Source organism: Cucumis melo, chromosome 2, assembly GCF_025177605.1.
Source record: "Cucumis melo cultivar AY chromosome 2, USDA_Cmelo_AY_1.0, whole genome shotgun sequence".
Classification (NCBI taxonomy): Eukaryota; Viridiplantae; Streptophyta; class Magnoliopsida; order Cucurbitales; family Cucurbitaceae; genus Cucumis; species Cucumis melo.
Window position 1 is genome coordinate 22707538 of NC_066858.1, and position 57125 is coordinate 22764662.

The following is a 57125-nucleotide window of genomic DNA, read 5'->3' on the forward strand; positions in this document are numbered from 1 at the left end:
GGAGCTCTTCCTATCACCCCCAATCAGATGGTCAGACCGAGGTGGTGAATAAGAGCATTGAAACATATCTGAGGTGTTTTTGTGGGGAAAAACCGAACGAGTGGAGCCAATGGTTACATTGGGCAGAATATTGGTATAATACAACCTATCATAGTTCCATTGGAATTACTCCTTTTCAAGCTGTGTATGGACGCCTACCTTCTCCCTTGATTTACTATGGGGATATGGAGACACCTAATTCAACACTAGACCAGCAGCTGAAAGACAGAGATATAACATTGGGAGCCCTGAAGGAGCACTTGAAACTAGCCCAAGAAAGGATGAAGAAACACGCCGATAATAAGAGACGAGAAGTAGAGTTCCAGGAAGGGGATCTGGTATTCCTCAAACTGCGGCCTTACAGGCAGACCTCCCTCAGAAAGAAAAGAAATGAAAAGCTATCACCAAAGTATTTCGGGCCTTATCGAGTCTTAGAAAGGATCGGAAAGGTAGCATATAAACTGGAACTCCCCACAGCTGCTGCTATTCACCCCGTGTTCCATGTATCACAATTGAAGAAAGCTGTCGGAAGGGGAGAGACTGTACAACCACTGAATCCGTATATGAATGCAAACCATGAATGGATTACACGACCGGAAGAGGTATATAGCTATCGCAAGAATCCAGCAACGAAGGAGTGGGAAGCCCTGATCAGTTGGAAGGGATTGCCCCCACACGAGGCAACATGGGAAAGCTGCACTGACATGAAATATCAGTTTCCAGATTTTCACCTTGAGGACAAGGTGGATTTGGAAGAGGAGAGTGATGCTAGGCCACCAATCCTATTTACATACCATAGGAAAAATAAGAAGAAACATGAAGCCAATGAAAGAGAGACAAGTGGCAAGAAGGATCATGGCCATGAGACCAGCCCCGAGGTAACACGTGTTGAAGGGGAAGAAAGCAAGGAGGAGGGGGACCAGAAAGTGGGACCCACAGTTAGTTAGTCGTGGGCAATAAAAAGGGAACAGGAGGGCAGAGAGGGGTACGAATGTTTTTGGTGCAGAGAGGGCAGGAGCAGCCACCTCCAGAAAGGGGAGGGGTGACACCAGGTTACCGTTTTATTTTTGGTGCTTAAATAGCCTTAGGTTGGAGAGGAAGGGGAGGAAGGATTGAGGGAGTTCTTGTTTTTCGTCTGTGTCCTTGTTGTTACATTTTGTGTGTGTTTTGTTTCACCAGCTAATTTTGTTCTGTCAAGTCTTGGAGAGGATATTGTCATTAATCTTTGAAGTGTCTTAATACTTGATTTTTGTGCTGTAATCTGGTTTTGGAAAGTAAAAGAAAAGGGACGAGGTAGTGTCTTAACACCTTCATCGTAGATCAGTATCGACATTTCAAATCTTGGTTCTAACATATTATTTAACCACTTTTCTTTTCCAATTTCCCTTTTTGCAATTGCCTCCGAATGACATTTTAATTTTTACCTGTGTTGCTTTTTTAATCGTGGTTGTGTTGTGTCACGATCTCCATCTCTTCATTGTTGTTTCTATGTTTTCACCATCCCCATCCATGGCCCTCACATGGACCTTCCTTGAATGTTATTAAAAACACTTGGAACTGCTTATTTCCCCCACCATGTAAATTGCAAATCAAAGCCCTACAAAATTCAATGTGATTGAGAAGTACTTTTTCTTTTTTACCCTAAAATAAAGTAAGAAAAATTCAACCACAAATCTCAAGCTAGAAAAAGAAAATGTGGAAAATGTGATGGGGAGAGAGAATAAGATGATCAATACAAAATAAGTTAGCAACAAAATTGCAAACAGAGAAATGTTTAAAAGAGTTCTTGGTAAGGCTGCTTGAAAATTCTAAGTGATACCATTCCCAGCATATGTGATTTATAGGCAAAAAGGAATCTCCTCTAACTCCTTAGGTTTATTTTGCAAATCGCACCTTGAATCTACATATTTATATTGTGTGGGATTGTGAGTTTTAAATTGGAAAATTTGGGATGTTTCTCCTTATTTATTATTGTAGGTTTGTTTGTTGTTGGAAAGGTAAACTAATCCCCTTTGGATTAACAGGATCATCTTAGATCAATGTATTCGTGTGAAGAGTTGGATTGCAAATTGATCAATTTTGTGTAGCTTGTGGAACTTAAGAAACAATAAGTGCTTTAGAAAAGGTGTGAAGACATAGTTGCCCTCAAGTGCTCGATTGAATTTCATCTTCTCGACAGTGAGGCTCGACTCTAAGGAGAAGGAGCGAAGCTAAATGCATATACGACTCGATCAAAAAAGCGAGGCTTTTGAAGCATTTGTGCTTTGAAGAATGATTGTAGGAGGCTGTAAATCTTTTTTCATGGAGGTGGAGCGCCGACATTTTGTAAAGCTAATGTGTTGTCTAGGAGGGCTTGGTGGTGGTGCAAAGTGAATGAGTCGGGAACATTTTGTTGATCAAGGTTGAGTAGGACGATTAACCTATGTTTTTTAAAAACTCTATGGTTTTTAAATTATTTTGATAAAATCAGTTTAAAATATCCTAAAAAGGTATTTTGAATGGTTGTTTTTCCAAACTGATATTTTAAAAACACATTGTAGTACTATTGTTTTCTTTTGTCATATACTTATGGAGGAGAACAAATATATGCCCACGCATTAGTAGTTCGACATCCTCTCAAAGTGGTTCTTTCATCTAAAAAGACGATTTTCTCAATAGCATTAGGGTATGGTTGATTGGTTAATTGGGTTGCTGTTCTTGGTTTGTTGCCTAATAATATATTTTTCTTTATATATTTATATATATAACTAAACCATAATTCTAATCTGCAAATGCAATAAACTTTTTGATTAAGACACATAATACTCAGTTTTTTTTCTTTTGGCACGTTTTTTTGTTTCCTAATTTTCACTATCTTCTAAACGTTACATTTATACATTTCCTAACCTTCGAATTTGAAATTTAACACGGTGTGACAATGGCATTCAGTATGATGGTTCAAAATCAAAGATAATGATAGAAAGTTATTTGAAAGACTGCAGATTTTTGTTTTGGTTTGTTTTTTGGGGGTAAATTTAGCCTCCAAAAATAATAATAAAAAAAAAAGTAGTTAAAAAGAAAAAGTAAAGAAACTAGATGAATGAATACAAAGGAAAAGCAATGGCATCACACAGAGCACATCATAGAGACCAAAAGCTGAGTTAGGACAAGATGGTTTTGTAAACAAAAACAAACCTTAGGTTCGTTATTCCTACACTATTTTCCCTACCAAAAAAATAAAAAACTCTAAATTATTTCTATCTTTTTAACATATCAATCAAAATTTCCCCCTCTATTTCTCCTCCCTTCTACTGTTCTCTTTTTGTCCCTGTCCCCTTCCCTCCGCCGCCGCCACCGCCGTCGTTAACCTGTCCTTTTCTCCTCTTAATGGAGAATATCAATGGTGGGTTGATTCAGAAAAGTTGTAATGGTCAATGGGTCGGTCTGTTTTTTTATTTTTATTTTTCTTTTTCTTTTTGGGTTGCTCTGTTCTAGAACCTTGTGGGAGCTTTGAGTTATGTCCGTTCATCCGTGATTTCTGAATCTGACACTGTTATTTATTACACCATCTGCCATCATCATCATCCGGTCCCTTTTCCGGCATGCTTCCCCATCATCCCCATCCGTCGCTGTCTCTTTAATTCTACTGGTAATGAAGCTACTGAATATCTCCGGCTGTCGGATATTATCATTTCTGACCGTAGATACAACAGATCCGAACCTTGGACATCGCTCCATCTCTCCACCACCGGCATCCTTGGCGACACTATGATCCTGTGCTCCAATCTGTTCTGATTCTGATTTTGATTTGATTTCTCCTCCGGCAAAAGTGACCCGTCTTTACGGTGCCTATCGAAGCACCCAACAGACACCGTTTCGGTTCTCTTGCTGTCGAGTGACCGTCTCAACAATGCTGGATCACGGTAACTGGACTCCCCTGTTCTCTTCTCGCCGACTGACGAGTGTCTACCGGAGACTCTCCCGGATCCAGCCTTGCCGCTTCTTCTCCCCTGTTCTAAGTTCAACACTACATCCTTGGAATTCGATTCCCGTGGTGGTGGTGGCGGCGGCGGTGGAGGTGGTTGGTTATGGAGAAATATATTGACGTCTTCCACTAATAACACGTCCTCTGGGTCGACTCTGTAGCGACAGAGAGGGCAAGTCGAGTGAGCATCGAGCCAAGTATCGACACATTCGACATGGAAAGCGTGTTTGCATTTCGGAAGAAGTCTCAGAACCTCCGTCGGCTCGAATCTGTTCAAACAAACGGCGCATTCCAGGCCTTCCTTCTGTCCACTCAACGACCCAAATCGGAAAATCGGTAACGATTCGATAACAGTCTGGTCGATGCCAGAGTTCTTCCTCGTCGAGAAGCTCGGAACACCCATCGTCGTATTGGGACGCATCGAGTAACCGACCACCACCGCCCCATTCCCACGCTTGCAGTGCTTGGCGTATAAAAGTAGTAGGAAAGTAATAGAAAAAGTGGTGGTTAGAACACCCACCACCACCGCCATGCTCGGCCGGAATGGAGAGTAGACCGGCTTCTCCTCGGGAGGTGGAGCAGAGGGAATAAACGGCGGTGGTGGGGGAGAAGAAGAAGAAGAAGAAGAAGAAGAAGAAGAAGAAGAAGAAGAAGAAGCAAGAAAAACAGTTTCCTTAAGATGGTGGGTTAGGATAAGGTTTAGAGATCGGAGGTCGGTGGTGGGAGCTGCCGGAGAGACGGCGATGAAGAGGAAAAATAGAGAGAAGAGGGAGAAGGAATTGGGAAGGGTGCCCATGTCTGAATCAAACAGAGGAATGAGTTAGAAGGAGAATGGGGAGTGACTGGTGAGGGAGCAAATAGGAATTTTAAATTTTAATTATTGTCTTTTGTTTTATGTTTAGACTAAAAAATAAATAAATAATTTTATTATTTATTTCTTATTTAGGATTAAGAAAGATTCGGATTTGGGGATGGATATAATTTGGAGAGATCATGCAAAAACAAAACAAATCCAAACAAACATAAAAGCTGTTTACTTTAACATTATAATTTTTTTTTTAATTTATTAAACATTTTCGTAAATTAAAAAAAGAAGAAAAGAAAATTACTGTAGAAGGGAGGATCGTGACGTGGCAGGAGTGAATGTGGGTCCGGGAGGTAACCTAGCACGTGACTGATGTTGGGAGCCTGCGTGCATCAGAGCAGACCATTGGATCGGTCCCCGCCCCTATTGGTTCACTTTGCCAACGCCATTCCTTCCTACAAATTTTCACTCTTAACACTCCTCTTCCCTTTCTTCATCCCGATGCTCAATCTGACTTCCATCTAGATAACAGTTATCACACCTTGCACTAATAGAATACAACAGTTGCTTATTTTTCCAGACTTGTTAGAGGCAACAAACATTCAGGAGTAGAGGACATAACAACAACAATGCACGTTGTTTTCAAGAGCTGAGTTCAAGGAACTTGAGAGCCATCGGGTGCTTTGCTTCCGAGAGTTTGTTCGGTGGTAGAATTTCGACAATCTCCCCATTCACGAGTAGGCAAACTATGTCTGCAATTCTCTGGATTTGTTTGATGCTATGTGAAACCATTACGATTGTTAATCCCCATTTCGTCTTCAGCTTCACCAATACATCTTCGATGTTCTCGGTCGAGATAGGATCCAATGCGCTTGTTGGTTCATCTAGCAACAATACCTTCACCAGAGCAGAGATCCCATCATCAATTCTAACACATCCATTGCTAAACTACATCCCTAAACAATCAAACAAACACAAATGCCATTCCAATTGTATATTCTCCTGCTCGACTACCCGGATTTTGTATCTACTTAAGCTATCATTCATTAACATTTTCACTGAATCACTTGCAAAATGTAAGAGAATGTAATGGATGCGAGTAAAATACCTCAGGTGTATTGGCTAAGGTTCGAGCAAGCGCAACACGTTGAGCTTGCCCAACGGATAGTTCGGAGCCGATCTTGCTAAAGAAGGACGAGTCAAGATCTGCTAGACTGAGTAACTTATGAACTTCATCATCACTCAGCTTCTTTCCCCTCAACTGAGGTCCATATCTTATATTGTCAGCAACAGTACCTGAAGAAGGAGAAAACATGGAAGGTTTGTTTTGAAAAGTAACCAACAAAGCATTTGAATTCAACAGCCACAGTTTTGTTCTTGAATTTTTGCCAGTATCAACCTCGAAACATAATGTCTTTGAAGCATTTAATAAGTAAAATTCATCACTGTTCTTCAAAATCAAAGTTCTGATGAATTTAAATGCTATGTTTTTCTTCCAGATTAATTGAACTTTTTGCCTAAAGTCAATCCCTCATAACTAACATCAAGACGTTTCAATTTTCTATGAATTTCCCAAAATTTCCGATTGGAAAAAACGAAACCCTAGGCGCAAAGAAACAAGAGAAAACGGTGTAGCACCTTCAAAGAGAACAGGAATTTGGAAGAGCATCCCGACTTTCCGGCGAAGACCAAGAACGTCGAGATTGACAATATCTTGGCCGTCCAAAAACACGGAACCCGCCGGCGGCTCCCACAGCCGATTAAGAGCTCTAAGGGTCGTTGATTTGCCACCGCCGCTTGGCCCTATAATTCCAACGATCTTCCCTTTAGGTATATCCACACTGATTCCTCTGAGAATCTGATTAGTCAAATTACGTATCCGAATCTTCACATGATCATCCACCCCTCTATTTTCAATTTCCTCATTCACCACAAGTAGATGCTCTCGAAGCCCATCGTCTACAAATCGAAACCAAATTTCCAATCACCGGTAAGATTCTAATAAATCAAAAGAGCAACTAACCAAATAAAATCGAAAATTGAAGAACTTACGGATACCGTCGGAGTCATTAGCCGGAGTAAGAGTATCTGGAATCATTCTAATCAAGGGGAATTGAGTGAAACAGAAGATGGGGAGGTTGGGATGAAAGTTGGAAGAAGTTGGGGGTGTAAAAGAATGACGGTGAAATCAGAAGAAGGTGGATTGAATCCTTAAATCGGTAGCAGATGAAAATTGAAATGAAACAGATGGATTGAATCCTTAAATCTTTGGAAATCAGAGTGGATTATAACAACGATTGTTGTTTTGTTTTGTGATTGTCGTTTAGAATAATGTCAAATTTTCATGAAGACTTTCATGGAGAAATAAGCACATGAAGAAGAGTAAGATGTTGTGGTGGTGGAGAAGAATATTTCATAATGATGGCCACTAGAGATTCTAATCTATTATTTTATTATTAATTGATTAAAGTATAATTGTTTCTTGTCAATTTGTATTATTTTGTTCAAAATATGGATATGTTCACGTATTTACATTTTTCTTACGTAATATTTTGAATTTAATTGTTATATTAGAGTACATTTTTAATCTCTCGACAGTAAACTTATTGACTTCTAAATTGATTATAATCGAAAATTTATAATCAGCATATTAGGTTAAATGAAATAATATGTAAAAACGGATTCATATTCAAATTGTACATAGACTTTGTAAATACAAAATATTGTAATCACAAATTCTTCAAATATACAAATAAGTAGTTGTAGAAGAGAGATGGATGGTGAAGAGATTTTGAACAATTCATTATAGCAATCACTAACATGTATAACAAATTGACAATGACCGCGAATAAATGAATTGACAACCGTGGGAGCGATAAAATATGGCGACTTACCAATTTTAACAAGATCTCACAAGAATTTTAGCAAAATCTTCGTGTTTCTTTTTGCGTATGTCCGATAAAAGAAAACGAAGTGTGGAAGAGAGTAAAAGGTTTATTAATTCACACCAAGTGCTAAAGCAAATGAACAAATTGTTGTATTTCTTCTCTTGCTTCCTTCAATTTGTTGTGTTTATTTCTTTGAGTATTTCAAAATTTTTAGAAATTGACGTCTTAATTATAATTTTACCATTGAAATTTATTTATTAATAATATATTTATATATTTATATATAATAGAATATAAACATATAAAAATCTCTATAAATATTTATTGAATCACATCCAACAATAACGACGAGTTCGAATATTTATACAATAAAATCGAAATAAGTCAGAAAATAATATGTTAGCTACATGAGTTTTTTTTTCTTTAATATGTTCAATATTTTGAAAAAACCCGTGCCTTGCACGTGGTAAAAATACTTGTTATAGAAAATTAAGAGAAAAAAAAAAGTTTATATATTTTGATAATTTCTTGTCTTTTCTAATTAATTCATTATTGTTAATCCTATTTGTAGATAAGGTATAACTTTGTTGCACATGCCTTCTAGATTTAATGCACAACTTTAGATGTAAAGTTTATAAAATAAAACCAAACATTTGAAACACAATTAGAAATTCTGTATTAAATTTATATTCACATTTTCATTATATTAAAAAATATATGACATTTCTTTCTCTATTAATAATTTGTTTTGCTTATTATTTAAAATGCAATGTTCTCCAATTACCATGAAAACAAACATTAATCACTAAAAAGTGTTTTTTTTCAAACTATGAAGAAGAATTATATGTTGATAGAAAAAAAAAGAAAAGAAAATATGTTTGGTATATTTTTGTAAATAGTTTCAATATTTTTATTATATTTTAAAATGTCTTAAAATCAATTTTGAATTTGATAAACCAAACATCAAAATAATTTATAAATAAATACTTTTTACGATAGTAATTGCATTTAAATCACTTCAAAACATTTAAAAATAAATTTAGCTCAACACTAATATTAAACGTGATGACTTTCCTCTCCCTAAAAACATTAGATTCAACCGTCCGTCATGGAAAAAAACACTTCAAAATATGTCCTAAAATAGTGAATATATATAAAAAGATAAAAATTTCATATAAGAGGGAGAGAAATTGGTGTATGTGTTTTATGCCAAACAACAATATGTAATAAAAGGAAAATGAAAAGATTAAAGATTCAAATTGGGTATTTGTAAATAAATAGGTAGGGCAGGGGGTAGCTAGGGTTTGTGAAAAACTTTGCCTGCAATAAGAGCAGCTTCCATGACAAAGGAGATGACATCAATGACTTCATCAACTTGGCATTTGTTTCCTTTGAAAGGTCTTGATCTTGATCTCTTGAAATTCTCCATGCAATTCAAGAAGCTTTGGCTGCATTCTTGGCTTAGATAGTCATCTAAAATTATAACAAAAACACGTACACACTCGTAACTTCATTTGGTTAAAACATATATATATATCTTTGACCATAAAATATTGTTTGTATTATGTTAGAATGTCCAATTAATTAATGGACTCCAGACACATATACTCTTATTGAGAGTGAAGAAAAAAATGTACGAGTGACTTTAACGCTTCGAGATAGTGCTTTTGTAATTGGGATTAACAAGAGAACTATTCCGTGAATGATATTGCTACAATTGTTTTACATAGTAGATTTCATTATAGTGAACCATAGTTTTTAACTCTCATTTTGGAATTTTAAGTGAATTCTTATTGTTTCCTAATTTTATGGTTCATTTTTAATTCCACAATCGTTTTCAATTTCTTCATGTGCTAAAGATGTAAGGTTTTTACTAATAGATCGATGGTTCAAATCTCTTACAACATGTGTTGTGTGTTGAACTCTAAAAGAAATAATAATCGGAAAGCGTAGTATATGTAGGTAGGGTTGGCTAACTAATTGTTTTAATAATAAAAAGAAAAACCTTGAGTGCGGAGAAAGCAACCCCAATAACGAACAACGTGCTATATGGGACACATCTTAAAGGAAATGAAAAATGAAAGTTATATATTTTTATAAGCATGCAAGGAGGATGAAAGTATAGGATATTACGTGCAACCTAAGTTGCACCTAATCGTTCTCTTTATTATTTATTTTTGAATTGGACTTAGTATTATATAAAAGAAAAAAAAAATTGGATTAGTTAACTCTTAAAGGTTAACAAGTTATAAGAGTTCAAACTAAAATCAAATAAAAGGGAAAGTTGGATAACAAAAAAATAAATATTTCTAAAGTTTTTTTAGAACATTTTTTAATTATTATTTTTCTTTTATTGGAAAAGGTTCAAAGTCCAAAATTTGAGGTTTGTAGTAATTCCTCACATTCCAATGAGAACAATTTCTCTACTTTAATTTGGTCTCCCACCTAATTCTATTGCACATTAAACAATATATATTGAAAATGAAAAATTAAAGAGCCTTGAATTAATTTCATGTTTTCTTTTTAATAAAATAAACTTAATTTATTAAAACCACAACACATTAAGCTTTTAAATGGATCTCAATAGCCACCTTTACATGTGACCCTTTTTGGTTCTCTCAAAACAAAGAGACAAATTTAGCCATCTCTCATCACATACCCTAACTCCTTCAAAATTATACATTGATTGGACTAAACAATACACAAAAACATCAAATAAAGAATCAAATTAGTAATTTGTTTCGGAACGACAACAAATACTATACATACTTCTACATAAAAACTCTACTTCTCATTGATTAATAAACATGCCTTGAATGTGGCATATTCATTAACTATCTATCCGACTTTCTATATGATCACACTAATCACACCAAAGTTTATTCAACAAACATGTCACATCAAAATTATACCAACAATTTTAAAGAGATATGAACTAAATCAGAGTAACAAACAAATTGACACATAAAAGATATCAATTTTGATTATAAACTTGTACAACGTAACAATTTAAAATAATTTCATCAAATTGGGTTCTAAATTCAATTTTTTCTAACAAAAAAAACTACAAAATCTTCATAAATTCATTAAATTTAATAAAAGGGAGTTTTAGACAATAGGACCAATCATAAATATATTAATTAACCATTGAAAAAACTAGCTTTAGTATTGTTTTAATTTCACCAAAAAACTGTCAATTCCATTTTAATTGTGCCATTAGCTTAATTTCTCCAAGACTTATTTATCTATTGACTTCGTGTATTTAGAAAAAGTAACATAGAAATTTAATCCTAAAACACACCAATATCATCAACAATCAACTGATGTTCGAGTGTAACAGTAACTTTAAATTCTTCCTACTCCATTTGATGTAGACATCAACTTTATCAAATATGTAGTTTCAATCTCTAAGACCAAAGATTTGAGGATTCTAGGCCTAACACATTGTGGGAAAGAAGAAGAATTGGGTGGAAATAGATGAGAAGTATATGTACTAACCGTTCTTGGCAACAACACAAGCATCATGCTTCATACAACAAGCATCCAAGCCATCACAGGGGCGTTCCCCGGGGCACCCACTATACAACAGCCCGCAATATTTCCCATATCTCAACAGTGGAGGCACTACAAAACACACACACAAACAAACAACAATAAGATACAAACTCGAACTAAAATCGAACATAAATCATGCGTTAGAGATCGGGTTTGGATTGACTTCTTTAAGTGCGCCGTTAAAAAGAGTAATTCCAAACAACAGCTGATTCTTAAATAACTAACCTGAACAAAACTCAGACTCACATTTTCTACTGCAATCTTTACTCTACAATATGAAGAAATCAAACCAATTAAGAAGGTAGAGAAGATGAAATTAAAGGAAATAGAGAGGAAGAAGATGAGGATGAAATTAGGAGAAGAACCATAGTGATGGAGGCATCAAGGGCTTGGACACCAATGTTGAGAGCATGAGAAGGAAGAAAGGCAATGGATGGCAAAAGAAGAAGAAGAAGAAGAAGAAGAAGAAGAAGAAGAAGAAATTGAGGCATTTTTCTTTTGGTTGGTGGGAAAGGCTGTGAATGAAAAGAAATTGTGGGGTTTCTGAGTAAAAAGAAAAAGTGTTTTTGGATTAAAAGAAAAGAAAAAGGAAGGAGGAAAATAGTTGAAGTGGTTTTTGTTTTGTAGTGGCTCGTGATATGGTGTTTTGGAAACGTTTGTCAATTTGATTGAAGGAGAGATGAGGGTAAAAGGTAGTCGTGGCATTCGTGGCTCTTGCTCTCCCCTCGTGAACAATAATATTATAATTTTTAGAATACTTTCATTCAAACCCTACTCTTCAAAATAGAGGTTTGATTCTTTTATTATACACCCGGATATAAGTCGAGTTAAGGTTTTATTGATCGGTTGAAGTTGTTATATTTTAAATTAATTTTTACTTTGATAATTATTTTAAATTTTTTAAAAGTTTACCAAATATTAGTTAGTAAGAAGTACGAAAATATCAAAAACTATATACCAAAGATGTAAATAAGCTTAAAACTTAACTGAAAATTAAATTCAAAATTTCAAAGTTAAAAAGAGGTTTTTTTTTTTAAGTAATTAAAATACAAGTTTAATCATGAATGATCAAATCTATGACATTTTAAAAGTATGCAATAGATTGCAAAATTTTTAATTTTATATCATCATTCTAAAAGATGTTAATAAAACAAAGTTTAAAATATTAATGATGATAAACTATCAATATAATTTCAACTTTACGAAAATATGTGGTTGCGAAAACTTTTTAAAAACAAACCAACAAAAAATGTATTTAATTAAATTGATTAATAAACCTTTTGCATTTATCAAAATGAGTTAAATAAACGAAAAATTATAGATTTTTTTTACCTTGATATAAACTTTATAAATATACGAGATAATATTGATAAAAATATCGACATGTAAACACGAGATAATATTGATAAAAATATCGACATGTAAACGATGATTAAAACGACAAGGGATCAAATTGTCTTTTTTAATGGATTTAACATGTTATTGATGTCTTGTCTTAAATATTTTATTACACTGTCACCATATGATTTATTTTGAAACTAATTATTTGACAAAATTTCAATTAAAAACCTTTTTTTTTTCTTCTCTCTCCCTAAGGACAAAGGAAGATCCAAAAGAATCTTTTAGGAAGAAAAATGAGGCCAAAAGATGAAAAGGAAAATATTTGTTTATTCTATACACATACAACTTGTTCATGAATTTTACTTTGGGTACAACTTTATTTAATTTCAAGCTTGCTTTTGTTTTAATTAAGGATAATATTTGGGTTTACTTCAAATTTGGAGATTATTGATAATATAAGTTTAAATTTGGTTTATTTAAATTACAAAATTATTTTGTGAATCTTAATTCTTACCAATGTAAAATTTAATAAGTCTATTCTCTTTTTTTTTTTTTTTTTTTTAATTTAATAAAATGAATTTTATCTCTTATTTTAGTAATGACAAGGTTACTTAAATGGATCATCTCAAAAGAAAAACAAAAGTTTACTAAATTGATTATTGACTTAAAATGTTGTTGGAGAATAACCATATATGGTTACCCATTATTTATTGATTTAATTAATATTTTAAATAGTTGTTAAATAATTATAATCAACATTTTTAATGGATTTTTTTGTTAAATAAATACAATTAACATTATCTATGGATGCAGCTCTAAGTAAACTTCAATCGTCTTTAATCAGTTTCAATTTTTGGTAATCATAGGATATCCTTTTACATCTAGTTTTGGGATTTGGAATAACGTTGAAAAGATGGACGCTTTTTTTATTGAAGATGCATTAAAAATCATGGTGGTTAGAAAGATGGAGACGGTTTAATTTTAAATCGAAATAGCATTAAATATAAAGATTGAAAATATAAAAGTTGCTTAATTTAATGAACATGTATTAAAGATAGCGGTTGAAAAAGTAGAATGGCTTAGTTTAACGACCTTAATATCGTATAACTCAAAATGGTATAAGGTTAGAGGAGAAATATAGAGGTAGTTTTTGTTCAAATATTGATGGATTGATATACTTTAAATTAGTCCAATTTGTAAAAGAATGGAAAGTTGAAAGCCCAATAAATGTAAAAGCCACATCATCTAGAGCCTGCTAATTTAGCATTAGGTTGTGAGTTTTTGATTCATTCTTATCCTTACAATTTATAATCTTATACTTTCAATTGCTACTACAATACAATCAAGCTATACGACAACCAACAAACAATCTTTTAATAGATGTATCATAATAACTACGTATGTTATATTTTTCAATTACTTTTATACAAATATAATTCACTATTGTTATACCAAAAGAAAAGAGTTTCATCTCGTTTTATTCTTTTCAATTCAAATCTATCTCAACCTACGGGTAGATAAATAAAGTAAAAAGATGAAAAATTGACGGACTTTAATAGTAGAGATTCGAGCGTGGTTTTCTTCATTATTCTCTTTACTTTTCTTTACTTAATGTATGAGGGTACTTTTGTAGTAATGATGTGTGGTTAAAAATTCTAGTTCTAGGGGTATTGATAAGCTTACTTATGGACTTATGCTATAATGCAAAATATTTTCAACGGATGTTTGTCTTTGACTGCTTTTCAATATATTATTATATATTAAATTTTATTACATCGATTAATCATAGATATACATTAGATTAAATATAATATTCAATTCAAAATGTTGCATGTACAATTGAATCTTAGGATCGAATCATTAGCTAAATGTTTCACGGAAGTGGTTCAATTGTTAACGAAAGGTAGTGATGATTGCTCTTAATGCTATGCTTCTTAAATTCACTACAAGAAATTGGACTATTCTCGACGCACAAAAATGTCGGGAATAGTGGAAAATACATCGAGAAAACAATTTCCGACACAAAATCGTGCGTCGGGAAGACCGTCGGAAGAAATGCGTCGGTAGACCTTTTCCCGACGCGTCACCAACAAGGCGTTGGGAATACCCTTCTTCCGATGTTGTTGATGCGTCGGGAATAATGAATTCACGATGTCATCATTTCCAACGTCAGTTATGCGTTGGGAATAACCCCATTTCCGATGTTTGTATTGCGTCGGGAAATATTTTTAATATGTAACTTTTTATTTTAATTATGTAATTTTTATTTTTTTCCTAAAATATTTTCCTATAATGTTTTTCAATCAAGTCTCTATTTCCTAAAATATTCACATTCGTTTTCGATTAAATTAAAGAAAATTCAAAATAAATTAGTGAATTATGAAATACAAACACAAATTCAATAAAAAATTTAATATTCACATTTATAATATTTGTCTTTTACAAATATACACAAAATGAAACTTATAGTATTTATCTTTTACAAATATACTATAACTTGACTCCACCAACAAAGAAAGCTAGAAGTTTCTATCAACAAGTTACAGTAATCATCATTTGTGTAAAAAAAAATTACATTGAAAAACATTGCTCCGCTTGAAAGGATGCTGATTGACATCCACAACATTGTCAGTGATATTCACACCACATATATTGCAATTCTTCTCCTACAGATCCGAAGAGCACAATTCAAAATTTAAAAACAAATCCATATGAATGAGTGAGCATAAATTGAGCAAAAAGTAAATTGAACATCTGAGAAAAGCCTAGAATCTACAACATCAAATCTATAAAGTACAATGATCAACAATGGAAAGCAATCTTAAATCTACATAATTGAAAAGTCAGTAGTGTAGCAACTAATTTATCTCAAGTAATAGTTAGCAAAACTAAAGCAAGGAAAAGTTTGATAATTTAGTTAAATTCAATCATCATAACAAACACACCTCTCTTCATCATCATCAACTTCTCCATTTCTATAAATTCCTAGGCTTTGATATGTCTAGCAGCTTCTTTTAATCCTCCATTTATACACTTCCCTTTTTCTCTCCTAACTTCAAAAACAAAACTAAGAGTGCTTTTTCTTTTTAATGTAATTGATGTTGATATGTGTCAAATTGCCACAAAGTTAAATGTGGTTGGTTTAAACAACTAAAAGAAAGCTTGGAGTTGAAACAAAGCTATATATGTATATATGCACAGCATGATTGAACAGTTGTTGGTTGGATTGAGAACTCAAAACACTCTAACAACGACAAGTTGAACGCTACAACACATCCAAATATTATTGTTGTTTTCAAATAGCCTTCTCTCTACTAACAACAATGTTTTTCTTGGTGCAAAACATGCTAATCTAAAATGAATCCAATACAAAAGCCTAGAGATAAAATGACAAAGACAATACAAATTAACTAATCTAAAACCATAGAGCTTCAATCTCATTCTTAAACTTTTCAAAATGGTTCAATCAAGTCTCTACTCAACAACGTTCTAAGAATTGGTTGTACTAATTGAACACAAGTTCTCATATTTTTCCTTTCCAACACAAGTTCAAATTATATTTTACATTCCCAAACGAAGAGTAAGAGCATTCCAAACTTGTTCGTTTTCCCAAAAGGGAAAGGAAAAATACAACATTTTGTTTACAGATTTTACAGAATTTTAAAAATACAAATTTAAAATTGCCCTCTCAACTCCAATTTCCTCCAACAATAACAACATTACACATATTCTATACAAAAATACATTTAACAATCAAAAATCTATTCCAAAACAAAATTCTAAAACAATTTTTTTTTTAAAAAAAACCCTAAACTATCTACCCTAAACCTAAAAATTAACTTATTTAAACTTACCTACATGGTGGCAGATGGCGGCAACGAAGGGCGACGGCAGCGGACGACGACAAGGTAACTGCGGCAACTCCTTCTCCCTTTCTTTACTCATTTCCTTCCCTTTCTTTGTTTCGGTTCTGTTTAACATAAAACTGAAATAAATTTATAGAGAATCTTCCGATGCACCACGAAAACGTCAAGAGATCCCACTAATGGCGTCGGGAAAATGCCTTATTCCTGATGCCGTCCCGGGGGCTTTGCCGACGCATAAGGGATGCGTTGGGAATAACCCGTAATTCTCGACGCACTATGCATGGCGTCAAGAATACATGCCTGCCATAATTAATGTGGCCTTATTTCGATGACTTTTTCCCAACGCTTGCAGTGCACGTCGGGATTGTTGGAATTTATGTCCTAAAACTTGTATTTTATTATTTGATTCAATAAAGTTTATTATTGAATGCTATAATCTTAAAACCAATAAATATTAAGGTCTCGAGGCTATTTTACTAAGTTTGTCAATATACTTGAACTTTATGTAGAGACATAAACATGGATTAAGTTCGAGTTAATAGCCTTAATAGTCTATACTGTATGAATAAGGTTGGGCGCCTTATTCTGGAAAAACACTATGGATGCGGCCCACTCCGTAGTTAGTACAAACGATGTAATCCTGAATCGTTCATGTAGAGACATGGGAGTGGGTGCATCCTATGTAAATGGTTTGTATAAGACTGGAACCACGAAATAGTCACTTTTAGTTATAACACCGTAAACTATAAACTGACTATTTCAATTATGATGACCTAGGTAACTTGATCTTAATCCTAAGCTAACTATGAACTTCTCATATATAAACTTCTCATTACAAAATGAGAATTGATTGATGTTTTCTAAAAAAGAAAAAGATTACCTAAACGATACACCTAATCGCCTATCTTCTCTCTAAATGATTTCCTTCACAAAAACGAGTCCCACAACTCGGTTCTTGGTCCTGAGATTAGTAGGTCAACTTATTGGTTGTCCTTTGCTTGTGATCTTTAGGCAGAAAAGAAGCTTTGGAACGAAGAAGAAGTTGTGAACTACAAAGGTAAGCTCATCGTTTACCTTCTATACTCTTCGTTTTGGTCTTTCGTTTAGTAGTTGCATGTTAATTTCTAAATTGTTTAGATGCATATAGAGTAAAGCATGATCCTTAGTCTTCCGTTGCTCCATGCTCTGTGTTGTTTTTTCCAGCAGGGATAACCTACCTTTTTCGACGCCATTCCCGACACTAAGCCTAATGCGTCGGGAATTTCTTTTTCTCCCGACGTCTTACCCTTTATGTCGAGAGAGCCTGTTATTCTCGACATCGTTTCTGCCGACGTCTTTGGTTGCGTCAGGAGATCTCCGATTCCTTTTAGTGATTGTTAACAAGAAATAATTCATCGTTTAAGGTTGCATGAGAATAAATTGTTATTGGGAGACAATAATCTTGAAAATAGTTTCTAGACTAAGCATATCATTGACATGACAATGATCAAACGAAACCTTTTGCATGACTTGATAAAATATATAATTAAGAAATTTAATACCCTAAAACATCACCGTCTCTTAAGTTTCAAATTTATCTTTATTTTCTTTCTTTTATTTAAAAATCAAAATCTTATCATCAGACTAGTCTAATCTTTGGATATAATCAACACAATTCTTAAATAGATAAGTTAAATCAGGTAATTTGATCCCAGAGGATGATACTCAATCTCTTAATCGTTTTACTATAACTTGTTTCATGCACATGCAGTAACAACATGTTTTTGGTCATCGCTAACCAAAATACTCAGTTAACCTATGAAAACAAACTTAAACTAAAATGACCAAGTGAGCACTTACTCTACTTCAATAATCACCCCCTTTTTAAGATATTAAGAAGGAAGATGGAAATGTTGTTTCAAAGAATAAAATATTTATCTTCATGATTTAATAAAAACTGCAATGGAATACATAGATTTCAATGTTTCCTTAAAAAAGATAAACAACACATTCAAACCTTCGACAGAAAAAGTCAGATCGCCTCTAGTAGAAATCGAATTGCTAACGACAGTGTCACCCCTGCATAATGGTTATGGAAAAAAAAAAAAGAAGAAGAAAAGAGAAGAAAAAAATCTCACCTTTTGAAGATAGGAGATAAGTTTTTTCTCTTATACCTTTGTTCTGCTTGATGAAGAAAGAATGATTAATGTATGAATCTATTTATAAGGTCAGTAAGGTCTAATTTTTAATAGGATTTGGAATGATTTTAAAAATTTTAAATAATAAAATAAAAATAAAATTCAATTATATTATGTTATTTTATTTTAAAATAAAATCTCGGATTTCACTTTTGAGATATTTAAATTTTTTTAGTTTTTTAATTTTTTAAATAAAATAAAATTCAATTATCTTATGTCATTTTATTTTGAAATAAAATCTTGAATTTCACTCTTGAGATATTTAAACATATTTTAATCTTTAATTTTTTTTAATAAAACTAAAATTTAATTATCTTATGTTATTTTATTTTGAAATAAAATCTCGAATTCCATTTTTTGAGATAATTAAACATATTTAAAAATTTAAAAATTTAGATTTTACCTCAATTTTTATCTTAAATTTAGATTGTAGCCATAAATCTAACTTTATCCCAAGATTGAAGTCTCATATTTATCTCAAAATTAGATTTGGTCATTTTATCTCAAAATTAAAATTGGTCATCCCAATTTCTTGTGCATTCTCAAGAATCATTAAAATTTAAATTTTTATTCTCAAATCAAAGTAAGTTAAAAATAAAAGCTTGAATTTTTCTCAAATTAAGGATGCACTATATTCCAACTCTTATTTCAAATTTAAATCAAATTAATGTACTAAATTCATAGTTTGATTAATTTAATATGTCAAATTGAGCAAAAAAAAAAATGCTTGGATTTGAACTTCAATTTTTTTTTCGAGATTCACCCAGTCTGCATAAGAAATTTTGGAACTAATCACAAATTGTCATGTCATTTACTAAAATAGTTGCATTTGGGATTAATAAAAAATTGACATGTGCCTCAAATTAAATTTAAGGATAAATTGGTCAATTTTGATGATGTCACATGCCTTTATTACACAATTGGATAAAAAATAAGCTTAATTTAGGTCAAATGTTAAATATGACAAAAATCTATGTAATTGAACCCATGGGTGTGGTCCATGGACCAACTAGGCCCAAAACCATAAAAGTTTACCAGAGAATTCTATAAATAGAGGAGTTCTCTTCAAACATTTGAGGAGTGGGAAATTTTTTTACTCTAGAAAGTTTAGTGGAAATTCTTCCAAGTAACTCTTAAAGTCGACCACCCTCGAAGATTAGAGCTCTTTTGAAGATACAAACTTTTTTCCAAGACTCTAACTTCAAGAACATTAAGTGCTTCGCTTTCTCAAATCAAGCGTAAGCATCCAACCGAGAGAGAATCAGAGGATCATATTCCAGAGATATTGAACCACATCGCATCAAATCAACACAAGCACAACACAAGTTCAACTCCATGAATCAAATTTCTCTAAAAATCTCGTGTGAACAGTTATATTTTCAATTACTTTTATATAAATATAGTTCACTATTATTACACTAAAAGAAAAAGAATTTCATCTCGTCTTATTCTTTTTAATTCAAATCTATTCTCAATCTAGAGGCAATAAAAAGTAAATTGATGAAATAGTACAACAAATTAAAAAAATTACTAAAATAATTTATAATTGAGAAGTTAGATAAGTCTATACCACTTACACGAGCAAATTTGATATAAATCATATATATTTGATCAAGAGGTTAGAAGTTTAAATTTTCTTGTGTGTATTGTTGAAATCGAGAGAGATTGGAAAAAAAGTTTTAAACAAGTTTCCAAGCTTTTCCACCATCCATATTAAATTATTTTAGTCTTCCAAAGATCATGACCAAAATGAGTACTATTTTGGCTTTATTACTCCATTTTGCTGAAAATCCATACCATTTATCAACACAATTGTGGCTGTGGATGAACTTGCCATTTGCAACTATACCTCATCGAGAATTCCACGTTTCCATAAGCAATATCAAAATATTACAAAAACAAACTTAACTCAACTAACGTATAGTACACATAGTATTAATAAAGGTCTATAATTTGAAAATTTATTCTTGTATAATTTCGTGAGTGATTTTAGTATTCTTAATTAAGATTACGGTTCAACATTCAACTCTAATTTAATTCCTATATAGTTAGGTAAAACTTCACCAACCATATATTTATCTCATTACTTTATCAATAATGATGTATTGAATTTTAAAGTTAGGTAAAAGAAAAAACGTATAATTTTTCGAGTGGGTAAATGTAATTTAAGAATGATTTATGAAATTTCACAAAACAAACAAACATTTTCAAATATAGTAAAATAAACCAAAATATTTATACAATATAACAAAATATCAATTTCTATCCATGTTAGACAATGATAGCTATTGATCCTAGAATGTATATAGAATGGTCTATCAATGCATTAATCCAAAACTATACCAACCAAACTAAAATTCCATCCAATACACATAAATGAGTCTTAAGGTCCAATAATTTCAAAACTATAGTGATAAAATGAAAATTTTTTCCTATACTAATTAGTAAAACCACATTTAGTTTTTAAAAGATTTTAAGATTTCACGCATTTTATGTGTTGCCTTTATACAAATAGAATTCACTATTGTTATACCAAAAGAAAAGAGTTTCGTCTCGTCTTATTCTTTTCAATTTAAATCTATCTCGACCTACGGACAGACAATTAAAGTAAAAAGATGAAAAATTGACGGACTTTAATAGTAGAGATTCGAGCGTGGTTTTCTTCATTATTCTTTTACTTTTCTTTACTTAATGTATGAGGGTACTTTTGTAGTAATGATGTGTGGTTAAAAATTCTAGTCCTAAGAGTATTGATAAACTTATTTATGGACTTATGCTATAATGAAAAATATTTTCAACGGATGTTTGTCTTTGACACTTTTTAATATATTATTATATTTTGAGTTTTATTACATCGACTAATAATAGATATACGTTAGATTAAATATAATATTCAATTCAAACTGTTGCATGTACAATTGAATCTATAGGATGGAATCATTAACTGAATATTTTACAGAAGTAGTTCGATTATTAACGAAAGGTAGCAATGATTGTTCTTAATACTATGCTTCTTAAATTGTTGACAAGAAATAATTCATCGTTTAAGGTTGCATGAGAATAAATTGTTATTGGGAGACAATAATCTTGAAAATAGTTTCTAGACTAAGCATATCATTGACATGACAATGATCAAACAGAACCTTTTGCATGAATTCATAAAATATATAATTAAGAAATTTAATACCCTGAAACATTACTGTTTCTTGAGTTTCAAATTTATCTTTATTTGCTCTCTTTTATTTAAAAATCAAAATCTTATCACAAGACTAGTCTAATCTTTAGATATAATGAACACAATTCTTAAATAGATAAGTTATTTAATCTGGTATTTTGATCTCCGAAGATGATACTCAATCTCTTAATTGTTTTACTATAACTTGATTCATGCACATACAGTAACAACACGTTTTTTTGTTATTGCTAACCAAAATACTCAGTTAACCTATGAAAACAAACTTAAACTAAAATAACCAAGTGAGCACTTACTGTACTTCAATAATCATCCTCTTTTAAAATATTAAGAATGAAGATGGAAATGTTGTTTCAAAGAATAAAATATTTATCGTCATGATTTAATAAAAAAATGCAATGGAATACATAGATTTCAACCTTTCCTTAAAAAAGATAAACAATACATTCAAACCATCGTAAAAATTATTCGAAAGAAAGCGAACGCACAATAGTTAAAAGCTAAATAGTCAATAAAGGAGACGACATAAATAATTTAATCACATGTGATCAAGCCCATGACTCAACTTCACGGGTTGAAAAAAAAAGATTGACAAAAACGTAAATAAAAATAATAAATCTAAAGAAAAAGTAGATAAAGCATGGGTAAAGTAATATCAATAAAAAGGAAATTAAATGTCCAAATAATAGCATTTAGTATAGAAAGAAATATTCATTTCAAAAATTGGTATATTCCCCCTAACACAGACGCGGTTTTACTTTTGCTCAAAATGGTAGACTTGTACACTTTGAATACTTGACAGCATGTGATTATTTTATCATAATAAGGCAAAAGCTAGAGGAAGAATTTAATAAGAAATTTGTTGATAAAGAAAACATATTAAAATGAAAGGAAATGAGGTAGTGGATCACAATATATAAGCAGGGCATGCATTGGATTAAAGCATAGATTTCATCATAGAGGATGATACTCAATCTCTTAATCGTTTTACTATAACTTGATTCATGTACATACAGTAACAACACGTTTTTTTATCATCGCTAACCAAAATACTCAAATATAAACTAAAATGGCCAAGTGAACACTTACTCTACTTCAATAGTCATCCCCTTTTTAAGATATTAAGAAGGAAGATGGAAATGTTGTTTCAAAGAATAAAATATTTATCTTCATGATTTAATAAAAACTGCAATGGAATACATAGATTTCAACCTTTCCTTAAAAAAGATAAACAACACATTCAAAAAATTATTCGAAAGAAAGCGAATACACAATAGTTAAAAGCTAAATAGTCAATAAATGAGTCGACATAGATAATTTAATCACATGTGATCAATCCCATGACCCAACTTCACGGGTTGAAAAAAAAAAGATTGACAAAAACGTAAATAAAAATAATAAATCTAAAGGAAAAGTAGATAAAGGCATGGGTAAAGTAATATCAATAAAAAGGAAATTGAATGTCCAAATAATAGCATTTAGTATAGAAAGAAATATTCATTTCAAAAATTGGTATATTCCCCCTAACACAGAACTTTTGCCCAAAATGGTAGACTTCTACACTTTGAATGCTTGACAGCATGTGATTATTTTATCATAATAAGGCAAAAGCTAGAGGAATAATTTAATAGTAAATTTGTTGATAAAGAAAACATATTAAAATGAAAGGAAATGAGGTAGTGGATCACAATATATAAGCAGGGCATGCATTGGATTAAAGCACAAGAAACTGAAAGATTAAGAAGAGAAAGACATGGCAGGAGAATGGAGAAAACTCATATTAGTGGCATTTATCTTTCTAGCCATTGCTTCTGGTACGTACTCAATCTGATGCCATTTTTTCATGTGATCATTTCCAAAATAAAAATAGAGATTATTAACAGAATCATCAATATGTTGCGTTGGTTGTTACTTACAGGATGGATGATGGTGGAGACGGAAGGAAAGCTTTGCTTCAAGCGGATCCCGAAGTTCAAGGGAAGGTGTAATTCAAATGCTGTATGTACCAAAGCTTGCAATACCGGAATGAAAGGAATTTGCTCGAATGTTTTTTATTGCATTTGTACCATCATTTGTTGACTTTGTCATTGTAATCATGTTTTACAGTTTTAATCTGCATGGTTTAAAATTGACAGAAGTTGTTATCTTTGAAATGATCAATAAATAAGTTGTTGATCGCCGCTGTTCAACTATGGTAGCATGCACATATGTTTACACATTCGTAGCCTTCCTCTTCCCATCTCCCATTTCATCATTTTCTCTCGAACTTAAAAAAGAAATCAAGTTTCCTGTCAATATTTTCTATCAATCGGTGTGTACCGCCAACTAGAAATAAATAAAATAGTATAGCAAAATTTTATCTTAAATCAAGAATGACCAACACGGATTTGAATGCTACTTCTCCCATAACAAAAGTACACTTTGTCATCTTGAAAAGGATGTATAATGGAGAATCAACTATAGAGGACAATGTCAAACTAATGATAAAATTATGTTATCACCACCAACATACTTTGTACATTACTTTCATTTCTTCGGTATCTATACATCTTCAAAACTATCAATATGGGACAAGGAAACTCAATTTTGCTTATGGGCCAAGACCCACATGCCATTTCCAACAATCCCCACATATTACCGTAACAACACAAAAAGTTATCGAGTAAATTAAATGAAGGTGAATGAGATTTTGACAACTCTATTTTCAGCTAAGATAGAATATTAAGCTAAAACATAATATCCAAATATTTGAATTGATTCGTAGTAAAGTAAGTCAACAACCTTGTTAAAGAGAGTGAATTATAACTCCTTCTAGTCATATGCTCATGGTGATAGGCCTACCAAATTCAACACTAATTAAGTCTCCACCACCATCAAAAAATTTAGCTAAAGGTCGAATTGAGCCAAAAGTTATAAATTGATTTAGGGTCAAGTGATTAGAGTTCTTAGATTTCAAAGTCCAACCTAGTTCAAGTCCAAAAGAAAATATTGAACTTGCCAACATGAGCTTAACTCAACTAACATCTATTTGTTTCCATGAACAAAAGATCTCAAATTCAAATCTTTTCACCTACGTTGTATTTAAAAAAACCTCTTATTAAAAAATATATATACATTGAAATCCATCTCAAAATGATGTAGATTAAAGGAGAAATATACATATAGTTTTTGTTCAAATATTGAGTGATTGATTGATATACTTTGGCCAAATTTGTCAAAGAATGGAAAGTTAAGAGCCCAATAAATACATAGAAGTCAAATCCCCCTTGAACATGGTTTTACATTGGGTTTGAGTTTTTGATTCATTCTTATCCTTACTTTAATTATTATAATATGAATTTATTATAATCCATACTTTCACATTTTCACATTTTAAATTTATCCATCATATATTTCATCTTTTTAAGAGAAAAAAATAGCTAGAATTAGAATTACCATTTAAAGTAATTAAAAAAACTACTACAATAGAATCAAGTCATATGGTGACGAACAATAACCTATTAATAGATGTCTCGTGGTAATTATAAATGTTATTCTTGAATAAGAAATTTTGGAACCAATCACAAATTGTCATGTTATTTACTAAAATAGTTGCATTCGGGATTAAACTAAAAATCGACATGTATCTCAAATTAAATTTAAAAACAAATTGACCAATTATGATGCTGCCACATGTTTTTATTATGACAATTGGATCAAATTGATTATTTTGATTCAATTAAATATTATTTACTTAGGATAAAATTCAATTGAGCCAAAAAGTAAGTTTAATTTAGCCCAAATGTTAAATATGAACTCAAATCCATGTAATTGAATCCATGGGTCTGGTCCATCGACCAACTAGGACCAAGACTATAAAATTCCACTAGAGAACTCTATAAATAGAGGAGTTCTCTTTATTTGAGGGGTGGGAAATTTTTTTGACTCTAGAAGGTCTATAGAGAATTCTCTCAAGTAACCCCTAAGGTCAACCACCATCGAAAATTGAAGCTCTTTTGAAGATACAAGCTTTTTTTCTAAGACTAAAGAATATCACGTGCTCCACTTCCTTAAATCAAGCGTAAGCATCCAATTGAGAGAGAATCAGAGGATCATATTTTAGAGATCGAACCACATCATATCAAATCAACACAAACACAACATCAACACAAGTTCAACTTCACGAATTAAATTTCTCTGAAAATCTCGTGTGAACAAATTAACATGTCCAGTGGGACATTTCTACCTCTCATCTCTCTCGTCATCCAAATCTACAAATAAGCTAATGGCACTAAGAAAAGTTGCATCCAAAGCTACTGTCGCAAACGACTCTTACACTGGACTTATCACCCATAGTCACTCGAAGAGAAGCAGGCAAGAACAAGAACAAAGTTCTGTACTTCTCAAGAAGAAAAGTTGGGAACAACTGATAAAATCTCCTAAAGGGGGGAGCATAATCAGAGAGACTCCTTTGTTCAACAACTCTATGCCTACTTCGAATCTATCAGACAAAGAATCACACGTTGAAGTAATGTCTGTCATGATGACAGATGTGATAGCTGAGGCAACCGTGGTAGAGATGGAGAGGAAAATAAATTTCCTAACGAAAGTTGTCGAGGAGCGAGATCATGAAATCGTCGCCTTGAAAGATCAAATGAGGCTTGTGAAATTGCTGAGTCGAGCAAAACTCCTGTTGTCAAAGCTAACGAAAAAGGAAAAGTTGTGTTGCAGGAAAACTAGACGCAACAATCCATCTCTGTCGCCTTTCTGTCAGTTCAATAGTTGCAAGATATGATAACAAGCTCCATAAGAGCTCAGTATGGAGGACCACCACAAACTTCTTTCATGTACTCCAAGCCATACACCAAGAGAATCAATGACCTGCGAATGCCTGTTGGGTACCAGCCTTGAAAGTTCCAACAAATCGATGGAAAGGGCAATCCAAAGCAACATATTGCTCACTTTGTTGAAACATGCGAGAATGCAGAATTAAGAGGAGACCAACTAGTCAGATAGTTCGTTCGAAGTGTAAAAGGAATGCTTTCGAGTGGTATACTGATCTAGAGCCAAAAGTAATTGACAGCTGGGAACAGTTGAAAATAGAGTTTCTCATCAGCTTCTATACCACTAGGCATGTCGTCAGTATGATGGAGTTGACAAACACCAAACAGCAGAAGGAAGAGCCAGTCATTAACTACATAAACCGATGGAGAGCTATCAGCCTGGATTGCAAAGACAAGTTCACAAAACTGTCTGCAGTTGAGATTTGCACACAAGGTATGCACTGAGAACTTCTCTATATTTTATAAGAAATAAAACCTCACAAGTTTGAAAAATTGGCAACTCATGCCCATGATATGAAACAGAATATTGCCTACAGGGGAGCAAAGCATTTCTTGGTTCCAAAAATGAGAAGTGACAAGAATGAATTCAATGACATTAAAAAAATCGCAAATAGTGTCATAAATGAGTATATGGTTGTTCAAGAGACTCCATTAAAATCTTTCTCTAAAAGAAAAGAAAAAAAGATTCAAAGAAAGCATGATGGCGATGAAACGCGACGCCCAACTCTTAGAGAGAGACAGGAAAAAGTTTATCTATTTCCTGACTCTGATGTTGGGGACATGCTGGTGCAATTGATAGAAAACAACTTATTCAGTTGCCAGAATGAAAACGACCAAAGCAAGCAGGAAAAGTAGATGATTCCAACTACTGTAGGTATCATCGAGTCTTTAGTCACCTTATTGAAAAGTGTTTCGTGTTGAAGGAGTTGATTCTAAAGTTAGCTCGTGAAAAGAAAATTGAGCTGGATACTAATGAAGTGGCTCAAATGAATCATGTTGCATTCAAGATGACTTCAAGTGTTTCGCCATCAACAGGACTTTATGATCAAAGAAAAAGCTTGATTTAGTTTGGGACTTTCAAACATATACTTGTTCGATTCCAACAAAAGATCATGAAGATGGACTCTCAAAACAAAGAAGAGCCTGTTGAGGATGATAATGAATAATGGATAGGCATGGCTTGTCGAAAAGGGAGACGAATAAAATTCATTCAAATAAAGTCACACTTCCATAAAAAACATAGAAAAGGAAGCAACCCTTATAAAAAGAAGGGGAAAATAAACAAGAAGTGGAAACCTAAGCCTATGCAAGAAGAGGACGTTGATCTTTTCCAATCTCAACAATCGATAACTTTGATAGAATTCCTCCCAAGAAACTTCCTTGATGATCATCCAAAGGAAGTATTAGAAGAATTAGAAGTCACTACATGTCATGCCGTCAACATAATGAAAGTCGACAACAATTATGCATCTTTTGAGGAAGTCGACAATTCAAATGAAATTAAGCAAAGGACTTCTGTCTTTGATCGTATCTTCCAAGTAACTCTTGAAGTCGACCACCCTCGAACATTGAAGTTCTTTTGAAAATACAAGTTTTTTTTCCAAAACTCTAACTTCAAGAAGATCATATGCTCCGCTTTCTTAAATTAAGCGTAAACATCCAGCGAAGAAAAAATCAAAGGATCATATTCTAGAGATCGAATCACATCACATCAAATCAACATAAGCACAACATCAACTCAAGTTCAACTTCACGAATCAAATTTCCTCGAAAATCTCGTGTGAACAATTATATTTTCAATCTTTTATATAAATATAGTTCACTATTATTACACTACAAGAAAAAGAATTTCATCTTCTCTTATTCTTTTTAATTCAAATCTAATTCTCAATCTAGAGGCAATAAAAAGTAAATTGATGAAATAGTACAACAAATTTTAAAAATTTCTAAAATAATTTTTAATTGAGAAGTTAGATAAGTCTATGCCACCTACACAAGTAGATTTAATATAAATCATATACATTTGATCTAAGAGGTTAGAAGTTCCTTGTGTGTATTGTTGAACTCGAGAGAGATTAGAAAAAAAGTTTTAACTAAGTTTCCAAGCTTTTCCACCATCCATGTTAAATTTTTTGAGTCTTCCAAAGATCATGACCAAAATGAGTACTATTTTGGCTTTGTTACTCCATTTTGCTGAAAATCCGTACCATTTATCAACACAATCGCGTTGTGGATGGACTTGCCGTTTGCAACTATACCCCATTGAGAATCCCACGTTTCCATAAGCACTACCAAAATATTACAAAAACAAACTTAACTCAACTAACATATAGTACATATAGTATTAACAAATAATGAGTCTTATAATTTGAAAGTTTATTCTTGTATAATTTCGTAAGTGATTTTAGTATCTTTAATTAACACTACAGTTCAGCGTTCAACTCTAATTTAATTCCTATAATTAGGTAAAACTTTTTTCCAACCACGTATGTATCTCATTACTATATCAATAATGTTGTGTTGAATGTTAAAGTTAGGTAAAAAAACGTATAATTTTTTGAGTGGGTAAACACAATTTAAGAATGATTTATGAATTTCCCAAAACAAATAAACATTTTCAATTATAGTAAAATAAACAAAAATATTTATACAATATAACAAAATATCAATTTCTATTCATATTAGGCAATGATAGATATTGATCATAGAATGTCTATCAATGCATTAATCCAAAACTATACCAATCAAACTAAAATTCCATCCAATACACATAGTCTTAAGGTCCAATAATTTCAAAACTATAGTGATAAAATGAAATTTTTTTCCCTATACTAATTAGTAAATCCCCATTTAGTTTTTAAAAGATTTACACATTTTATGTGTTGCCTTTATGCGTAATGCAACATTTTTGGTTTCAAAAAGGAGAATATAAGTGTAAAATTGACTTAATTTACAAGCTACCATTCAATTTCAACTCAAATTTGACACCTCAACCAAGAAGAAGAAGAAGAAGAAGAAGAAGAAGAAGAAGAAGAAGAAGAAGAAGAAACTCAAATTCAAATTTAATTTCTAATTAGTCCCTGAATTCATTTTAGTCTTTTAAGTTTTCAGTTGAACTAACCAAAAAAAAAAAAAAGAAAAAGTGAAAATAAAAGGTATAAGGGTTACCTGATAACTTCGAGCACAATATTCAAAACACTAAAGTTGATCGGATCTTCAACCATTTTTTTTCCCTCAATTATGCAAATAATAATGATGAATATGACGAGATAAGAGAGTTGTGAGAACAACAAATTTTGCAGAGTTTTTGTCTTTCTTGATTTCATTTTTCTTCTTTGAAGAGGTTGAAGATGATCTTCTAGTTCTTCCTTCTCGTTTAATGGAAGAAAAGATGTATATGGAGGAAGATACCTATAATTTAATTTAAAGTTCCTATAATTTAATTTAAAGTTTAAATATCCAAAACTATTATTTAAAAATAAATAAATAAATATAAAAAAAAATACATGTGTAATTGTGGAGAAATTCCAAAAATATAGGATATATATATGAATAATTTAATTTTTTTTTTGGTTTAAATCTATAATATATAGATATATTAATTACACCTACTAGTTCTATTTTGTTTCTATATTTTTTTGTGGTTACAATTAGGAATATTGACTATTTAAAATAATGAAGATAGGTTTAGGTTTATTTATAATATTGTTTACTATTTTATGTTTTGACATTATAATTACTTTTTTAGGTAATTGATTTGTTTTATGAAAATGTTGATTAGGTATAGTAATTAATTAAAACCCTTTTTCTTTTCATTAAGAACTTTAAATTAACAACCCATTCATAAACAACAATTTCTATAGAACTTAATTTTTTAAAAATTCAAGATCTAATCTTTCCATTGAGAGTAATATAGTTCTAACTACTTTAGAGATTAAATTTTGAGGAGAAAAATATATATATAATAAGTATTATATTGAATGCCTAATTCTAATCCTACACCTCTCCTCTTAAATGTTGGAAATTACTTGTTTATTGATTTGTTGAATTAAAATACTATCATTTTTTTTTAATTATATTTGATTATTAAAAATAATTATTCAACGAAGCTGCTACAATATAAGTTATTTTCTTACATTGGATATGAATTCAAAAATTCAGAATACTTTTACAAATCTTCACCACACATATCCAACAAAAGTAAGAAATAAATCAGGTGCATTAGGACGATCTCATCGAATAATTTTGCTGAGTGTAAAAGAGATTGATAAGAAGGAAGAAAGAGAGATACTAACATCATAACAACGAACAGGATCAAGATGGCAGAAGAGAGCAATGAAATATCAACGATGGTTTCTCCGGTATGTCGAGAATTGGTGCTCAAAAATAGAATAGCAACAACTTTTTGATAAAAATTCAAGTCACTAAACCCATTGGAATCCCATTCCATTGAACAAATCAGTACAAATTGAATCAAAATGAAGCCAAAAACTGTCGCAACCAGAAGACAAGAATGAAGACTGGGAAGCAAATGAATATACCCAATCTCTTCACTATTCGTCAACAAATAATCAACTTTCAAACGATGTTCATCATTATGATCTTTACTAAACTTCCCAATAACCCAAATGCAAAACCTTAAACAAGATGAATACAAAGTGTTACCAACCAAAACTTGAGGGATTAAGATTAAAAGAAGACCTGAATTTTTATGAAACACAATCATATTTTCATTTGTTGGGACAAAACCACAACTAGCTAAAGTAGAAACACAAGTAAAGAATGAAAAAGTGACCAAATTTATACCTTTTTCATTGAGAATCTCTTTGGCAAAACTTGAAATAAAAAGAAAGTAAATAAGAATCATTCCAATTCCAACAATATGAGTTATCAAAAGATAACCCAACACAACAAAACCTAAAAACTTGATTAAACTCAGACTCAAAACCCTCAAGAGTACTACTAGTTCTAATTTGGTAATTGGTTGGATGATTTTGGAGGTCTCTTTTAAATAATTTTCTCAAATGAAGTCCAACCATTGAAGTGAAAATCTCACCTCCTATGAACATGAGGACTGTCAAAACAATGAGTTGGGAATTTGAAAAAACTTCCATTTCAATGGATGACATGCTTGAAACAGTTGAAGCTGAGACTGAAGTGTAGAACAAATCAAGTTTTGTGGGTTGAAAAAAAGGGTATGTTTTAGGTTTTAAAATCATTAAACTTAGAAATCAAAAAGAAGAGATGAAGATGAAGTAGAAGAGTTGAATCCAAAATGGGTTAATAAAGATTTTTAGAAGGAAGAAAATTGATTTTCTTGCGTTTAATAAAAATACAGTCTTCATATTTTTGGTAATTTTGAAGGCTACACCTTTGAGAAGATGAGTTTTAGGGTTATGTATAAATAGTGGACTTTTGGTAAAATGAAGTCTTTGCAAAATTATAGCTTGTGAAAGGCATTGCTTTTGATTTTTCTTGGCAATATAAGAGAGAAATCTCACATTGTTAAAGAATAGGAAAAGTCAGTGAATTCCTATTTCGATGTGGAATAGAATAATGAATTGAGTTCTTATTTCTAGAAAAAATAGGAAAGCGATGGATTTTAAATAATATATAAATTAAATTTCTCGAAGTTTCGATTTATAGTCTAATTAATATTATGGACATTTTTAAACATAATAAAATAAACTAAAATATTTACAACATATAACAAAAATTTTTTATTTTATCACTCATAGAAGTATATCAGTGTTTATAGAATCTAAAATTTTTCTATATTTTATAAACATTTTGTTAAATTTATCATTTCCTTATATCTTGAAAATCAATTTACCTTCAAACAAAACATTAGGGGTTTTGGAGTTTACCAAATCAATGAGTCCTATATGATAAATTTTTAATGGAGTAATATTAAGTTGTATCATCGGCAAATATTCTAAAAAATAAATAATAAAACAATTATTATATACTAATTTGTTTTTAGAAGGAAAAAAAGAAAAAAAAACAATTGAATCTTATGAAGTTCAAATTTCCTTTACTTTGAATATATAGATTTGAACCAAGAAGGAACATCAAATTTGAATTTCTAGTATTCTATTCAAATGCACATATTTTAATCAATTAAATCATTTCTTTGATTTTATTTTACATAAAAAAATATTTATAGACGAAGAGATATAAGTTTTTAACCGCATCATAAATCACAAGTACCAAATAGTGAATTGTCTTAAATTCTCGTCACCCAATGTCTAATAGATTAGGCAAAAAAAAAAAAAAAATGAAAGAAAAAAGTTGTATTGATGATTATCATAAATAGAGGTGTGTTTTAATTTCATTTTTACACATGTGGGTCAAATATAGTATTACAATTAGAGAAGCTTCCAAGCTCTTTGTCTATTCATATTAAACTTCTTTAATCGTCCAAAGATCATGACGACAATAAGAACCAGCTTTCCATTGTCGCTCCATTTTCCAGAAAACCCAAACGACATGTCGACACAATTGCTTTGAGGATGAACTTGTCTTCCACAGCTATATCCCATCGAAAACCCCACATTTCCATATGCACTGTCCAAATTTAATCAATAATCAATTAATTAGTAAGATATGATATGAAACAAAATAATATGAAAAGGGTTGATGAAAATAAAAATCCATTACCTGATAACTTCAAAAACAATGTTGAAAATATTGAAATTGAGAGGATCTTGTTTGATATTATGTCTCTCAGTAATGCATATGATGAAGATGAAGATGATGAGATAAGAGAGTTGTGAAAACACAAAATTATCCACAAATTTTGCCCTTTTTGTTTTTCTTCTTTTCTTGTTGCCTTCCATTATTTCATTTTCTTCTTCTCCTTCTCCTTCTTCTCCTTCTTCAATTTTTATTGGCATGAAAGAAGTATAAGGTGGAAGATACCTGAAAATTAAAATATAAATAAATAAATAATACAATAATAAAAAATTCCTACTTTTAATAATAGCAATAATAAATATGTATTGCATAATAGATAATAGAGATAAGTCAAACTTTTGCCAATAATTAAAATTAAATTAAGACTTTTTTTTCTACGAGGATTTGTAGGCATCAATCATAATTATTAAGGTCATTTTTTAATAAGTAAATAAATTAAAGAAGTCATCCTTAAAAGAAAAAAAGTTTCATAGCTCTTAATTATTTATTTATAGGTACATTAGGGTGTGATCAGTCCACCTTATTAATCATTTCATTATTATAAAACCTTAATAGTCAACCCAATTACTTTTTTTTCCTAACTAGCACATGAAATTGAGTGTATCATTGTTGATCGTTTTAATTGTATATTTATTCTAAATAATAGTTGAAATTAAATCATGGTAAGTTTGACGTCAAAGTTGTTTCATATCTTTTGCCTGTTTAAAATTAAGTTTCTAAAGTCTATTTTTATAGTCGATAACTTTTATTATTTACATTTTAGAAGTGTTTTTAATGTTAAAAGAAATTTTGAAAGTTAACATAATTAATATGTTTTGTTTTTAGAACTGGTTTAAAATTCATTCTTTTTTAATAATAATAATAATAATAATAATAATAATAATAATAATAATAATAAAAAAGATGAATGTCATTGTAAAGAAATAGGATAAGAACAATCTAAAATTTTCAAAAAGTAAAAAGTAAAAAGTCGAGATGAGATTTTAATTCTTTAGTTTTTTAAAATTAAACTTATAAATATTATTATAGTTTGTTTATGTTGATTTTTAGGAGTGTTTCAAAAATTCAAAACGAACCTTCTTTTAAAAAATATTATATGGAGAATATTTATGCTCAGCCATTGTTCCAAATTTCACGACTTTGTTATCTATTTTTTATACTAACATTAATTTTAAAATCCAAATTAACTTTTTAAAACTAAAAAAAGTTGTTCTTTTTATTAGAATTTGATTAGGAATTCAACTTTTTACTTAAAAATCAAATCATTGTGTGAAATTGAAAAATAAATCAACTTGAATTTCAGAGAGAAAAACCAATAGGTTAATTACTATCCGAAACCTTAATCTTTAGTTTTTGAAAATTGTGATTTTAGACTTTTCTTCTCACAATTCTTTGCTATTATTTTCATCTTTTCTTTCAAAGATCACTTAAAAGTTCATATAACAAAACTTAAAATACAAAATTAATATCTTAACTTCTTTTTTTTCCAACATGACTTCAAATTTTAAAAACAGTCCTAAAAAGAATGAATAAAAGTATTAATGCTATTTATAAAATTACTTTAAAGTTTAAATAAATAAATAAATAACAAAAAGCAAACTATTTATAAAAAAACCTATATACTAACTAAACCAAACCCAAAGAAAAAAGTATATATTAATTAATCAAGTTCAACAAGTTGTATACTAAATTGAATATATAATGTATAACAAAATACAAAAATTTATCAAAAGAGAGAGAGAAGAAATTACTAACATCATAGCAACAAAGAGAACCAATATGGCAGAAGAGAGTGTCGATAGATCAACAATTGATTCACCACTATGTCTTGAATTTACACTTAAAAACAAAATACCAATCAATTTCTCAACCCAATTTAATCCACTAAATCCATTATTTGATGATGATCTCCACTCCATTGCTCCAATTGCTACAGATTGTATTAAAACAAACCCAAAAACACTTGCAACCAAAACCAATGAATATAGCTTTGGAAGCAAATGCAAATATCCAATTTCTTCACTATTTTCCAACAAAAACCCAACAACTTCTTTCTTCTTCTTCATAATTTTCCCTAAACTCCAAATACAAAACCTCAAACAAGAAGGAAATAATGTATTTCCTATAAGTGCTTGTGGAATAAGTATTATAAGCAACCCTAAATTCTTCCTAAATACTATCATGTTCTCATTTGTTGGTACAAACCCACAACTTGCAAATGTTGACACTATGACAAAAACTGAAAAAGTTGATGTTTTTAAACCTTTTGATTTCAATACTTCTGTTGCAGTACTTGAAACACATTTTAAATAAACTAAAACCATTACTATGCCTAAGAAATTGAAAATTAAGAGATAACCAAGGACTACATATCCCAAAAACTTTATGGAATTATATTTTAGAATATCAAAATTATTATGATCATCAATATCTCCCAACTCGAGACTGCTATTTAAATCATTTTCAACACAAGCAATTTTTTTTTCAGAAAATTTGAGCTTCAACTTCCTTAACTGAAGTTCAACCATGGAAGTGAAAACTTCACCACCTATAAACATTAAAATAGTCAAAACAATGAGTTGGGAATTTGAAAAAACCTCCATTTCCATGGTTGACATGCTTGAAACTGTGGAAGCTGAGACAGAAGTGAAGAAAAGATCTAACTTTTTTGGAGTTAATTTTGGATTTAAAATAAGCAAAACCCAAAACCCAAAAGATGAAATGAAAAGAAAATACAAAACATGAATCCAAAAGGGATTCAACAAAATAAGAAAACAAGACAACCTTTGAATTCTTGACATAATAATAACAATTATTAATATTATTATTTTTTTAGAAAGCTAAGAGACATGGAAACTAATGAAGACTTTGGATTGAATGTTATGAGACATTTATAGTACAAATAAATTTGCGTCCGTAGTACCTTAATTAATTAAGATTATTATTCTTCTCCTTGTGATTTGATTCCTTTAATTTAGATGAGCATCTTTAATTAATTTGACGCCTCCCACTATCCAATCATTAATTAATTTTTTTAATTAATTATGAACCATATAGTTTTTATTTTTTATTTTTTAAAACTAACAATACCTGGATGTATCCTAATTAATGCACTTATTGCTCTGCATCTTACTATATATCAATAACGAACATGTTGAAAAATAATTAAAATGTTTTGAAAAGAAAAAGGCAACGTTTAATTTAGGATTGAACAATTAGGTAAGATGCACCTAAATATCTTTATTTTAGTTAACAAGAGGTTAAGCATCTATATGAATCGAGACCCAAAAGGTCTCAAGTTCAAATCTCACACCTACGAGAAGTATTAAAAAAGGTAATTTTCTTTTAAAATTGTGCCTATAAACACTCTAAATTAACTACCTCTAAAAATTCCATTATTTGTTATTCACTTTCTACCAACGTTTTACATAATCAAGTCAAGTTTGCAAAACTTTTTAAAAAGATTTTTAGTTTTGTTTTAAAAATATTCTCTTAGTTATGTATTTTGGAATTGACTGAACATTTTCTAGCTCTTTTACTGATCATCGTAATAAGCTTAGTTTTAAAAAAATCAAATAATGATTACCAAATCGGCTTTATTTCTTGATTTTTCAAGTTTCATGTTTTAATTTTAATATGTTAATAGTCTAATAAATTTTGAATTTCGTTATTTTTGCATCCTATTTAAGTTTCTATATGCTTTTAGGTTTGAAAAAATATTTAAATTATTTATACACACGAAAAGGAAACAAAATTAAAAGTTAAAAATTATATAAATTAAACAAAATGAAAGGATTAAAATGGTATAAACTATGTTTTCAAAAAGCTCGTCACTAAAATTGTAATAAATTTATAAAATCAATGGATGTATTGATGTGGAGAATTATTCTTCGTTCGGCCCTTAAAATAATTTTAAAACGTCGGGAAGTAACTTAAGAAAACCAATTAGAGAAAGACACGTGGGAGATTTCACATGGGCTATGATGGGGTGATGTGGGGCCGTTAGATGCACACCATACAGCTAACCCTAATCGTCCCATAATCAACGTTTTAACTGATTCTTTTGTGATTTTTTTAAGTGCATTATTGTGAGCAAAAAATTGACTTATTCCAAACCAATAATGCTATTTATATATCTATATATATAATTTTTTTTATTAATTTCTTGAATTTAGATCCAATCATACATATTTTTTTTTCCTTAGAAAGAATACGGATCAATCATAATTTTCTAAGGGTCGTTTGGAGAAAGGGCTGGGTTTTAGAGGAGTAGTGTTATGATAAAACTAGTGTTAAACTTAGTTTTATCATAATGTGTTTGGGAGGAGTGTTTAAAAATGTAGTTTTATGATAAAATGTGTTTGGGGAAAGGGATTAAAAAAGTAGTTTTATGGAAGCGTCGAAGAGAGAGGGTCATAGGGAGTTGAAAAAGTTTAAGAATGAGAGAGAAGGAAGAACTGTTATAATAACCCTAAAACAAGGGTTATGATAACTCTTCCCTCAAACAAGGGTTGGGTTACCATAACTTAACCTAATAGTGATAACCCTTGAGTCAAGCGGCCTCTTAAAGTTTCATCGTTATCATAGTAAATAAAATGATAGCTAGTGGTTACATGTTTATTTAGTTCAATATGGAGGGTATCTTTGTTAATTTTTAGCGTCAGTGAATCAATTTAATAGTTGTATGGTATCAATAGAATAAATTTAGTTTACTGATAATTGATATATTAGAATTGAATATAATAGGGAATCAAAGGTAGTCGATTGGTTCAATCGGTGTTGATTTGGAAAATTTTTAAATCAACAAAAAGTTTTAAAAGTTTAAACCGATCCGAATAGACCAATCGATATTGGCTGATTTGTACTCCTTTATGGTCGAAGTCAGTCTTTAACATTTACTAAATCGATCATAGTCAATTTAGTGGCGATTTGGTCAAAAAATTGTCAACTAAATGCACACCCTTAATTGATATGTTCTCCTTTTTTAAGATCTCATTAACCTCGCAACAAACTAAAAAAAGTCATGATTAAATACTTACCTATGAGTTTTTTAATTTGATTTGTTGTCTACTTTTTACGAGTTTAATCAAAATTCAATTTATCTAAAAATTAAAAATTTTAGACCCTCTTTATATATAATATGTTTGGCAATCATTTAGTTTTTTGTTTTTTGGTTTTTAAAAGATGAATTCTATAAATACTCATTTGATTTTTTTTCTTATACTACATTTTACCAATGTTTTAAAAATCAAGCTATTTTTTTGCAATTTTTTTTTTAATTTGAAATTTTGCGAAGAATTATTCTCTTTTGCTTTAGAAAGATGAAGATTTTGGTAGAAAAGTAACTTAATTTTTAAAAATCAAATAGTTACCAAACATTTTATTAATATATAATTTATATAAATACTAGTGTTCTACAAGATGTGCGTAAACTAACCCAGACACTCTCAAACACAAAATAATAATAATAAAAAATAAATAAATGAATATAGTTCTATCCATCATGTGTCTTTTTTTCTTATGATAATAAACATCTAGGACGGAGTTAATAATTTATATATGGAACTAAAATCAAATAATTACAAATAAAATATTAGAACAATATCAAACTATTTCTCCTATACCTTTAAAGAAATTAATAATTTACACCTATATTTTAAAATTAAATTTAGTATTATTAAATACATGGTTAGATTAATTAATTACTTCATAATTTATAATAAAATATAAAAGAAATTGCAGTGAATATCAATTTAAGAATATATGATATATTTAAAGTATGTGTCTAGTTTTTTTCATTTGCAAATACATGATACTTTTTAGTGTATGAAGCTTGTCGAGCATATCAAGTATATCGTGCATCTCAACTATCAAATGTGTATATATCATATGTATCTATACTTTAAATTCTTTAAATTTTAAGGGCCAGATTTGTTTTTTCTTTTTTTTTATTATTGTAAAATTAATAAATTTGGACCGGTTGATGTTTAAACTTATTTTGCCAAATCTACGATAATATAATCCCAAAATATAATATCTTTACATATATCAATCTAATTACTTAATTATTTCTCGAATGTAAATTAAGTAAATATAACAAACTACTAAAATATTTACCGTGTAACAAACACATAAAGTTAGTCATTTTTTAAATATTCCAGTTTGTCCTTACGTCTTTATTCCTTCTCTTTCCTGTGATTTTTTCTAATAGTCTTTCTTCTTTTCCTTTACTTTTTTCCTATGTGATTTCTTTTTATCGTTTTTTTCTTTTACTCTTTTTTTATGTTGTTTAGATTTCTTTTTATTGTCTTTTTTTTCTTTTTCCGCTGCGATATCTTTCTCTCGTCTTTATTCTTTTCCTCCTATTTTTTTAGCTCGTTTAGATTAGGGTAACCAAATTTAAAAGATCGTATATAGAAAATTTTGAAAAAAATCGTTTAGATTGAAGTAGTCAAATTTAAACGATCGTGTAAAAAATATAAACAATCGTGTACGAAAAGAATTTTAAAAAAAAATCATTTAGTCAAATCTAAACGATTGTGTAGCAAAGAATCTTGAAAAAATAAACGATCGTGTAAACAAATATAAACGATCGTGTATCAAAAAAATTTAAAAAAAAAACATTTAGTCAAATCTAAACGATTGTGTAGCAAAGAATCTTAAAAAAATAAACGATCGTATAAACAAATCTAAACGATCATGTACCAAATTTTGAAAAAAAATAGTTATTTGGGTACCCAAATTTAAACGATTGTATAGCCAAATTAAACGATCGTGTAACCAAATTAAATGATAGAATTGAAAAAATAGATTGTTTAGATTTTACTATCCAAATTTAAACAACCAAATCTACGATAACCAAATCTAAACGATCGTATACCAAATATATTACGCGCGTTGTTAACGATGTGGTTGACGGGGCATTTTTGGTATTTTTCATCGTGGGTCTGTGGGACGCTTTTTCTATTTTCGAAATTGTTCGTTATAAATATTTTGCCGCTTTGTTATATTTTTGGAAAGATCCCATATCTTTACATATATCAAGCTAATTACTTAATTCTATCCCAAGCTGATTACTTAATTCTATCCCGAATATAAATTATATGCATGGTAGACATATAGTTTATTTTTCTAATTTGAAAATATGCGCAACTCAATGGTGCAAAATGCTTAAATGTATTATGGATATTGAAGTTACAAGTTCAATACTCCCGACCACACGTTAATAAATATAATACCTTTTAAAAAAAACTAATCAAATGATTAATCCATTGACATAATATCGTCATTACATATCTATTAATATTTTATCTACTTGTTTGAACTCAAAATAAAGAAAAAAAAAGGGGAAGTTTTTATCTATGGTTGACTAGCTTTTATGCCGGCCATGTTAATTCAACCAAAATTAATTGGATGGTATTTGTCACATTCCCATTCTATTAATAGCATAACACAATTTAAAATTTGGATTTAGGGTTTGGCTTAAGATGAAGTTTATGGCATTCTAAGCCTAACTAGCATATTTTCTAAAGTGAGCTACAACTCATTTCAAATCACTATGAATTGTCGAAGTTAGAAATTGTGTTGACAAGACTTTATATCATAACTTGAATAATAAAACCAAGTTATTTACAATTTATGACGAAGCGAAGCGATTAAAAAACAAAAACTTATTACACATCTTATTTTGTGAGGTACGGGAAGTATTTTGCTTGATTTCCTTTTAAGATATTTACTTTGAAGTCGGTAAAGTATTTTAAAAATTAATAAAATAAATATAAAACTACAATAAAACTAAAAGAATAAGAATTATTTAAGGATATTTTTAAATATAGTAAAATAAATTAAAATATTTACGAAATTCAATTTTGAATTCTATCAATAGACATCTATTACTATCTATCAATATGATTGATAGAAGTATACACCACAAGAAATCTGGTTTTTTCCGACGTCGAAAAAGACGTCGGCATAAAAGACGTCGGAAATAAGAGGTTCTTCAGTTATAGTAGGACTAGAATTATTGTTCATTAGAGGAATCAGTGATACTTAAGGAGTTAAATGTAATTACAGGGGCAAAACGGTAATTTTTGGCCTAGCTGTACTTACGAGCAATTTGTGAAGGGTCATTGCACTATTGATTGGTTATATCTAATGGATACAAAAATATATCTACAGTAAGAAGAGTACAACTATTAGTCTTTAGTGGAATGACTAATAGTTAATGAATATCGATTAATTTAATTAAAGAGTTTAATTAATTAATCTCATTTTTTGGAGCTTCAATCTGTAGGTCCATAAGGTCCCCTTGTTAGCTCAATAAGGATAAATGAGAATCAAATTTATTTTGGTTTAATTTGAATTGTTCAAATTGATTAAAGAGAATAAATTGTATATGATACAATTAATATAATATATTTGATGCATTATAATGTAAAGTTTTTATGAGAGAAGTTAATATTTGAATATGATTCAAATAATAATAATAATATGAATAAGATTCATAAATAAACTATAGGTTAAAATTAATATGGATTCGATTCATATTAGAACTATAGATTATATGAGGGATCTAAACCATTGGTTATATTATATATAATATAATATAAAGTTCATATTATATGTGATATAATATATATTAATTAAATTTATATTGATTTTATTTAATTTAATTAATATATATTTTTAATAAATAGAATGAATAACTCTTTGGGAGTTATTCTACGTGGGAAAGAGGGAGGAAGTTATTTTGATAACTTCCCCCTCCATATCATTATTAAGATTTGTTTTAAAAGAAAAAAGAGAATTTTTTTTTCCAGCACTATTACGATCTCTCTGTATTCCAAAGGAAACAAAATTCTCTAAAAAATTTCTTCCCTCACCAAAATTACAGAAGCCCACAACTCTCTGTGATTCTTTACTTGGAGAGTAACAAGATTTTGTGGTGTATTGAAAGCTTGGAAGAAGAATTGGTTCTACAAAGGTTAGTTTATTTTCACATTTTCCTCCATGAGAAGCATGCTTATTTTGTTTATTGTTTTTCTTTGAATTTGTTGGTTTTATAAATTGAATTTCACTTGCACCGCGTTCATACGCTTCTGCTTTGGGAATTTCATTCATTCAATTGGTATCAGAGCCAAATCGTGCAATTGTTTTTTCAATTTTTGAAACAAAATTCAAAGACAAGGTGAGTATTTTTTTTTTTCTCTGCATTATTGAATGTGGGTTTGCAAAATAGATGTTTTCGATTTTGGCACCTTAGATTACAGTTTTTTTTTCATTAATTTGATTGATGTAAGGGGCTGTTGTTTTGGCCATTTTAATTCTGTAATCGAGTCTGTAAGTCCGTGTCGTTTGAGGCAAGTGTTGCTCGGAAGATGGATGATTTTCGGAGGCATTACGGAGGATTTTTTCCGGTTCGTACAAATTCAAATCTGTAAAGAGTTGCAGCAGAGTTTGTTATAAAAAAAAGAAACAAATATATATTTTCTGCGCGTCTCTAAAGTGTCGTGTATTGCTTTCTGGTACAGTGGTTGGTCATCGCAACTAGTCTACAGGGTTGTGGCTTCGAGTTCTACATTGTGTAGTTTTTCGTTTTTTTCTTTTTTCTTTTAATTAATTAATATAATTTGATTATATTAATTTGATTATCTTTTTTAGGGGTCCCAAATTCGGTCTATTTTGCTATTTAATCTTTTATTGCATGTGATGTTTGATTAAACTAATTATATGCATAATGTATGTCATATAGTTTAAAATCCCACCTTAGGATTATAATTATCATGCATCATTCTTAAATATAAGTGTTATATTTTAGTTGCATGATTTTCTAAAAATGCTCATGCATCATATTTAATATAATTGTTATATTATATGATAGCATGTATAACTAATATATCCATGCATCATCCTATGTTTTAAAATGTTGTATTATATAGTTTGATTGATGAATGTTTTTATTTTCATTGCATTAATATAATTGTTGTATTGTGTGATGAAAATGAAAATGCATTGAGCATGTCATTACTTAGTGAATATAATTATCAAATGACATTAGAATTGCATGTTTATAGGTTTTAATTATTTTCTTTTCTTATAAGTGTTATAAGTTTATGAATTTAGAATTAAAATCTATAATAAAGAGTTGCATGCTAACATAAGGTCACAATTAGTTTTAAATAGTTTAAAATTAATTCACCTAAACCTTAATGAATAATATTTCTAATGAGATTAGAAATAGGATTAATTTTTTCTCGTTTTAATAGCATTAAAATGATATCAATAAAAGATTAAATTTATAAAATATTTGTCTATAAGGGACCTTTGTCTAAGGAAGGTTCTGTCTAGGTTGGGGTACTTAAGTTGACGGTAACGAAACACCCCTACCTGGGAAACTGACCTGGAAGGTGAATTAGTCAAACATTTTATAAGCATGCAATACATGATTATTGATTATATTTATCAAAGTGTTTGATGAACAATAATCATATATTGTTAAACTATCCAATATAAGAGTTATATTGGGCCAATTTAACAATGGGCTTAGATAAATAATTAGCCGTATTTTCTAAGTTAATTAATTTTTAAGTAAAACACTAAGTGGGAGGAAATGAGGTATATGATACTTCATTTTTCTTTTCATGTTTCTCCTTAAACATTCACACCGTGAGACTTATGCTCGACCTCGAGGCACCTTTGCTTGTGTCCCCCTACGGGTGGTGTTTGTGTAAGTCAATAACAAGGTGAATGGAGATAGTGTTTATAGTAAGTGGGAGAGGGATGTGTGTCAACACATCCCGCAGTCTCTTTCATTAGTTTCTAGTAAATTCTCATGCTTGGTCTTGAGGCACCTTTGCTTGTGTCCCCCTAGGAAGGTGTTTGCATTAGATTTTACTCAAACTCCAGAAATGGATAGGATTTCTTTAGTTTTTGCTCCAATCGATTTTTCCCTACGGATTACTTATTGGGGTGGAACTCTAGAATTTAAAATGAAGGGTTACACTTACAAGAAATTTTTAAGTAAGTTAATCATCTCTTGACTAAACAATGATGACTAACTATTATAGGAATAAGAGTTATTCTGGTGTAATATTTAGTTGAGATTGTCTCAATTAAGTGAAGGGATAATTAATCACCCTATGGAAGTTTTTATCCTACCTCACTGAAGCATCATTGCAAAATAGATATCACTTAGAATACATTAAAATTTTGGTAAATTGATTGGTTTTATATGGAAAATGCTAGTATAACTAATATAAATAAATTGTATGTTTTCAGTAATTTGATAATGACGAGTGCTACTTTGAATATACTGGCTGCTGATAAACTTAATGGCAATAATTATGCATCTTGGAAAAATACTATCAACACTGTGCTAATCATCGATGACCTTAGATTTGTCCTAGTTGAGGAGTGTCCTCAAGTCCCAGCTGCTAATGCAATTCGAACTGTTCGAGAAGCATATGAGCGCCGAGCCAAGGCAAATGAAAAAGCCCGAGCATACATCTTGGCAAGCTTATCTAAAGTATTGGCCAAGAAACATGAATCAATGCTCACTGCTCGTGAGATTATGGATTCCTTGCAGGAGATGTTTGGTCAGGCCTCTTATCAGATCAAGCATGATGCTCTGAAATACATTTATAATGCTCGTATGAATGAGGGAGCCTCAGTGCGAGAACATGTTCTCAATATGATGGTTCATTTCAACGTGGCAGAAATGAATGGGGCTGTCATCGATGAAGCCATCAGGTTAGCTTTATTTTGGAATCTCTGCCAGAGAGTTTCCTGCAATTTAGAAGCAATGTTGTTATGAATAAGATTGCTTATACCCCTACCACCCTTCTCAACAAGCTACAGACTTTCGAGTCTCTGATGAAAATCAAGGGACAAAAGGGAGAGGCAAATGTTGCTACTTCCACAAGAAAGTTCCATAGAGGTTTCGACCTCTGAAACTAAGTCTATGCCTTCTTCATCTGGCAATAAGAAGTGGAAGAAGAAGAAGGGTGGCTAAGGAAATAAAGCTAACCTCGTTGCTGCTAAAACGAGAAAGAAAGCCAAGGCTGCAAAGGGAATATGTTTCCATTGCAATCAAGAGGGACATTGGAAGAGAAACTGTCCCAAGTACTTGGCAGAAAAGAAGAAGGCCAAACAAGGTAAATATGATTTACTAGTGTTAGAGACTTGTTTAGTGAAAAATGATGATTCAGCCTGGATAATGGATTCAGGTGCCACTAATCATGTTTGTTCTTCATTTCTGGGAATTAGTTCTTGGCGGCAGTTGGAGGCTGGAGAGATGACGATGTGAGTTGGAACTGGGCATGTCGTCTCAGCGATTGCAATGGGAGGACTTTGACTTTGTTTACATAAATCTTTTCTTTTATTAGAAAATGTATATGTTGTTCCTGATTTAAAAAGGAACTTGATTTCTGTAAAGTGCTTACTAGAACAATCTTACTCGTTAACTTTTAATGTAAATAAAGTGTTTATTTGCAAAAATGGTGTTGAGATTTGTTCTGCAAAGTTAGAAAATAATCTTTATGTGTTAAGATCATTAACATCTAAAGCCCTTCTTAATACTGAAATGTTCAAAACTGCAGTGACTCAAAATAAAAGACTTAAAATTTCTCCAAAAGAAAATGCTCATCTTTGGCACCTAAGATTAGGGCACATAAATCTCAATAGGATTGAGAGATTAGTAAAGAATGGACTTTTAAGTGGGTTAGAAGAAAATTCTTTACCTATATGTGAGTCATGCCTTGAAGGTAAGATGACCAAAAGACCTTTTACTGGAAAAGGTCATAGGGCCAAAGAACCCCTAGAACTTGTACATTCAGATCTATGTGATCCTATGAATGTTAAAGCAAGAGGAGGATTTGAATATTTCATCACTTTTACTGATGATTATTCAAGATATGTGTATGTTTATTTAATGCAACATAAGTCTGAAGCCCTTGAAAAGTTCAAGGAATACAAGGCTGAAGTTGAAAACGCATTAAGTAAAACTATTAAAACATTTCGATTGAATCGGGGTGAAGAGTATATGGATTTGAAATTCCAAAACTATTTGATGGAATGTGGAATTGTATCTCAACTCTTAGCACCTGGTACACCTCAACAGAATGGTGTATCAGAAAGGAGAAATCGAACCTTGTGGACATGGTTCGGTCTATGATGAGTTACACTCACTTACCTAATTCATTTTGGGGTTATACAGTGCAAACTGCAGTCTATATTTTGAATTGTGTTCCATCTAAAAGTATTTATGAAACACCTTTAAAATTATGGAATGGTCGTAAAGGTAGTTTACGTCATTTCAGAATTTGAGGTTGTCCAGCACACGTGCTTGAGAATAACCCTAAGAAATTGGAACCTCGTTCAAAATTATGTTTATTTATAGGCTACCCCAAAGGAACTACAGGTGGTTACTTCTATGATCCTAAAGATAATAAAGTATTTGTATCAACAAATGCTACATTTTTAGAAGAGGACCACATAAGGGAGCACAAACCGCGTAGTAAGATAGTATTAAATGAACTTTCCAATGAAACTACTGAACCTTCAACAAGAGTTGTTGAAGAGCCTAGTGCATTAACAAGAGTTTTTCATGTCGGTTCATCTACTAGGACACATCAACCTCAATCGTTGAGGGAACCTCAACGAAGTGGGACGGTTACAAACTTACCTATTCGTTATATGAGTTTAACTAAAACCTTAACTATCATATCTGATGGCGACATTTAGAATCCATTGACTTTTAAGAAGGCAATGGAGGATGTGGATAAAGATGAATGGATCAAAGCTATGAATCTTGAATTGGAATCTATGTACTTCAATTCAGTCTGGGATCTTGTAGATCAACCTGATGGGGTAAAACCTATAGGTTGTAAATGGATCTACAAGAGAAAAAGAGGTGCAGATGGTAAGGTACAAACTTTTAAAGCTAGACTAGCGGCATAGGGTTATACCCAAGTTGAGGGAGTTGACTATGAGGAGACTTTCTCACCTGTTGTCATGTTAAAGTCTATTCGAATACTTTTGTCCATTGCTGCATATTTTGACTATGAGATTTGGCAAATGGATGTGAAGACTGCCTTTTTGAATGACAATCTTGAGGAGACCATCTATATGCAACAACAAGAAGGATTCATAATCCAGGTCAAGAGCAAAAGATTTGCAAGCTTAATCTTTCTATTTATGGATTGAAACAAGCTTCTCGATCTTGGAACATAAGATTTGATACCGCGATAAAATCTTATGGATTTGATCAAAGCGTTGATGAACCTTGTGTCTACAAAAGAATCATCAACAATTTAATAGCTTTCTTAGTTCTGTACGTAGATTATATCCTACTCACTGGGAATGATATAGGTTTACTAACTGACATCAAACAATGGCTAGCAGCCCAATTTCAAATGAAAGATTTGGGAGAGGCACAGTTTGTTCTGGGTATTCAGATCTTTAAAGATCGTAAGAACAAAACGCTAGCTTTGTCTCAAGCATCGTATATTGACAAGATAGTTGTTAAATATTCAATGCAAAACTCCAAGAGAGGCTTACTACCTTTCAGGCATGGAGTTACTTTGTCTAAGGAACAGTGCCTTAAGACACCTCAAGAGGTTGAGAAAATGAGACATATCCCCTATGCATCAGCTGTTGGCAGCTTGATGTATGCGATGTTATGTACTAGACCTGACATCTGTTATGCGGTGGGGATAGTCAGTAGATATCAATCTAATCCAGGATTAGCTCATTGGACTGTCGTTAAAACTATTCTCAAGTATCTTAGGAGAACGAGGGACTACATGCTTGTGTATGGTTATAAGGATTTGATTCTTACAAGATACACAGACTCTGATTTTCAGACTGATAGAGATTCTAGGAAATCTACTTCAGGTTCAGTTTTCACTCTTAACGGAGGAGCTGTAGTTTGGAGAAGTATCAAGCAAGGATGTATTGCTGACTCCACCATGGAGGCAGAGTATGTCGCAGCTTGTGAAGCTGCCAAAGAGGCTGTTTAGCTTAGAAACTTCTTGACTGATTTGGAAGTAGTTCCAAACATGTCAAAACCAATTATTCTTTACTGTGATAACAGTGGAGCTGTGGCTAATTCTAGGGAGCCCAGAAGCCACAAGCGTGGAAAGCATATTGAACGCAAGTATCACTTGATTCGAGAGATAGTGCATCGAGGGGACGTGATCGTTACACAGATAGCTTTGACACACAATGTTGTTGATCCATTTACAAAGCCCCTCACGGCTAAGGTGTTTGAGGGTCACCTAGAGAGTCTAGGTCTACGTGACATGCCACATTTAATCTAGGGCAAGTGGGAGATTTACTGGGTGTGTATTGTATGCCCTAGCTAGTTTCTTGTTTTGTGTACTATTATAGTTTTTTTTACCCCACTAGTTTTAGAACAAGTGGGAGATTGTTGGGGTTGATGCCCTAAATCTCGTGGTCTTGTAGTTTGTAATTGTATATATTATACAAACTTTTTATTTATCTAATAAAATAAAGTGTTTTATTTTATTTGATATTTAGTTGCATTAACCCACAAAACCAATAAACTAATATCCAAGGTTATCTTCTGTAACCTAAACATGTATATGAAGACATACAAGTGGATCATGTTTAAGTGATAACCTAAATGGTCTATAGTAAATGGATAAGGCTGGATACCTTATCCTAGTGACACTACGAATACGACCTGCTTTATAGTTGTTACAATTGTTCTATAGTGCTACAAATGATTTGATCCTAATCATTCATGTCGAGACATTAGAGTGGGGGTATTCTATATAAAGAGTTTGTATAAGACCGGACCATGAAATGAATAGTCTCTCTTATTAACACCGTTACTAGTTGAGACTACATTTCATCAGGATAACTATAGGTGACTTGACCTGAATTCTGAGTGAGTTGTGAACGAGCCTATGAAGGCGATCCTTTGATTTGTATGGGTGAGAGTGGCTATGTAGCCGACTCAATATGCCTACCATTTTGGGGATTCGTCTGATTGGGGAGCTGGGAACACAACTACACAAGAAGGAATTCACTTATTCTCTATAGATAGAGTAAGTAGAGAAATTGCTTTCTTAAGGGCTGATTTCAGGGCTTGAACAATGTGGCGTCACACCCTTTCTTGGCCTCAGAGGAGTTCAGTTATAATAGGACTATAATTATTGTTCATTAGAGGAATAAGTGGTACTTAAGGAGTTAGATGTAATTACAGGGGCAAAACGGTAATTTTTGGCCTAGCTGTACTTACGAGCAATTTGTGAAGGGTCATTGCACTGTTGATTGGTTATATCTAATGGACACAAAAATATATCTACAGTAAGAAGAGTACAACTACTAGTCTTTAGTGGAATGACTAATAGTTAATGAATATAGATTAATTTAATTAAAGAGTTTAATTAATTAATCTCATTTCATTGGAGCTTCAATCTGTAGGTCCATAAGGTCCCCTTGTTAACTCAATAAGAATAAATGAGAATCAAATTTATTTTGGTTTAATTTGAATTCTTCAAATTGGTTAAAGGGAATAAATTGTATATGATACAATTAATATAATGTATTTGATGCATTATAATGTAAAGTTTTTATGAGAGAAGTTAATATTTGAATATGATTCAAATAATAATAATAATATGAATAAGATTCATAAATAAACTATAGGTTAAAATTAATATGGATCGATTCATATTAGAATTATAGATTATATGAGAGATCTAAAACATTGGTTAGATTATCTATGATATAATATAAAGTTTATATTATATGAGATATAATATATATTAATTAAATTTATATTGATTTTATTTAATTTAATTAATATATATTTTTAATAAATAGAATGAATAACTTCCTTGGGAGTTATTCTACGTGGGAAAGAGGGAGGAAGTTATTTTGATAACTTCCCCCTCCATATCATTGTTAAGATTTGTTTTAAAAGAAAAAAGAGAATTTTTTTTCAGCACTATCTTATGATCTCTCTGTATTCCAAAGGAAACAAAATTCTCTAAAAAATTTCTTCCCTCACCAAAATTACAGAAGCCCACAACTCTCTATGATTCTTTACTTGGAGAGTAACAAGGAAGATTTTGTGGTGTATTGAAAGCTTGGAAGAAGAATTGGTTTTACAAAGGTTAGTTTATTTTCACCTTTTCCTCCATGAGAAGCATGCTTATTTTGTTTATTGTTTTTCTTTGAATTTATTGGTTTTATAAATTGAATTTCACTTGCACCGCGTTCATACGCTTCTGCTTTAGGAATTTCATTCCTTCAGTAAGTGTGCATCGGGAAAGGCAAGTAGTGCATCGGAAAAGGCCTAGGTTTTTGCGACGCCGTAAGTAGTGCGTCGGGAAAGGTCGAGGTTTTCCCGAAGCCGTAAGTAATGCATCGGGAGATCCTCTGAATATTTATTTCATTTCTGTTTTACACAGAACTGAAAACGAAAGGGAAAGGGTTTGGAGAAGAGAGAAACATTTGTCGTCGTCTGTAGCTCGCCGTCGTCCGTTCCATCGTCGTTACCGTCCCTTGCCGTCGTCCCTTGCCGCGGCCGCAACTTCAGCTTCAACATTCCTCCGTCCATAGCTCACCACCAACTTTCTCTTTGCTGTCTTTCAAGTTCTTCTCTCTCCATTCTCACTTTTTCAGGATCTCGTTTGTCACCCTGTAGCTAAGTTAGTCAATGACTTTCAAAGCAAATATATTTTAAATGAATATTTTTTTATTAAAACAACTTTCATTGAATGAACATGTGTGTGCTTGTGCATCATAGGGTTGGCCTAACATTGGACAAACAAGAAAAATCTCAAGTTTAACGAACCTTTTCAAGTGCCTTTTCTCGAGCTTTCAGTATAGTATCGACAAAACGGTTCCTTAACAAAGCTGCACGGTAAAGCCTGTTGGGGGAAGCTTTCCCGACGTGTGACCAACACAGCGTTGGGAAAGCCTATCCCTACTCACTTCCCCCGACATTTGTCTCGAAGCCGAGGACTGCGTCAGGAGATCCTTTCCCGACGTATTTTTCACTTCCCCCGACGTTTTTCGGCGTCGAGAAAATCCCGATTTCTTGTAGTGATATATCAATGTCTATAATTGATAGAATATGAAATTTTAAATATTTTATCAAAATGGCATGATAATTTTCTATAATTTAAATTAAATGTATAAAAAGTAATTAAAACATTTTATATAATCTATTTTTTTTTAAATCGTATAAACTAAAAGTAGTTGAAACACTTTGCGTAAATAAATGAAATAAAAAACTTAAAACGATGAGGAAAAATAAATTTGAAAACATATTTTTCATTATTGTTGGAGTTGAAGCCTCGTAAAAATATAAAACAAACACAAACCTAAAAATGAAGTAGAATAATAGTGAAAGGATGGAAGAATTGAAAAATAAAAGCATGAGATCAGATTAAAACTTAGCTTGGGATAACTAAATTAAAATTATTAGCATTGTTGACTTTGTGTATATATTTGTAAAGAGTATAAAGTTGAGGAGTTTTAAGTTTCCTTCAGCTATATCAAATTCGTGAAGAACTGTAAATTATTTGAATATTAATTATATTTTAGTTAACAAGAAAAAATAGTTAAATTTAAATATTTATTTTAAAGGATAATCGTTATGAGTAATCAAAATATAGAAAAATTTCCAAATGAGCCGTAAAAAATTTGAAGAAATTTACTATATTTTGTAAATAGTTTCAATATTTTGTTTTTTTTAATGCTCGTAATTAAAACTAGTTAAATTGGTGAAAATAGAAAATATAAAAATGGAAGATTTTTGCTAAAATGATGGACGAAAATACCCATTAGGTTAAATAAAATAAACAAAATAGATAGGATTAACCATTAAAATCTAGGGTAATTACTCTTTACTACATTATATTTAAAAAAGAAAGGGCTAAACTATTAAAGAAAATGTCTTAGAACTTTTTACATTGGGTCAAAGATGTCTAAATTTCAAAAATGAAACCATCCGAAAATGTCAAAGAATGGAGATAAAAAAAACAAAAAGAGAGAGAGAGAGATACCCCTTTTCGAGTTTGCATTTTTCTTCTCGCACATGTAATGATGTGGTTTATATGTTTGTCATGTTTGAAATGACTTGTAGAATTGGGTAGCAAATGTTAAAGGAGTGGAAGAGCTTTATATCCGAACATGAGTCTAAAGTATGTTGATAGTCACATGCATGTGTTGATGCATGCCACCCCACTGAATGAGTGGCATTTGTTCTTTAACAATTTTTTCTTTTGATTATAGTCCTTTCAGCTTCGACGAGTGTACGCTTGTAATTGGACGTTGTGACCGACATAATAATTAACACGAATAACGTATCATAATTGCTTTTAGGACGGTGATCGATCCCTCCATAGTGCAACAATTCTTCACAACATCTATTCTAACAAGCCAAGTCTATGCTCTGTGATTGGGCTTCATCTAGTCAGGATTATGATGTGTCCTGGATTGGTTTTCAGGTTGTAGTAAAGAACCTACTGAAGTAATGCATTTGTTGTTGCCTTTTTTTTAATCTAAAAAAGAATAAATGAAAATGAAAACGAAAACATAAAAATGAATAAGATGGTGTTATATGTCACATCCAATGCTCCATTCATATATAGTTTAACATAATTTTAGAGTAAAAAGAGAAAAACGCGTTATTGCAACATTTTAAATACACAAATTTGGGACGAAGATTTCTCTTATCTTCAGAAACATATAAATACCAGTTAAACTAAATTCATGCTAGCGTTGTTGAGACTTTTTTAAGCTCTATAAGTACTAAATATATAGGATAGGGTCAAATTATTATGAACTAAGTTTATAAACTTTTTACAAATCATTAGAAGTAAAAAACAATTTTAGTACTATTGTAGTATCTACTATTCTTATTCATTTTCTTACAATAATGTTTAAAACATGTTCATATATTAGGATTTATCTTTCAAGCTAACTGATCCATGTCATTTATTTGACACATCTCATTCATCAAATTATTCCTTTCTCGACTTTGACCTCATCATCATTGTAGATCAATGCTGAGGTCAAAGAGGTTGGCTTGGACCTCAACCGAGATAGTGACCAAGTTTTATTAGTGTACTACAAATTGTCGTATTATAAATATATATATACACGTCGGATGAGAATTACCTTAACTTTATGTATTGGTTTCACGATACAATTATCTTATAGGGCTTTAATTTGTTTTTAATTCTGATCAGTACCACTTATTATCTAATATCTTACCAGATCCAATTATCAATTGATGGCTTATATATTATTATTTTTGTCAAATTTATTTAAAAGATATAGTGTACATATCTCATGGTGCAAGGTTAAAGGTTTAGCATATATTGGTGGTTTTTATTTGATATCATGGTGCCAAGGTAAAAGATAGTGGTATTTATTTTGTTTTTATATGATTTCAAATAACTAAGCCTATATAGCAGGGAACTACTAAAAGGAATACACATATTAAAAGAAGTCTCAATCATTTACACTTGCAATGTAAAGACAAATATATACATATAATTATCAATGTGGCCTTCATAGTGTAACCTCTTTACATTTTTATTTTAAATTTTATTTTGTCTTCTAATGACAATCACTTGATGTGATGTTGCCAAGAGTAAAGGGGCAAATAGCAAGTTTTCAAATGGAATTTAAGCATTTGGTGATCAGGTTTAATTTCCAAATTTTAAAACTCCTTACAGTTTGTGACTGATTTGTTCTTTGTGTTATAATAAAGTCCATTAAATTTTGATTTTTTTTCCCTTGAAATGGGTTATAATTTTATCTTTAAAATTTTGGTTCTAATGTTATTTGAAAATGTTATATTTTTAACTTTAGATTGTTGGATAAATATTCATTTTTCATTAGTGTCATAAGGACTGAAAAAAAAAAAAGAAGTATATTTTCAAACTTGTAAATTGATCATATTAGCAAATTTTAAATTTTAAATTCAAAGTAGTAACTCATCCATTGAAGTTTGAAACTAAATTCAAACTATATAAACCAAATTACATGATGGTTAAAAATTTTCAATTTTAGAGAAGTGACCATTTGGGTTCATCAACTGTAATTTACTTTGTAACAACAAAGGTTAGTATTTGGAATTTCAATTTTATAATAGTTTATTATTAGTTTCCTAAACTTTAGTATTTATTCAATAATTTAGTCACGATTTAGTCCTTATGCTTTGTAAACAATATGACGCTAAGAATTAATTCGTGATAACATATGTAATTAACATAAACAAATTGATTACGGATAACATATGTTCATAAAACTATAAATGCTACTTTATCACACGCAAAGTGAGTACAACTAATCGGTAAATGATGTATACTTTCACCCTTAAAATCGGGTTTGAATAATCTCCTCTACCCCATTTGCCTAAAGAAAACTAATTAGTTAATACACGTTGATACTTTATTTTGTTGAAGGGACTAATTCTTTTGTGAAAATTAAAACACATTTATTAGTTAAATTGTTACAAGGAAACTAAAAAATTGTAACAAAACTGAAATTAAAGTGTTCGAATAATTATCTTGAATTATCTTTTAAGATTCAAGAAGTTTCTTGAAGACAAATTTTGGACCATTGGATCTCATGCTTTCTACAAGATTAATTTATAGCTATTGGATCTTTAACATTTCTCTACAATTTTTGGAGCCATTAGATCATTCTCATATATCAACAACAAATTAGAGCCATTATATTTGTTTGATGACCAAGTGTCTTTTGGTTATATAAATAGGTAAGAATCCGGTTGCCAATCCTTCCCAAAATCTCCAACAAATTGAGTGAAATATAAAATGGAGAGAGTTTCTTCTTAGAGAACTTTGTATCCCTCAATAAAAAAAAGAAATTTTTTATAACTCCTATTTTATATAGTGAATTCTTCTATCCTTGTCCGTGGTTTTTACCCTAATTTATTTAGAAGTTTTTTACGTAATGTTCTACCATCTCCCTTCTTCTTCATTATTATTGTTCTCAATCTCTCTTAGTTGCAATCTTACTCTATTCGATCACAGTCTGAATTCACAACAAAAAAAAAGTCACAACAAAAAAAAGTCGTTATCGACCAAAGTTGAAGGGAATATTTTTTCCAATATATTATTTACATGAAGAAAAAAAATGATAAAAGTATCGAACATAGAGAAGTATAAATGCTCCATACACTATTGTGGAATTAATTTAGATCCACCAATTATATAAGAAGAAAGATTGAGCTTGGTCAACTTTTTCTTTTATTATTTCTTTCGAGAAGGGTCTACACACTATTAAGAAGTAAAATATATTTTAATTGAGACTTTCACTCCCTGATAAATATGTTATATCAATTATCGTTAAATTAAGTTCACTTGACGTAATAAAATATTTTCATAACTATAAAGTAATGCTATTTAGTGGTATTGTTATTTGAAATTTTGAACTTAATTCGACTAGTTAAAATATATATATTTTATTCGAGAGATCGAATCTTCTTTTATATATATAATAGAGTTTGAAATTCAAAATTCCAACTGTGATTGAGGTATGTGATCATATAAGTGTAATGTTGGTGTTATCCGTTAGTGGACATAGGATGCCCATTCATACCACTTGTTGCAGAATTGATTTGGAGTTGGTGGTAATTAATTAATAAGAAGTTAGTAGAACAAAAAATATTATAACATATACATATACATATATATATAATATCAAAGTGGATAGAGCAATGTTTGATAGGCTAATCAAATAATTTAATTATTAAAGACATTTGTAAATATAACTATTAGATTCAATGTGGCGTATGAATATATATAGGCAAAATTTAGATTTAGTTATCGAAGTCCATTATCAATAGACCATATATATCTCTAGTAAAAGTTTATCAATAACAGGCTATATTATTAGTAGAATTTTTTTTTTTTTTTTGTGATGGAGTTTATTATCGATATAGATTTTGCAATATTTGAAATTCTCTATAAAAATATTACCAAATGCAATTGTTCAAAACTCTTTTATATTTTAATTGATGGATTAATTAATTAGAATAGCTCAAATTAATTAGATGCAATAACATGTCATACTTTAATAGTCTATAAAAAGTTGGTGATTTGAATTACTCCACACAAGAATTAAATTTTCCCAAAATACCTAATATTTTGAATTATGCCTATAAATTTTGAATATTTTCATTTTGACATAATTTATATACAAATTTGAAGTTAGTTAAATGATGTTATGTAGACATTTCAATTCTTATAGGTGGTTATCACGGCGATAAATTATGGTGGTTAAAATGAAAAGTTTCAAAGTGGATAGATATAATTGGTAGTACCCTACTTCAAAGTTTAACTTTGTATAATTAACGTAAGCAATAATATAATCTAAAATTTATATTGTTAGAAAAAAAACGAGTGTATACAGGAATTTGATATACTAGCAAACTGTTTACGACACAGTTAGAAACAATATGCACATTATATATAATGATAAGAGAAACTTACATACATGTAACAAAACATCAAACTATTTACGGTTCGTGTAACAAAGTTATAAAGTTAGCCATTTTTTAAATATTTTAGGTTTGCCCTTCCAACTTTCTTCTCTTTCTCATCCTCGTCTTTCTTCTTTTCTTCTTTTTTTTTCTACGATTTCTTTCCATCATCTTTCTTATTTTTCAATTATTTTTTTTAAGTCGTTAAATCTTTCTACCTTCTTTCTTTTTTCCTTTTTTTTTTTTTTCTGATTTTGCGATTTCTTTCGATCGTCTTTTTT

The 57125-nt window shown here is 30.8% G+C and overlaps 6 protein-coding genes and 1 long non-coding RNA gene across 7 annotated transcripts; 2 read left to right on the plus strand and 5 right to left on the minus strand.

The window, feature by feature from the left end:
• Positions 1 to 3088: 3088 nt before the first annotated feature.
• On the minus strand, positions 3089 to 5262 carry LOC127143757 (RING-H2 finger protein ATL43). The gene is made up of 2 exons (XM_008455313.3): positions 5113 to 5262; positions 3089 to 4801 (listed from the first exon to the last, which is right to left on the minus strand). Exon 2 carries the CDS (start codon positions 4797 to 4799, stop codon positions 3600 to 3602), a length of 1200 nt encoding a protein of 399 aa, XP_008453535.1. The 5' UTR covers positions 4800 to 4801; positions 5113 to 5262; the 3' UTR covers positions 3089 to 3599.
• LOC103494219 (ABC transporter I family member 17) lies at positions 5015 to 7264 on the minus strand. The gene is made up of 4 exons (XM_008455315.3): positions 6861 to 7264; positions 6447 to 6767; positions 5917 to 6104; positions 5015 to 5705 (listed from the first exon to the last, which is right to left on the minus strand). The coding sequence occupies exons 1-4, from the start codon at positions 6904 to 6906 to the stop codon at positions 5451 to 5453; spliced, it is 810 nt and encodes a 269-aa protein (XP_008453537.1). The 5' UTR covers positions 6907 to 7264; the 3' UTR covers positions 5015 to 5450.
• Positions 7265 to 8827: 1563 nt separating this feature from the next.
• LOC103494216 (phospholipase A2-alpha) lies at positions 8828 to 11894 on the minus strand. The gene is made up of 4 exons (XM_008455311.3): positions 11617 to 11894; positions 11477 to 11519; positions 11195 to 11320; positions 8828 to 9169 (listed from the first exon to the last, which is right to left on the minus strand). The coding sequence occupies exons 1-4, from the start codon at positions 11740 to 11742 to the stop codon at positions 8994 to 8996; spliced, it is 471 nt and encodes a 156-aa protein (XP_008453533.1). The 5' UTR covers positions 11743 to 11894; the 3' UTR covers positions 8828 to 8993.
• An 11435-nt stretch (positions 11895 to 23329) lies between these two features.
• Positions 23330 to 24017, plus strand: LOC103494215 (uncharacterized). Its single transcript, XR_538603.3, has 2 exons — positions 23330 to 23642; positions 23747 to 24017. It is a non-coding gene; the product is annotated as an uncharacterized LOC103494215 (long non-coding RNA).
• Positions 24018 to 27932: 3915 nt separating this feature from the next.
• LOC103494344 (probable cation transporter HKT1;4) lies at positions 27933 to 31792 on the minus strand. The gene is made up of 3 exons (XM_051080978.1): positions 30947 to 31792; positions 29820 to 30062; positions 27933 to 28939 (listed from the first exon to the last, which is right to left on the minus strand). The coding sequence occupies exons 1-3, from the start codon at positions 31516 to 31518 to the stop codon at positions 28741 to 28743; spliced, it is 1014 nt and encodes a 337-aa protein (XP_050936935.1). The 5' UTR covers positions 31519 to 31792; the 3' UTR covers positions 27933 to 28740.
• Positions 31793 to 32936: 1144 nt separating this feature from the next.
• On the minus strand, positions 32937 to 36190 carry LOC103494343 (cation transporter HKT1;5-like). The gene is made up of 3 exons (XM_008455473.3): positions 35103 to 36190; positions 33312 to 33572; positions 32937 to 33218 (listed from the first exon to the last, which is right to left on the minus strand). The coding sequence occupies exons 1-3, from the start codon at positions 36146 to 36148 to the stop codon at positions 33020 to 33022; spliced, it is 1506 nt and encodes a 501-aa protein (XP_008453695.1). The 5' UTR covers positions 36149 to 36190; the 3' UTR covers positions 32937 to 33019.
• Positions 36191 to 44634: 8444 nt separating this feature from the next.
• LOC127148308 (uncharacterized) lies at positions 44635 to 45296 on the plus strand. Its single transcript, XM_051081791.1, has 2 exons — positions 44635 to 45042; positions 45165 to 45296. The coding sequence occupies exons 1-2, from the start codon at positions 44635 to 44637 to the stop codon at positions 45294 to 45296; spliced, it is 540 nt and encodes a 179-aa protein (XP_050937748.1).
• The last annotated feature ends 11829 nt before the right edge of the window (positions 45297 to 57125 follow it).

What these genes read in the sequence shown, in the direction of transcription:
- LOC127143757 (XM_008455313.3), bottom strand. Translation starts at nt 4,799, where the DNA reads ATGGGCACCCTTCCCAATTCCTTCTCCCTCTTCTCTCTATTTTTCCTC.
- LOC103494219 (XM_008455315.3), bottom strand. Translation starts at nt 6,906, where the DNA reads ATGATTCCAGATACTCTTACTCCGGCTAATGACTCCGACGGTATCC. An exon ending in TAATGACTCCGACGGTATCC is followed by an intron (nt 6,768 to 6,860) that starts GTAAGTTCTTCA and finishes TTCGATTTGTAG; the next exon opens with ACGATGGGCTTCGAGAGCAT. An exon ending in AATTCCTGTTCTCTTTGAAG is followed by an intron (nt 6,105 to 6,446) that starts GTGCTACACCGT and finishes CTCCTTCTTCAG; the next exon opens with GTACTGTTGCTGACAATATA.
- LOC103494216 (XM_008455311.3), bottom strand. Translation starts at nt 11,742, where the DNA reads ATGCCTCAATTTCTTCTTCTTCTTCTTCTTCTTCTTCTTCTTCTTCTT. An exon ending in TGAGTCTGAGTTTTGTTCAG is followed by an intron (nt 11,321 to 11,476) that starts GTTAGTTATTTA and finishes TGTGTTTTGTAG; the next exon opens with TGCCTCCACTGTTGAGATAT. An exon ending in TTGTGTTGTTGCCAAGAACG is followed by an intron (nt 9,170 to 11,194) that starts GTTAGTACATAT and finishes TTATAATTTTAG; the next exon opens with ATGACTATCTAAGCCAAGAA.
- LOC103494344 (XM_051080978.1), bottom strand. Translation starts at nt 31,518, where the DNA reads ATGATTCTTATTTACTTTCTTTTTATTTCAAGTTTTGCCAAAGAGATT. An exon ending in ATCCTGTTCGTTGTTATGAT is followed by an intron (nt 30,063 to 30,946) that starts GTTAGTATCTCT and finishes ATTAAATTATAG; the next exon opens with GTATCTTCCTCCATATACAT. An exon ending in ATTGTGCTCGAAGTTATCAG is followed by an intron (nt 28,940 to 29,819) that starts GTAACCCTTATA and finishes ATATTTTGGTAG; the next exon opens with TGCTTATGGAAACGTGGGAT.
- LOC103494343 (XM_008455473.3), bottom strand. Translation starts at nt 36,148, where the DNA reads ATGTCAAGAATTCAAAGGTTGTCTTGTTTTCTTATTTTGTTGAATCCC. An exon ending in GTTCTCTTTGTTGCTATGAT is followed by an intron (nt 33,573 to 35,102) that starts GTTAGTAATTTC and finishes TTTAATTTTCAG; the next exon opens with GTATCTTCCACCTTATACTT. An exon ending in ATTGTTTTTGAAGTTATCAG is followed by an intron (nt 33,219 to 33,311) that starts GTAATGGATTTT and finishes AAATTTGGACAG; the next exon opens with TGCATATGGAAATGTGGGGT.
- LOC127148308 (XM_051081791.1), top strand. Translation starts at nt 44,635, where the DNA reads ATGACGAGTGCTACTTTGAATATACTGGCTGCTGATAAACTTAATGGC. An exon ending in AACATGTTCTCAATATGATG is followed by an intron (nt 45,043 to 45,164) that starts GTTCATTTCAAC and finishes GTTATGAATAAG; the next exon opens with ATTGCTTATACCCCTACCAC.